We start from the raw sequence: 72,089 nt of genomic DNA, 5'->3' as shown, positions 1-72,089 counted from the left end.
ATCCCCAGTTTCACCAAGTCAGTAGATCATTTGAAAAACACAGTCAGAGATGAAGAGACTCAGTACTGAACTGAAAATAAAGTCCAAGACTATTTATATGCTTTCATATAGCACTAACTGTATGACAATAAGTCTCAAAATATTATCTATCAATTAGAAAGTTCTGTTCACAGAGGCATGTCATTACTTTAAACTTCTACATTTCCTATTAAAAGCCACAAAACCACTAAGTACCTAGACCTCAGACACAATGAAAAGTTTGAAAACACAGCAGTAACATGTTGGACAAATAAACCTCAGCGTTAGAATTCAAAGCAAAGGCAAAGACAGGGGAAAGAGACACAAGTTTTCTTCCCTTTTTAAATTCTGGGAAGACTATGGCTTAGCCAATTCAGTAGGGAGATGGGGCAATATATCTTGATTTATCAAGTTGCAATTAAGAACAATTTTCTGAGTACCCGTAGACATTTTTCACTGGACACCTTGGTAATCCTATTTACCATTATTTTAAGTTAATCACAATCTATTAATATACAACTGGTATGCTTTTATGCAAACTTTAATTCAGGTTTAAAATTTAAGCAAAATCTCTGTTACAGGCTCTTGAATACATTCATACTCCTCATATATAAATCCAGCAGATTTTCCCTGTTGGCAGGCATTGCTAGTCAAACAACTTAGCACACCAGCAGAAACTCCAGATATGGAGAGTGTAATGTGTTTGAAACAGCAGCATGCCCCAAAAGACTGACCATCAAGATAAAATTCCTGTAATGTGCAGTAATAACTCCTTGTCTACTAGTGCCTTGTAGTCCCAGAGCTGTATGGCTGGGGAGATTCCTCATGTTAGTTCAGCTCACATTTTCCTCCAAGTGAAATAGCAGCTTCCTCAATCTGTATGACCCACGGCTACTGTGTCATTGCTTTACCAACAATTTAGGCATCTGTTAACCATTGTTGTCTAGGCTTCCTGGGAGTCAACAAAAGCACTAGCATCATCAAGAAGTACAAGGAAAGAACATATAGGAAAGGTGCCACCTTTGCCATTCATTAGAAAGACATCACAGTATAGTGCTGGTAATTAGGACAAGTGCTGCTGTGAAACACATGGGAGATGTTCATCCTTAAGAATTACAGAGATCACAGCAGACTAGTTGACAGGCAAAGTATATTCTGGACCATACACTCAATAAATTGTTTCCTGAAAACTGGACAATATAGCCTCATCTATTCTGAACTGCATTCAGTGGCAAATTAACTATGTAGAGACAGAATAGGACTTGGGAAAAGAAAAATAAATCCAAGTTCCTGTCCTTGTGAAACGACTTCACAAAGTAAAAAACAACCTAAGTTACCAGTTAATCAACTATAAGTCAGAAATCATATTAATGAATCACTTCCTTAAAAGACCAATCACTGTCAAAAGCAATACACTTTTAACAGGTGTTTGTGCAGTTTGCTCTTCTGCCAGTCTCTTTCAAGACAAATAGAGCAGACAGAAAAGAGCAGATAACATTCTATGCAGAAAGTTTTAACTGGCTTTTAATTCTCTTCCCCTTTACTGTTGGGTTATTTTTAACTGTGGGTGCAGTAAGTTTAGGAATCTGGTCAGCAGAGAGAAGTAATGTTGCAGAAGACAGTGGCATGCACCAGATATCTGGAGTATGAAGGCTCTCCAGCCCAGCAGCTGACAATCCTGATTAGCATTATCTGTTTGAATGCTATCTTAGTGCATGGTAATGTCTCCATTTGTATTATATTTTTACATTACTTCATAGATTTTTAAAGTATATTAGTGCTGTTCTGGGAAGGAATGTTATTGTCTAGCAATGCTCAGGTTTTAAGTCCTAAAGCAAAGAAAGATTCTGAGCATATATTTAGACTTAGGCCACACAAACCATTTTTTAATTTTGTTTTCATTGTTTAAAGTTATGTGTCTGTTTAAATGCTTAACTGCTCTGCAACTTAAATTTCATAGAATCATAGAATGGTTTGGGTTGGAAGGGACCTTAAAGTTCATCTAGTTCCAACCCCCTTGCCAAGGGCCTGAATGCCTTCCCTTGGAAACTCTGAGCTGTTGAGCACTACCCCCTGGATGCAATCCCTTATCCTCCAATCAATTCCTTATCCACCTAACAGTCCACCCATCAAATCCATCCCTCTCCAGTTTAGAGAGAAGGATGTTGTGGGGGACCATGTCAAAAGCTTTACAGAAGTCCAGATAAATGACTTCAGTAGCCCTTCCCTTGTCCACTGATGTAGTCACTACACCATAGAGGGCCACCAGCTTGGCCAGGCAGGACTTGCCCTGGGTGAGGCTGTGCTGGCTGCCTCAAATCAGATACCTGTTCTCCATGTGCTTTAGCACAGCTTCTATGAGGATCTGTTCCATGATCTTCCCAGCCCAGAGGTGAGGCTGACAGCTCGGTAGTTTCCAGGGTCCTCCTTTCTACCCTTTTGTAAGATGGGTGCAATGTTTCCCATTTTCCAGTCACCTGGGACTTCACCTGACTGCCAGAACTTTTCAAATATCATAGAGAGTGGCTTGGCAACTACATCAGCCAATTTGCTCAGGATTCTGGGATGCATCTCATGAGGTCCCATAGTCTTATGTACATTCAGGTTCCTCAGGTGGTTATGAATACAATCTTTACTTACAGTAGGAAGCAATTTGTTCCCTAGGCCCCATCCTGCTATGGGACTTCACCTGACTGCCAGAACTTTTCAAATATCATAGAGAGTGGCTTGGCAACTACATCAGCCAATTTGCTCAGGATTCTGGGATGCATCTCATGAGGTCCCATAGTCTTATGTACATTCAGGTTCCTCAGGTGGTTATGAATACAATCTTTACTTACAGTAGGAAGCAATTTGTTCCCTAGGCCCCATCCTGCTATGCATCCACTCAAGAGGTGTGGGAAGAGAGGTTGCCATTGAAGACTGAGAAAAAAAAATTGTTCAGTACCTCAGCTTTCTCACCATCCTTTTTTACCAGTTTTCTAGCATTGTTCATTGGGGAGGGTGCACCTTCTTTGGCCTTCCTGTTCTGATTAACATACCTGTAGAAGCCCTTCTTGTCATTCTTTGTGTCCCTTGCCAGGTTCAGTTCCAGCTTTGCTTTGGCCTTCCTCATCCCATCCCTACACAGCCAAACTTCATCTTTACACTCTTTGCAGTTTACCTGTCCTAGTTTCCAATACCTGTGCATTTTCTTCTTTCCCTGTAGTTTGACCAACAGTTCCCTACCCAGACATGCCAATCCTTGCCTAATTTCTTGCTCTTGCGGATTGTTAGCTCTTGTGCTCTCATTTGAACCTTGTGAGGTGAAAAAACCAAACAAACAAATTGCTATTTGTCCATACAATTAGTCCTGCTACTTGCAATAATATTTCTATTCTTTGTCTTCAACAAAAAAAAAGTGTCAAATAAATCAAAGTAAAACCTCTTTCAGGTAAGACTGAGCAATGATATATGTGCAGCAATACTTGGTAGACTCTTAATTTTTCTTATTAAGGAACCTTCATTTATATGAAAGGCCAGTACCAGCCAACTGGAATTTTGGTTTCTGTCAATAAAGATCCAGATTTTCTCTATGATGTTAGCCTGTTCTACTTGGTCTTGTTGCTGGCTGACCAAAATCTTCCAGGTATAAGTAGGTCTGAAGAATTCAGGTCCTAAACGTTTACTTGTTTAGGAGCAGGACTTCAGGGCAGAGCCCTTGAAGGGTTCACTGGCAAGAAGGACAAAAAAGTGGTGCTAGAATTGTAGTGGAACTGATTTGGTGCATCACAGCTTGTAAACGTCCCTCTCAACACTTTCTTCCTGCTCCAAACTTACATGCAAATCTTCAAAAAAGTGGCAGGAAGAAAGACAAAAGTCTATAACTTGTGAAAGCCTGGTAAAACTAAGAGGGGATACCCTTATGACATCTCGGCCAGATGCACCTGTGTACACACACATATGTATTTTCTCCAGTCTGTTTCAGCAGTTGCCCGTGGTGTCCCATCCTCCTTAGTTCTTCAATGTGCTTAAGCAATTTTTGTAACTGAAAAGGATTCTTCTAGGTATTACTCTGAAAGAGAAAACTAAAGAGTTTGACAAAATACTGCAACATTCATTTTCATTGCTAAGACCGATGTAGTATATTTTAATCTCAGAAGCATGTGAGACTCAACAGGTGTTTGTTAACTCACATAATGCCAGACAGGACACAGTATGCATATCCTTACACATACCAGTGTATCTGAGGGCAGAGTGACTAACAGCATTCTTCAAATGAAGAGATTGTTACCTCATTGTCTTGCATCAAAACCAAATTCTCCTCCTCACATTAGTCACAAACCCTCTCTTTGTTAGACTAAATTCAGTATCAAATAACACTACTGAACAAACTCCAAATAAATTAACTGCAATTCTGAAATCCTTTCAAAAGGTTTGCTCCATATTTGCTTATGGAAGGGACTATGCTTAATAAAAGGATGTTCTGGTATTTCAGGAAAGGTTTCACTCTTACCAGCTGAGAAAGAAATCACCAGTTATCACTAAATCTCTTCCTGGTCCAGGAACACCACCTGCCTGTGATCATGTTAATCTGTAACATATAATATCCTACTTCACAGGTATTTAATGACATGGGAGACATAATCATTCTTCTTCACCAGGACCCACTTGGCGACCCATTTTGATCTCAGGTGTCATCACTCTGACAGTTACGCGTAACCTTGCTGAATGTGTCTTTTAATTGCAGGTAGTTCACTATAAAACTTCCGTGGGAGGTTATATAAGTGCAATGCAAGGAATATAATGCTAACTCTGTGGCAGAAGCAAAGATTTTTCAAGCAATAATCCAGCAAAGAGCTTTCTAATGCCTAAAATAAATAAAAGAATAACAGAAAAGGTACTAGCAGTCTCTCCTCCCCTGCCACTATGCCTTTTCTTAGCAAGTAACCTCTCAATGCTAACAAATTGAAAACTATAAAACTCAATGGATAGACCACAGGAGACCTGTGCAACAATCAGCTCTGCCAAACTGGAATTTCAGGTTGCTTTCATCTCACAAGAGTTTTCATTTCACTAGTACAATTCTAACAGGTAAAGCTAAACAATGCAATGTAATTTAAAGTCTTGCAAAAATTGTTTTAACCTGTTCCATAACTGTGATTTAATGCCAAATTCTAGAGACATGCCTGACCTTTTACTAATTGGGTTAATTACAGTTCTTGCCTGTGTCCTCATCTTCAGTGTCTCAGCACAGTTGCTTATATGAGAAGGATTTGATGTTTTACAGTAGATATGCTAAAGCCAAAGTTCCTTGAATTTGTGCTCTGCAGAGCCCCAAAACTTGGTGTATGAAGAACACCACAACTTCTTCTATGGCTTTGCGGAAGTATAAAAGGGAACATTACAGCACCCTTTGTCATCTCCCTGATTGATGGATGGCTAATTACAAATCCAGTGATCCAAGTGGTGGCATAACTACTCTTTAGAAAACATTTGCATGCCTGGCCGGGGCATTAACATTGTTAATTGGGCTATTAAACTGCTGTTAAAGTTTGAAATAACTTGAGGGCTCTGCTAAAGTACCGTTCTGTGAGAAATTAAGGTTACTGATTTCAGACTGCGCCACATCCAAATCTATTCTCAGAAACTGAAAATAACTGAACTCTCTTTGTACTCCTCAAAAGAGCAGCCCATAACCTTACTGCTAAATTACAAGCCTCTTGCAAGTGGATATGCTAACCTCACTAAGTCAGTGAAGAGGAAACAACCCACCAAACTCATATCCTACCAGGAGAAAAGTTGCTTTTTCTTGACAAAATCTATGCGATAATTAGTTAATTCATATTTCCTATTATTTCAGGGCTTATTTCTTTGGCACAACAATGCCTTTGGCTTGCAAAACTTTTTTTGTTTTTCTTTAAAGACACCTAATACTTCAAAATAGCCTTTGCAAATGTTTTTGCATATTCTATTCCTGGAGTTCCCTCTAGTGGCTAAAGTGTCAAGTTTATCTGTTCTGGTTTAAAAGGCCTGTGGCATTTTGCCTTTTTTTTTGGTATATGTTTCTCGTAAATGGCATAAATATTTTCCTAACATTGAGAATTCCTCTTACTAAATAAACGGAAAATTAAAGTAAAATATTTATCACACTAGGAAAGGAAGAGTGATTGGCACTTTAAGAATAAGGAAGTTAGTTTATACAGTTAGAAAATTATGTTAATGCTTGCAAGCCTGCTCAATGTTGCCATTCATCCACAGCCACAGTTGGTTTTGTTTTTCTTTCAAAGGTTTGTTTTAAAGACACAGAATTGTAATACCTTATTATCAGCATGTCCTCTGACACAGTAAGTCTTTCACTTGAGAATCATAGAATGGTTTAGGCTGGGAGGAGCCTTAAAGATCATCTAGTTCCACTGCCCTGCTGTGTACAGGGACACCTTTCACTAGATCAGGTTGCTCAGAGCTCCATCCAACCTGGCCTTGAAGATTTCCAGGGATGAGGCATCTACAGCTTCTCTGGACAACCTGTACCAGTGTCTCAGCACCCTCACAGGGAAGAATCTTTTCCTAATATCTAATCTAAACCTATTGTCTTTCAGTTTGAAGCCATTCCCCCTCGTACTGTCACTATGTGCCCTTGTAAATAGTCTCTCTCCATCTTTCTTGTAGGCTCCCTTCAAGTCCTGCAAGGCCTCAATTAGGTCACCCCAAAGCCTTCTGTCCTCTGGGCTGAACAAACCCAATTGTCTCAGCCTTTCCTCATAGGAGAGGTGCTCCATTCCTCTAACCAGCTTGGTGACCTTCCTCTGGACTCTCTCCAACAGGTCCATGCCCTTCCTGTGCTGGGAAAATCTGATTTGTTCAGGTATGACAACTGATGGAATAATCTGATTTGTGAACCTCTTTTTAGTGTACATATCTTTTTAAGAGAAGTTGAGGTACTCTCTGAGGAGCGAGCTTATATTTAAAATTCAGAGTTTTTAGAACCCAGCAAATGTGGTTCCAAATTAAAAGCTAAGGAAAGACAAGGTTTGTAGTAGACAGTCATTTGTTGCCACTTTTTTAAACTAGAGATATCTATGTGACTAATAGGCAAATCTCCATGTGAATTCTAGGCTAGAATATATCCTGCTAGTTAAAATGCCTTTCCAGGTGACTGGAAGTGTAGACATACTAAAAATACAGTTTTACAAAGATGACATCTTAAGCAACACTGCTGCTCACTACTCTCCCAGTTCCTCTAATTCTGCAGTAATAAGAATGAGGGTTGTTCACCTCAAGATCCCAGAAGCATCTACAAAGACTGAAAAATTAGTATCGTGTGCTTGCTGTTATTTTCCCCCCAAGCCTGGTACAGCAATACTGTCCCTGAGGGTACATCCCTAGAGCTCACCTGTAGTGCTCAGAGGAGCTTCTAGCTTCTTTTGTTTTTTCCCTCTTTCACCCAAGGAGCTCTACTTACTGCATTGCTGTCCGCACTTTCAGCTGCACCCATCACCTGGCCAGACACACATGCCTGTTTCTAGCACAGAGCCAGCTGGTCACAACCTCACTGGTCCTCAATGGGACAAGCTGCCTTACTGAAATTATATAAGTGGCAACAACAGAATTGTTCATTGAAGTGCTACATTTTAAATTAGGGAAGAAATAGGACAAAGTATCTTATAGAATTTATCCCATTTTTGAACTGAGGAGACCTGATACTCTAAAGGGAGGGTGATTCAGCTACTTATTTTGATTCAAGGAACCCCAGAATACAACTCATTTACTTATCTGCTACAAACCAAGTCACAATACAGTAATTTGATGCAGCTGTAGATCTGACTTTGGCATCTTTTCAGAACTGACTTACATGGTCTTTGCAGAGTCTTTTCAATATAGAGGATCCTTCTGTTCCATTTTTACACTACCTGTGAAACAATGGTCTCTCCTCCACTAGTAGTTTAGGAGTCCCAAAGTGCTAGTGACGAGGTAGAGAACACAAGAGTGTTTTCTAAGACAAAGGCTGGTGGCTTAGGCCACGTTTCCCATTGAAAACTTGTCTGTGATATGACTTCTGTTAATAATCTAGGCAAATACTTGAAAGAGAATAGCATAATATTTCACATTTACCATTACAAGCAATGATACATGAAAATTAAGCCCTAATAAGTGTAGTAGTTTGACGAGTAGTTGTCAATGCAAAAGGAAAAAAAGAAAGCAAAAAAAAAAATGGGCTGGACTTTAACTTGACGCATTACCCAGAGCTGCAGAATAAATAGTAAGAAACTGTCAAAAGAGAACACCAAATTCGTGTAATATATCGAATTTAGGAAAGTATTTTCAGTCCTCCATTAAAGAGGAAAGTTCCTGTCTCTAACCTCAGACTTGAATGACTGGAGTCCAGCTCCCAGTTCTCCCACAGACTTCCTGTGTGACGTCTGGTATGTCATGGTTCTTATTTGTGCCTCAGGTTCTCAATTTGTAAATGGGATAATAGCTCTGTCCTCCTTTGTAGCCCTGATGATAAATGGAGTTGCGTGTTAAGCACTCAGATTTGCTGGGGAAGAGGAGAAACAGGATCAGTCAGTATAAAGGTAGGAAACTTTGGAACACTACTGTACATATAACCTTGGAACACTGTACAAAGTTCTGGTATGCAGACAGAACTAATAACACTGGGATTTTTGATCAGGACATTGTGTTTTGAATGGAAACACAAACTTGAATAAATGCTTTAAATGCTGCTGATGCCATACAGAGATTCTTCCTCTCCCTTGCATTTGCTGTTGCTGTGAAACTTCACCATGTGAACAAACTTGGAAATGCACATAATTTGGCTTATCAGCCACATAGTAAAAGATTTCATTTTCATCAATAACACTTATCTTTTAAGTTAACTGAGCTTTTAAGTTGCAGGCCAACCATTTGTAGAGGCCCAGAGAAGTTGACTTTAGTTGCAGGGTGGATTGTGGCGATGCATCCTCCCTGCCCAGGCCACACTATGATCTAAGAAATGCTCCTTAGGCCTCAGCCCTGATGAACTGCCCCTGGACTAAGTCCCTCTTGAGCTTATCAGAAACACTGTCTGTTCCCAGGAACTAGTGCTGTCTAACAAGCTATTTGTTTTTTAATGAACAGCCTGGGAAACTTATTTTTCTTGCCTGAATAACAACCCAAGTGGAATAATATTTTTGTTACTGAACCTTCAAAGAAAGTCACCAACTCGAATTGTGGGCAGGATGGAAAATTACTATGACTAAAGCCCACTCTCTTGCAACCCTATAAATAGCAGTCCAAAGTGAGACCCTTTGAGCTGATTCCCAGAAGATAAGGGGCTAATGTGTACGTCTCAAACACCGATAACCAGATGGCTGTGGAGCCAACCAAGGACTGCTGGCAATTACAGACAAGAATTGTTGGTAATAACCAAGGTCTGTTGGTATTAACACGTTGTAGGAAAGAATAGATTTGGCTGGAGAAGGCAGGCCATGAGGAGATAGGGCAGCACTTTCTGGGACAAACATCCTTGTTGTAGTTCCTGGAGATAAGAAGAACACAGTAGTGTGCAAGTGCAGGAATTAGGCCAAGAAGTGGGCAGGGACTATATGGGGGATTAAGGCCATCAAAGCCCCCTGAAGTGTTCTAACCCGTTTCCAGAAAGGCCTGAAAGAACAGGCTGCACATGATAACTAATTTACATAGAAAATATGAAACCTATCTATAAAAAGGTACCTCCTGCCCCAAGCCCAGGTGGTGCCACCAGGACATCTCATCAGCAGGACCAACACAGCTGGATTGATGCTGAAACCAGGACTACCAGCTGGATCAATGCTGAAATCAGGATCTATATCCCATCAGCTAGATCAACACTGAAACCAGAATTATCAGCTGGATCAATGCTGGAACCAGGACTGGTGATCCCTTTTTCTCTCACCTTTTATCTTTCTTTTTCTCTCTTTCTTTCTTTCTAATGTCTCTCTTTCCTTTCACCCTCCCCCTTTATCCAAAACCCACTGCCATGTGCTTATATAGTAGGTAAGAGACAAATATACCAATCTCCATGCCAAGTATGTAATTTACTAATAAAACTTTCGGATTGTTTGCAGACCCTCTGACTTTTGTCTTTCCTTTCAACCACAATTTACAAATCTTAGGTGCTTAAGGCTGGTTTGTCACACCATTGCACAAAGGAAAACCAAATATAGCCCATTACCACATCAGTGGCTGGGATTAAAAATCAAAGGGGGAGAAATGGGAATCTGCTGAGGATGCAGAAACTCAAATTTTATGTTAGAAGACACAGTTCAACTCAATGAACATTCAAATTAAATATTCAGCTTTTAAGATAAAGGAATGTTAGTAATAATTCACTGCACGTGCATTGGCAGGGTGAAAAAGACAGTGAGAAATGCTGAATAAACACTGTCATGAATTTGTAGTGTAGCAGGTGCACTCAACAGCTTACAAATCTTTTAATCTCAAGTATCTGTAAGACAGTAATCAATAATGAATATTCACTCTCAAGTATTATTTCCCTTCTAGCAGATTGACATGGAGGCTGGAAAGCTACCAGGAAAAGAGATGGATATACAGGTATGATGACAAGCCAGAGTGACCATCAAGCCTTATTAGAACTCTCCAGAAAACTTAATGAAACTGTCTAGGAAACATTTTAATAATAAACATATCTGTTTTGAGCAGAAGGGAAAACATGAAAATAAAAGTTCACCTGACAGAATACTGATGTTTAAATAGTACCTAGTAAGATAAAACATAGAGGATTTTAACAGAGACACTTGAGGAGGAATAGTCCAGGAGGGACTGATATGGTCATACTCAGGGTCTGGTACAGTTTAGCCTCAGACTCAGTATTGCTCCTTAGCTGTAGATCAAGCTCAGCAAACCACTCAGTTCTGCATTAGAGGAAAACTTCTTGGGCTATGACTTTCACAGTCATGGCACCTAGTACTTTCTGACAAAACTGTTAATCAAGCCTGAACAAAAATAGCCAGTCCCTTCAGTGTCATACATTACAATCAGGTTCAGTTTCAGAGAACATTTCTTGATCAAGGTCCTGCTTAATTTCAGGTTTTTATACTTTAAGCTACTGTCACTGTTGCAACAAAGACCAAAGATCAAAGATAAAAGGCTTTTTATGACCATGATGGAAATGTAACACAAAGTGGATAGTTTAAAAATACTGACATATAGACATACAAAGCAATCCGGAATAACTACATAGGCCAACATAAGAGAAACAAAGTCTGCTGTTCTCTTGAACAAATAGATTTTGGATATCTGACTGGTTTATGTCATTTTATAATCTAGTCACAGGGATGTGTCAGAGATACATTTTCTAAACCTTTTAGAAGCAAAGCACAAAGGAATGCAGACTGGTTTTTGTCTCAAACATTCTGGCTGTTATGACAGGAAAGGGGTGATTGGAAGACAGGGTCCTGCAGAGGTGGGGCAGTGATGTTCTGAGCCAACTTCCTGCTCTGCCTTGAGATTCCTGCTCAATCCCCCCACCCTTTACTTACTTCCTGGAGGAGGGCTCAAAGGGCTGCTGTGCACCTATGGACAAAATGGCACAAAAAGTCTAGTTTACATAAGAGGTGTGTCTCAGGTTAACTATAAAAGGGAGTGGATCAGGCCTCTTCCTTCTCTTTTTCCTCACATTCTCTTTTGCTTTTTTTGCCTCACAGCCTCAGCTCCGGACCATCCATGTGGCAGGACCAATGTGGGATCTAAGGACAGGTGATATTCTTTGCTCTTTCTCTGCCTTTTCTGTCTTTATTTCTCTCCTGCTTGCTTTTCCTTCAGATTCGATGTTAGGAGAAATGTTTTTCATTGTAAGGGTGTTCAGGCACTGGAATAGGTTGCCCAAGGAGGTGGTGGAGTCACCATCCCTGGAAGTGTTTAAGAAGCATCTGGGTCTGACACTGGAGGATATGGTTTAGAGTTTAGGGATTCCAGCAAAGCGGCAGGTTAATGGTTGCACTCAGTGATCCCCAAGGTCTCCTCCAACCATGACGATGCTATGATTCTCTCATATTCTACTCTGTACTCAGCACTGAAGTTTGTTATGGGAGTGGGGAGCTTGTGGAAGTGTGTTGTGACTTGCTAGCCAGCACCTTGGAGTAGTGACATGTTGTGCCCTGTGAGCCAGCACATTTGAGTAGTGGTGTGTTGTGGCTTCTTAGCCAGTCTTCTTCAGTCAATTACCTTGAAGAACTTTGCTGTGGGAGTTGAGAACTTCTTGAAGTGTACTGTACAAACTAAGTGTTTCTTAGCCTCTACTTTTGCGGAAGTATATTGTAAGTATTTAAGGGCTTGTCAGCCCACACCTTTTCAGTCTAAACTGTGGGCTGGTTGCCAGAGTTATGGCAACTGTACGATAAAGCACATGAATTCATTGACATGTGGCCCAGAGTCCTTGTTCAACCCGATGAGAATTTACAATGACCATCACGGCCCCTACTGATATGACAGACTCACAGAAGAAAAATGAATTTAAAGCCCATGAAAATAGTAAAATCTGTTTTCAGGACAGAGAATATTTATGGCATGTGTCAATTTATGCAAGAAAACCCAAAGCCCCAGTACAAATATATAGGAATCATACCACTTATTTTGATAGTGCAAGGCAAAAATATTTGAAGAAACACATTACTATGATCATGAAAAAGTGAAAAAGCTTGGGCTTGTCTTTGATTTCTTCAAAGTAGCTTTTATTCACAGCAGTCAACTAAGCTGAAATAATTTATACCAAATCAGGTCTGTTATATATCAAGAAAGCCCCACAGGCTAGTTACCGAAGGAAGCATGGTGATGCAACTTTTGTGCTCTAAATACAGGGTAAATCCTTAAATGAATTTACTTTTAAGGCTGACATGCTGTGCACCAAAACTTGAAATTTTCAGTGAAGATAAATGGACTTTGTTTGGAAACCTAAATCATTAAGAGAGCACCTTGACCACACACATGTGCTTTAGGAAATTTGTTAAAGATTTCTGTAGCTTGGGAAAGCACATGACTCTTCTCAAAGGGAATGACGTATTGGTGTCATGATTTAACCACAACCAGCCGCCAAGCACCATGCAGCTGCTCACTCAGTGCCCCACCAGTAAGATCAGGGAGAGAACTGGAAGGATAAAAGCTAGAAAAATTCACAGGTCAAGATGAATACAGTTTAAGAGGGAAAACAAAAGGCACACAGATAAGCAAAGCAAAACAAGGAATTATTTCACTGCTGCCCATGGGCAGGAGTTGTTCAGCATCTCCAGGAGAGCACGGCCACATCATGCATAACAGTGACTTGGGAAGACAGACACCATCATTTCAAAAATCCCCCCCTTCCTCCTTCTTCCTCCCGCTTAATATACTGAGCATGATGTCATATGGTATGGAATAGCCCTTTGATAAGTTGGAGTCACCTGTCCCAGCTGTGTCTCCTCCCAAACTCCCATGCACCCCTAACTTCCTCACCAGCATGGCAGTACAAGAAGCAGCAAAGGCCTTGGCTCTGTGTGAGCTCTGCTCAGCAACAACAAACACATCTCGGTATTATCATCACTGTGTTCTGCACAAAACCACAACATAGCCCCATACTAGCCACTGTGAAGAAAGTGAACTCTACCCCAGCCAGAGCCAGGGCAATTAGTTACTGATGCAATTACTCAACATCCAAGTTATTGCAACAATTTGGAAAGTTAATTTAGAAAATATATTCACAGTTAAGCACATTCCTACTTGTTTCTTTCTGGTAACTCTATGCTCTACTGCTGCTGCAGAGAAGTGCTTATTATATGCATCTTCATCTGTTACACAGGGCTTATTTTCATCCCAGAGAAGACCTGTCAGTACCACTCTACACTAGCAACGTTTACACTCATTGGCATAGGGGTCAGTGTGCTGAGTAATCTGGTAACATCTTCCTCTTCCCAAACAGGAAAAGGGAACAGCAGCCTACAGCACTGGTAACAATAGCCACCTCAATGCATCTTCAGCCCTGCAGATGGATTGTCATGCCTATTGCAAAGGACAGCTAGCAGGTAGGATCACAAACTATTCAATGTATATTAAGCGATACTTGTGATTCAGCCAAGAAGAGATCATTGCTTAGTCCACATTTTCTGTCCCCTTCATAATTTGTCAGTAACCATCAGAAATATGAGCCAATCATTGCTACTCTTTCTTCCCTTCAAATAATGATGTAAAGCTTCCAGAATTTCTGTATCAGTAATTTTACAAGCTATTTTTAATGTCCTTTGTCCGTGTTCTAGATCACTTTCTGTAGTGGTTTTTTTTCTGTTCAGTAATTTGGTTTTCTTAGATAAACAGTAGCTAACTTACTGTATTTGTCCTGTTCTTCAATTAGACATCAGGAATGTTCCACTATTGCACTTTTCATTGTTTAGACAACGATTTAGCTTGCACTAGGAATAACCCTTTGAATCTTCATAGACTCTTGTATCTAGCTGATCCTTGGACACTATTTTGGCCTGACATTAGCAGACTGCAGAACTATTACAGTCAGTTAGTTGACTACTACAAAGCTGTTTCCGAGACAGCAAATTACAGAGGTAGACCCATGACTTCTACTCTTGTGCCCTGTAGTTTTCTGTTCTATGGGATTCTTATACCAGCCCCATGAGTTTAGGACATGAACATGCATTAACATAACTTTTCTCTGTGCTACTGTGGCTTCCTCTGTCATGTGTTCACTGTTCTAAACCTCAGCCCTTGAAGACAATTCTCAACAGTAATTTGTGGCACACGTGATGTCGTCAGTTCTGTGTCTGTTTTAATCTTTGCTTTTCTAAACTTTTCCTGTAATTTTACAAGATTGCATTCAGAACAGCTGATTATCTGAATGTCGGATGAGAGAGTTAAGGCAGAAAAAAGTCTCTTTATTTGAAGGTCTCTGATAAAAGGCAGTCAACTGCCTGTAAAGATTCTGCAGTCAGACAGAATCACAGGGAACACAGCCAGAATTACTGACAAACCAGACTTTGGCTAAATTTAATCTTCATTAACTCTTCATCTTCATCTGCAAAAACATCTTCTCTTAGTGAATTAACAAAAAATGAAGTCAGTAAATTATAAAGGTGAAAATCATCCTTTGGTAAATTATTTCAAATTACCATAATCTTAGCTTAAGGGAACTGATCATGTAAATAAAATCAGGTACACATATTTTCAGAGAACTAAGTGCACTCAGCGCTGGTGAGGCCACACCTTGAATCCTGTGCTCAGTTCTGAGCCCCTCAGTTCAGGAGGGATATTGAGGTGCTAGAGCAGGTCCAGAGAAGAGCAACGAGGCTGGTGAGGGGACTCAAGCACAAGTGCCATGAGGAGAGGCTGAGGGAGCTGGGGGTGTTTGGCCTGGAGAAGAGGAGGCTCAGGGGAGACCTTCTCACCCTCTGCAACTCCCTGACAGGAGGTTGGAGTCAGGTGGGGGTTGGTCTCTTCTCCCAGGCAACCAGCAGCAGGACAAGAGGGCACAGCCTCAAGCTCTGCCAGGGGAGGGTTAGGTTGGATATTAGAAAGAGATTTTTTACAGAGAGAGTGATCAGGCATCGGAATGAGCTGCCCAGGGAGGTGGTGGATTCACTGTCCCTGGTGGTTTTCAAGATGATACTGGATGTGGCACTTAGTGCCATGGTCTAGTAACCACAAGACTTGACAATCTTGGAGGTCTTTTCAAACTCAGTTGATTCTATGAGTGTAAGTGTATTATCTTCAAAACAGGCTTTTTAAGACTTTCATAGAAGTAAACAACGTCTGGCAATTTGTATCACCCCGCACAAGTATGTAGCCTGCTTCAGTCTTGTATTTATTGTTATTCAGTTACATGTTTTTGTTTCATCAAGATTATAATCATAGCCAATGTGTGTTGCATGTTGATAGCAACAGTATAAATGACACATTTCCCTAGCTACATCTTTAACTTTACGTTTTGGTAGCCAATAATAATTCCATAGAGTTCTAGTTTTGTTTTTATGAGACTTAGGGCAAGGGAGAAAGTGACCTTTTAATCTTTTCTAGACTTGCATTCTGTAATTAACTAGAAGTTACATGTTCATTCTTGTCAATTTTGTTCTTTTATTAAAAACAAATGTAAATAGCACTGTTACATCCTCAATATATAGCTCCAGAGTCTTGTAATTGGAAAAGCTTTACCCCAGCTATGTTGTGATTCAACTTTATAGCAGAAATATCAACAGGAATTCTGTTCAATTTCAACATGAGCACCTCTGACAGCACAGTAGCTACTTAAGTGCTATTCTCAGCTCTTGGTTCCTATGTAGCCCTACACTGTGACGTAACCTACAAGATGGCTCATGGATTGAGTATCAAGTGTGAAACCTTTTACCTTCCAGGAATAAAAAGCGTACTTCTCAGGGTGGCTGATTTAAACTTCTCAGTTTAAAGGAAGGAGGAAACCTGTGACAGCACCAAAAAGTGCACTGTGTAAGTAAATTTTATATAACTACTAAGGACATACTGCTATATCTTGATCACATGGGTTACTTGGAGCAATTGGGACTTTTTAAAACCTCTTTTTGTGACAGATAGAAATCCATCATTCCTTTTATCTTTATCATATGAAGTATTCAGCTGGCTACATAAGAGCCTTGCCTGTGTGGCAAGTGTAAGAGAAAGGCATCCTGTTAGAGCTGTGGTACATTAGAGCACTATGAAACGAGAGTAGCATCCTGCATTCAACATCTTTAGCTAAATTACTATGATGATAAAACATAACCTTGCACTTCCAAAAGCAATGGCATCTCCTTAGTGAAACTGTACTTTTTTTCTTTTGTCTCATCACAGCACCTTGGAGGTACAGGTATTGGGGACACACACTCCTTCCCACCCCAAGCCCCAACCTCTCCAATATTGTGTTATACACTGTAGAAACAGGAAGGGGAAAAAAGCACCTCTTGTAACAGCAAGTTTGCTCTGTAATTGCTATTTTCAGGACCAAGTTATGCTGGGTGAAGCAGAAGTCAGTTTAACATAACCCGGGAAGTTTGGCTGTTGGACAGGAAGAGGTATTTTAGTGGTCAGGAGGCATATAAGGCTTGATGGTTTTGTTGGCTGGTTTGACTGCAAATTTAAACAGGCATTGATGAAACACAAATTCACTGTTAAGAGAGGAAACCTTTTGTTGCATATAGTTTTCTTACAGCTATCTGAAAAGAGCAAAATTTGTCTATGATTTACAAATGGTCTATTTGTCTATGGTCTGTTATAGAGCTAATCTTTAGAGATTACAGGGAATTTTTATAAATACTCTTGTTAATTCCTTCCCCTCCAAGTTTCATCTCAAAAAAAAACCCCAGAGATTGAAAGCAGGGGAAAAAAATTACCAGAGCAACAATCTGACTGCAAAAACATCAAGCAAAGGGAAGCATCCACGATTCTATTTCTCTTCTACAGTATGTTAACCTCTGTCAAGCACAGAATTCACCATGTTTGAATATTTACCTCCTGCTTATAACAGGTTATTTCTGTGAGTACACATGACAGCAGAACTGTTACAGATATAGATAAAATATTTACATATGAGGATGCAACAGAGGCTTTTAGTACACCGTGAATTTGACAGACTTTAATCCCTGGGCCAGCACATGCCTCCTGTTCAGCTGTAGCCAAAGATATTCTTGAGTTTCCTAAACATAAAAGAATAAGTAAGGTCCCTCTTTCTCCTTTACACTGAAGCAGTCCTTAACAGCCTTAGGTCAACCTTTGTCATCACTATGCCGAGTTCAGACACCTTCTTTGGTTCCTTGAAGTTTTATAATCTCCTTGTTCAGTTGACTCTGATCTGACCCTGTCTGATAACTCACTGAGGAAGAGTGCCAAAGAGCAATTTGGCTATGATTTACTGCACCTGTGGGTTACACATCAATACTATCCAGAAGAAAAAGAAAGGGCAGGCTTCTTTGTACTGGGCAAAGGCATATGTTTAATATATAGAGCTGGCAGGCTTGCTGTATGGAGGAGATCCAAATTTCAGGGGAAAAAACCAGCACATCGTAGTGCATTCAGTAGGTCTGAAGTCTGAAGGTGCACCACAGCCCAGTGAACTCAGGTGCTTAAGCCTGAGGCTTCCTGCAAGTCACAACCACATTCAAATGTTACTTCAGATTTGTAGTTAATGGAAGAGATAGAGTCATGTCTTTTCAAGCAAAATACTTAGAACAGTTCATGAATGATTTTGCCAATAGCATTTTTTCACAATGTACTAAGTTCAGAATTGTGTCTAAAGCTTTGTTACATGTAAGAAACTGTTGTGGTTTAACCCCAGGCAGCAGCCAAGAACCACACAGCCCCTCGTGCTCCCTCCTCCCCACTTCCCCTCACCCAGGTGAAATGGGGAGGAGAAGCAAAAGCAAAATATATTTAGGTTGAGCTAGAAAAGTACATTATTTTCCTAAGGTTTGGAATTCTCAAAGTATACTTTGTATATGGCCTATGCAAAAGAGCTTTTTGGTTTTGAATATACTTCCCCTTCAAGCTTATAAAATTTGCCTGAAGCACTGAACAAGCTCTTATAAATAGGAGATGATGAAAGAACACAAAGAAACACAGATAAGGATTTTTTTCATTGTAAAAATTGTTCTTTTCTATAAAAGAATGTATGGCTACAGGCATGAAATTGAAAAAAAAAAGAAATTGTACATGTCGCAAACTTGAAAAGAGGTAAAGATTATCTTAGCATAGCTTATAAAGATTGGTATTAGCCTAATGCTTGGGGCTAACTTTGTCAAGTCATTTGTTGGCATCGAGAGAAACACATAGGAATTTTTGTAGATCCTACAAGTACAATATATTAAGATCCTAACAAGCTGATCTGAGGAAAACCACACTAGGGTATTTCAGGTGTTTCCATTTCCTGAGTGGCAGTCCTTTTTATTTTCTAATACCTCTGCATTCAGTTTTATTTGCTTTCAGTATCCTTTGCTTTCAACAGTACTTATTTGCCAGTGTCCATGTACAATCCAGCTTCAGCTAAAATTTTCAGGTTTGGTTTTGTCTGACTTATTTGTACATTGCCCTTCCTGAAGCACTTGTTTTGAACTGGAACTATTCCCAATTTCTTGTGTTTTCTCTCAATATGAACTACAGGTGTGGTTTCACAACACATTATTTTCAGCAGCTTGTGTGGTATGCTATATACCGTATTAGTCAACTGATTTTGCTGAAAAATGACCTGGCAAAAATGAGTTCTTTTTATGTGAACTCAGTCTGATTCACTGTGAGGCCACACAAAGAGTTGTGCTGGCACAGCTTCAAAGTAGCATGCCATGCTGTGGGAACAGAGCAGTGAAGGTCCAGGAGAATTTGAAGCTAGTGTAAACCTCCCCCCACACCCCATATACAAAATGCAATGTAACCACTGCCAGTTCCTTTATTTTAATCAAACAGCGTTGCTGTGTGCTGTCTCTCATCAGATCCATCAGCTCTTTACATTGTTTACTTCCCTGATGCCTACATTTCCCTTTTATCACCTCTCCACCCGCTCAGGGTTTCTCCCCAGAATAAATCCACTTCTATGAAATTCACTGCCTGATATCCATATGCAAATTTCTGCAGATTTCTGCAGACTCACTAGAAGTACATTATTCAAATAGCCTCTGGTGCTCTTTACTTTGTTAAGCAAATGAAGACAAACAAAAAAGACAAAGTACCTATATTTGCATTAGCATTTTGCACATTCATTTGTTAAAGGCTTGGGGCCAACCCTATCCAAACCAAATCACTATCCACTCTCCTAGAAATTAATGGGAAGACTCCTGTGAATAGTTGGTTTGCCCCACATCCTTGTGTCCCAGCAATTACAGGAAGGATTCAGCTCCAGAGGCATACCCTAGAAATGTTGAAACAAAGCCTACATTGGTTCAGTAGGAAGGATCTCTTCCCACACATCTGTTTATAGCTTGCTGTTGTTGATGGTGGGTTTTTTTAATTAATTTGTCCTCTTCATTCATTTTGTTCTGATTTTTGACCGTGCACAGATATAGCAAAGAGGAATTACTTGATATAACATTCTTTAACAACTGCTGTTCTAGAAAGGAAACTGTCAACTCTGATGTCTTTGAAAGCTTCTTGTGGTGCCAGTTCACAAGAACATCCAGAAACTTAAACTTCTGTTTTGCCAGACCACTTCTATGCTTTGCTTCTTTGGATGATTTTGCTTCAAGTTTCTAATTTCTATTAATGTTTTTCTGGCCCTGTGTTTGCAAATTCATAAACTTTCAGGTTAGTGAGCACATTCACAAGGTTCCTGTCAGCCTCAACTGGTGTCTCTGTCTCTCTCTCGCTCATAGTCAAAGTATGAAGAAACCTTCCCATAGGTTATTCTTGCATCCCTCCAGCTCTCACCTCTGGCTGTTAATGGCTTTTCTTAGCCCTCCTGTCTGAACGTGAGAGGAGTAATAGCATCCTATAGTTCAAGCTGCCCTCTTTATGACACTCAGGTTTCTTCTGTTCCCTTTTGCTATTTGTGCAATTCTTGAAGATTTATTTGCTAGAGGCATGACAAAGGCCTATGCAGGGCAGCTGGCCATGATTTCTGCTGGTGTATTTCACCACCCCGAGGTGTTTATGCTTTATTTAGCAATTCCTTGGCAATCATGGCAGATGATTGTGCTTTGTCATTAGGCTGTGATGCAGAAACATTTCATGCATTGTTACCAGAATTTGAATGTGCTAATTCCTGACAAACATTTTCCAAAGCTGCAACATAAATATGGGTAAGATAATGTGCATAATTGCACATAGCTGTATGTACATCAGTCTCTCACACAGATACATAAGCATTTCTTTCCATAGCAAATACTTCTTTTTGTCTCACATTGTATTTTTATACTCCCACAACAGTTTTAGATATTTTTCCCTTCCCTGATTCCAGTTAATGCCTTCTCATACCTCCCTTTCTCCATTGCACTTACCCTTGATTGAAATACTGTTTTTCTTTCTTCACACTTAAATGTACACACCAGGTAACATCCACCCAATTCCCTTTTCGAGCACATAGTGAAACTGAATATGAATTTTGCAGTCTTTACTGTGCCTTTTCACTGCTCTGGCATTTTTTTATTCTGATCCCCTGCATTTGCCTTGCTCTTCATATTGATTATGTTTTAATTCAAAACAGGAATGAAAATGTGGCTACTATTGGAAGCAAATAATTTTATTACACTCTTGCTGGCACTGGCCCAGTAAACTCACTGATGCAGTTTTCCTTGAATGAGTACTTGCACTAAAGTCAGCAGGAGTGAACTTTAGTTAGAAAAGTTACACAAGCTTACGTGTATCTTGAAGATCAGATCTGCTGATGCATGTCCAGCTCTTAGGGTTGCAATAATATGCACATTAAGGTCAAGTTCTTTGGGTTATGATATACAGATGCCGTCACAACCAAGGACTGGAGCATATTTGCTTTGCTTGTTCCCTAACCAGTGGTCTAAGTGTTTCATTCTTTCCAAGGTAGTATTTCTCTGAGTGTGGTTAGTAATGTATCCCTGTGCAGGTCTGATACCATTCTTCCCTTGAGCCTGTTACTTGCTGCCCTATACACAAATACAAACAAATCTTTCCTATCATCCTTTTGCACTGGTAGACTATTACATTCTCTTTTTCCCTTCCTGCAGTTTCTCTGATTTGGTTACACAATTTTAATTTGCTCAAGCTTTCCTTATCTTTTGGTGCAAGGTTTCTGTCCTGCTTGTTGCTCCAGCTCAAACCTTCTCCAGCTAGTCCGTAATTCCCTTGAAACCTGGCACCCTATCCAAACAGAATACTGCAGCTAAAGCTGTTTTGATGAACAGCTGAGTGACTTCACTGGCTGCTTATGCCATCCTACATGTCATTTCTCTCTTGCAAGAACAGCACAGCATTACTCATGTTTGCTTTGCCTGTAACCCTTAGATCCTTTCCAACAGGGCTGCAATTTAGCAAATGGTATCCCGTTACACGTGTTGGAAGCTGATTGTTCCTGCTCAAGTGAAGTTCATCGTATTGGCCTTCATTGAGGTTTCTCCCTTCCTCCTCCCACTTCAATTAGTGTGAACCCTTTCTTGTTCTGACCCAGTGTTAAAACTTAATTTTTGTTAGGATTGCTAGTTCACCCTGCACAGTAAGGACACGGGAAATGGTGTAGCTTTCTTTTGCTCCACGTGAAAACATGATTGAAAGTTTATAAATCAACAGGTTTGCTCCATCTGCCACTGAAGCTAAGGGGAAGGGAGGCTTTGTGAATGATGAAACATCAACAATACTGGGCCTACTGTATTACTATATTTAATCATTTCACCTGCATATTCAAATGTACACCTTGAGTGGGTGGAGGAATCTGATAGTGATTAAAAGTCAGGGTGTGTCCCAGCCTGCTGATCAGTGTACTAGTATGAAGGAGAATTCTTACTACTTCTAAGTCCTAAGAGCTAATGACTACCACACGCCTACTCTCTTAATCAAATCATTACCCTTGAAGACAACAATTGAGGTCAAGCCATGCCTTGACTGGGCCCATTTTCACAGGATATGTTTGAAAGGCTCACATTTGACCTCTCTTCCTTCCACAGACACAGACTAATCCTGGTTAAAATCTAAAGGAAGGACAAAACATCCATCTTCTTGTCATCCATCTGGAGGTGAACCATTTGTCACGTGTTACCACACGAGGAAGTAGAGATGCACATTCACAGTGGGCTAAGTGGCCATAGCTGGAGAGCCTGTGGAAAGCTGGGGAACACAGTGAGAGAAGATGTAGGGGAAAGGATGCTGGGGAGAAAAGGCATGGCATAGCAGGGGAGAGGAAGCAGAGACAGGAGGGAGAACAGTCCAGAAAGGGATGAACACAGGTGTCAAAATGTTTCTCTGTAGTTCTGGTCTCACCACTTTTTCTTTTCTGGATAAATCCTCCAGAGAAGTATCTCTGCAAGGATCTTCCTTGTACAGTTCCCCTAGAGCCATCACAACTGTCCCCCCTGAAGTTATACCTCTCTCCCAATTTCATACATCCTAGAAATCTAGAATGTCCAAATCAGAAGTTAGGAACATCCAAAATTAAGGACTAAAAAGCATTAGGACCTGCAAACCCGTGTCACAAGCACTGGTTGTACAATGGTACAATTCTGACAGGTCCCATTTACGAGGTTAAAGAAATAATGATTCATGAGACTGGCTGACACCTGGAATGATTTAACCAGGCCATCCCTAACGTAAATGACATTGACTCACATTTCCAGATGTAGGTGGAACTGGCAATTGTCTTTTCCTCATAATTGTCTTAACTTGTTTGCTAGTTAGAAATAGTTTTCTAGGTTATATTTCAAATCTGGTAATCATTAGAGGTACATTCTTTCCATAGATGTTTGTATTTATAATCAACAGAACATCTGGGACAGAATTTGACCTACAAACTTAAAAATGTAGCAGCAGCCTAGATAGAAAAATAAGTACTTAAGTCTGAACCAGAACTAAAGTAAGATTGCTTGATATACACACAAAAACTAAAATATGAATGCCCATCTAGGGGCAGGCAAGATTTTTGTGGCTATTTCTTTCCTCCCACCCCTGAAGTATTTCTGATTTCTTGTCTTTAAGTGATCTGTTCATCAAATATAATACAATGTCATTCTCACAGATAATGCAGGAGAGGAAAAAACTCCAGCTATTAGGATTTTAGAAAAATATTGGAAATTTCCAAAAGGCTTAACCAAAAACAGTACACAGAAAGGGATAAAATGATGAATTCCTGGTCATCCCCCTTTGTTTTTCATCCAGAAAGTCTGCTCCTCTTTCTGCATATTTGCCTATTCTTTCCCAATGCAAGGGCTTATTCCAGACCCTTGCAATTAAACAATACTCCGTGATGTTACAGTGATGTAAGCTGACCAGAGTTAAGCTGACTGCAGTGGTATGTCATGACCACAGAGATTTGACCCAATTACTGTGACCTGACACACTTGCAATCTAGTACAGCCTGAAGTCTCAAAGCAATAGCCCCTGAAACCAGTAGAGACTCATGTGAAAGCTGAAACCAAGCAGAACAAGACCGAACAAAACCCAGGAGAAAGGCACTCCAAAAAACTGTCATAACATAGCTTGTTAATACATACTTACTTTGCTTGTTGGAGGACTTTGGGTGAGATATCCACATGCTTTTTAAGAACAGAAGTGTTGACAACCCAGAAGGAAGTGACTGAGCTGATTATATCCTTTTCTGAATACGTATTAGGGACATAACGCAATCTGTGTGCTGACTGATAGGTGTGTAGTGAAGCTCCACTGCAGTGCAAAGTGGTGGTAGGGTGATGTGTAGCCCTTGAACAGATCCATGCATTGTTTGGGGATTCAGCCCTAACAGTGAGGGGCTACACTGCAGTAGCTGAGATAGCTTATAGAGGAAGGTTAGGAAACACTGAATGTGGTCAGTCTGTGTGCTTAAGTACCACATCTGCAAATCTTAGGCAGCAGGTTTCTTCTGGTGATTTTGCAGCATTCATATTATCACAGAATCACAGAGAAGGGTAAGGTTGAAGGTACCCCAGTGAGTGACCTGGTCCAACCTCCCTGCTCAGGCAGGGTCATCCTAGAGTGCATGGCTCAGGATTGCATCCAGACCATTCTTGAATATCTCCAGTGAGGAAGAATCCATTACCTCTCTGGGCAATCTGTTCCAGTGCCTGGTCACCTGCACAGTAAAGCTCTTCCTCATATTGAGGTGGAACTTTCTGTGCATCAGTTTCTGCCTGTTGCCTCTTGTCCTGTTGCTTGGCATCACTGAAAAGAGCCTGGATCCAACTTCTCAGCACCCTATCTTCAGATCCTTGTATTCATTAATAAGGTCCCTCAAGGCTGTCTCTTCTTGAGGCTGAACAGGCACAACTCCCTCAGCCTTTCTCATAAGAAAGTTGCTCCAGCCCCTTAATCATCTTGTTGCCCTCCACTGGACCTGCTCCAAGAGTTCCACGTCCTTCTTGTACTGAGAAACCCAGAACTGCAGACAGTACTCCAGGTGTGGCCTCACAAGGGCTGAGTAGAGGGGCAGGATGACCTCTCTCGACCTGCTGGCAATGCTTTTCTTACTGCATCCCAGGATTCCATTGACCTTCTTAGCCACAAGGGCACACTGCTGACTCATGGACCCCCAGGTCAGTACCCAACCTGTACTGGTGCTTGGGGTTATTCTTCCCCAGGTACAGGACCCTGAATTTGCCTTTGTTGAACTTCAGATGGTTCTTCTTTGCCCATCTTTCCAACCTGTCAAGGTCGTTCTGAAGGGCTGCGCAGCACTCTGGGGTATTGGCCACTCCTCCCAGTTTTGTGTTGTCAGTGAACTTGCTGAGGAGGCATCTGCCCCTCCATCCAGGTCATTGATGAATAAGTTAAGCAATTCTGGGCCCAGTATTGAACCATGAGGGTCCAACTGAACTAGTGACAGGCTTCCCACCTGACCCTGTGTGACTGATTACAACCCTCTGGGATCTGCTGTTCAGACAGTTCTCAATCCACCTCCCTGTCCACTCACGCAGTCCATGCTTCCTGAGTTTGCCTATGAGGATGTTGTGAGAGATAAGGAACTCTGGGTTTTGTTTTTTCCACTATAGTGTAGTATCTATAGAGCAGCCTTTAAAATCTTACTCCCCACCCCTTTAAATAGCAAAGTAACATTTCCTTGCTCCGTTAGCACCACTGTCTAGAACATTGCACTGACATGGAACATTTGCACCTGTACATAACTACAATCAGACTGAAAGTCACAGTATTTATCCCTTAGAAGTCAAACAAAAGGTAGAAGATAAAACAAGAAAAACTGTCAAGGAAACTTAGGAAGTATCACTTCCTAACTGTCCAGGATGTCATCTAGTATAGATTCTCAGCTCCATATATGGCTGCACTATATTCTTGCACAGATACTCTTTAGAATCCTGTATGATTTTTGGACATGTTTTGCAATTCTGTCAGTACTGCTTTTCTGCTCTTGATGCTGGAAGACTTCCTGGCTTGGAATATGAACAGAAGAACAGCTGTAGAAGATCATAACAAATTCCATGTAGCTCTGTATCCTGTCATAGACAGCAGCCTGCAGGGATGCTGAAGAAGTGGTATAAGAACAGGATGGAAAGATGGAGTAATACTTCCACAAAATAAGCTTTCAGTTTCTAATGTCATTGCTCAGAGACTGCTTGATTGAAAAAAAAAAAAAAAGAGGAAAAAAGGTAGTGCCTTGTGCAGAGCCAGTTACCAGGTGCTTTCCTCACTTTCCAGCCTTATAAAAGCTTGTGAACAAACTTTCTGTTCCTGCATCTTATCTATTTTTGTGTCCTGCACTGTTGTTCACTACCACTGAGAACCAAAATTCCTAAACTGAAAAAAACCATACTATTTTTTAAAAAATAATTACCCAGATGCAAGTATGTTTCTTGTAAATCTCAGCAGCTCAGTGTCTTTATTCTAAAAGAGATGAAACAGATAACCACAGGAGAGAATTTTGCAAGCCAAGATCTAGAACTGGACTTAAAATTAACCACTTGAGGCCAAATTAACCATCGGATTACTTTGTAAATTGCTACCTGTTCCAAGTTCATTGCTTGTGTGTAGATATAAATAAATGTGTACTATGTAGGACAGAGGTGAACAGTGACTAAATGTACCCTAGAAATTCAGTCCTGAATACTGTTTTCTAATAAAATCCTTTGTTCTGTCAGCAAGTTCCACAAAGTGATTTCTGCATGTCATATCAGTCAAAATGTGCTATTATTACTCTGTATTAACTATTTTTTCCCCTAGAATACTCTCTTCAGCCCTCTTAGGAGATAAAGCTGCATCTCCAGTGGAAAAGTGGACTCGAACAAAAAGGTAGGCTTTGCTATGACTACCATTACTGATGATCCAAAAGAAGTTCTTTTAGGTAAGATGCTTAATCAGACTAGTCAGATATCTTAATGTTCACAATAAACACTTTGTTCTCCCCAGAAATGACTAGCATGCAGGCAGGGAGAATGAGAACAAGCATCTTTAAAGCAGTGATCTCTGACAGAGGTTTGGGGGGTGGATACAGAGGTGTGGCATTTGCTGTAGAGGAAGCAAATTCTGAGAGGGTCCATAACCACTTCTCAGAGGCAGATCAGAGGGAAAAAGACAACTCCAAACAAAGTTGTTAGAGAAAACAGTAAAGAATAGCAGAAAATACAGAGGCAGCAGTCGTGAAGCAGCCGGGATACAGGCTCCCAAGAGACTTCCCTGCCCAGGGGAACAGCTGGAGAGTTTGCTCCCTCTACTGGAGCATCCTAATAGACCCAAAAGATGCTTCTAGTTTGACCCACTTTTAAGTCCACAGCAAATCTTTTGGACTAAGAAATAAAGATTAATGCAGGGCTGGTTACCATTGCAGGCTTAGTATCACAAGGATTTTTTTTTAGAAACATTGAATATGTACTGGAAGTTGCAGATGGAGACAGAGGGGAGAGAGCTACGTCATTGCTTCTCTTTCGAAAAGGAACAAAATAAGGCGTACTAGTTGAAATCTGTATTTTTCAGATCATAATTCTGTCAGTTCAAACTGGAACATAGGAGAAGCAAGCTGACCTTTCCAGTGTCTCATGTAATGCAGAAGAACAACTCTTGTTATATGACCTTTGCTCTAGGACAGATTACTTGCTACCATTCCTGGAGCCACGTATGTAGAAAACCACCTGCCTTAAATGCTTTGCCTTATGAATAAATAGCCTATTCCTACAGCAAGCAGAGACTAAACCTCTCCTAAAGTATCTTCAGACAAATACAACATCATCACTTAGCTATTTAGCATTCACATCAGATAATATAGTAGCATGTGGCACAATGACATCAAGAAACCATGACTCAGACAGTCAGACACAACTCTACTCTTGCTTGCAGTAGTTTGTGGCTGAGACTCACCTTCCTCTCTTGTAGAATTTGGGTCACTTTTGTGCTCCAAGACACTCCATGTGACTTTGAACAGCACCTTGCAACTCAGTTTTCTGCCCACTAAATGAGAGTTGAGGGAGCCTTACTCCTTCATGTCTTTTTATAACATAAGTTACATAGCATTGGTGTGGAATCTCCTCCTATATCTAATGCCTGACATTTGGTACAAAGACCTCCAATTTTAGCTGAACATTACAAGCAAAATAATAAAAGAGTTAAATATTTTACTAAAACCTTAATAGATTTTCTGGCCTCTCCAATTTAAATGGCTTCTCATTTTCTGATTTTCTGTCCTCTCAGTGAACATCTTGGTCTGCTGGTGCTCAATCACCTTAAAAATCCTATGGAAGAAATGGAAACCAAGCTCAGCAGCAGCGACAGAGAGGAAGCTTTCAAAAGAGAACTACCATACTGGGTAGGAGAGATAGACTTCACAGCTTCTAGGAAGAAACATGGAAAGGTATGGCACTGAGGAGTTTTAACCCTTTAATGCTATTGCTGTTTTTCAGCTGTTACTTCTTCAGCACTAAATGAAGAGTCCGTAATAGTGAGGCACTACATTGTACTCCAAGCAGGGACCACACCTTCCTCAGCATGAGTGTGGTTTAAAATATGGCCTATTAATGTACAGAAATCAAACATGTGACTTGCAATGACGTGCTACAAGTACAGCTGATCACTTTACCCTTCAGAAAAAAAAATAAATTCAATCATGTGCCCTGCTTTCTTCATTTTGTATCTTTGCCCTGTTTGAACCTCTTCCTGCCAAAAATTAATCACATGGATTTTAACATTTTAAACACACTTTTGAGGTGTTTCAAGACTCTCCTTTAAGTTTTCTCTCTGTTCTACTATATGCAGAGAAGGATGGATATGGACAGACCCACCTCCCCATTAGTCCCCTGCATACATTAGTGCTAGGGCAGAAGGAATTCTTAGGAGTTCCTGAAATCTGCCTTAAGATTTTGTTTGATCATAAAGTCTTAACCACAAAGCCGAGAAAATACACAGCACTGGAAGAAGCAACAGATTCATGTAACGTGTCCTTGAAAAACAGAAATGAAATCAGGCAAATATTTCAGCTTGTGCAGAAACACCTAAGAAATGTATTGGCTTTGCTAGACTACTATGAAGTTCCAAGAGGAGCAGCAGCATAAAGGAGAGAGGGGTATGACAGTCTGCAACACAGAACTAACTACAGAAGTCTGCTAAATCCATTCTAGTATTTAGTTCTCTGTCAGTTCTTGCCTACATATTTGGTTCTTAAATAATCAAGTTGATGATAATTTCCCTCTGTATTCATCATGACCTCTGTATTATATCTTGCTGTCCTACTGTTACTCACTAGGGTTTTGTTTTGTTTGTTGAAGTTTATTAAGGTCCCAAGTACCATTCACCCTGGAATTATATTTGACATCATGCTCAGTAAGTGGAAGCTACCTGCTCCCAATCTGGTTGTCTCTTTAGTAGGCGAAGAAGAAAACTTCCAGATGAAGCCTTGGCTACGGGACGTCTTAAAAAAAAGACTTTTAAAGGCAGTTCAAAGCACAGGTTAGTGCTTTAGACCCTAAAGAAGGAATTTGTATCCCTGCTGCTTTCTCACACCTAACACTCAGTGATCTGCTGATGCCAATGGGCCTGCTCACATAATTAATTTTGGAAATCTGTCACGGTTTAACCCCAGCCAGCAACCAAGAACCATGCAGCCACTCACACACTCCCCCACCAACAGGATGGGGGACAGAATCAGAAGGGTAAAGGCTAAAAAAGCTCATGGCTTGAGATAAAGACAGTTTAATAGAGAAAGCAAAAGCACCGCACACAAGCAAAGCAAAACAAGGAATTAATTCACTGCTTCCCATGGGCAGGAGCTGTTCAGCATCTCCAGGAGAGCAGGGACCATCACACGTAATGGTTACTTGGGAAGACAAACACCATCACTCCAGATGTCCCCCCTTCCTCCTACCTTATATACTGAGCATGATGTCATATGGTATGGAATATCCCTTTGGTCAGTTTCGGTCACCTGTCCCAGCTGTGTCTCCTCCCAGTCTCCCATGCACCCCCAACCTCCTTGCCTGGTGTGACAGTACGAAACGCAGTAAAGGCCTTGGCTCTGTGTGAGCTCTGCTCAGCTATAACGAAAACATCTCTGCATTATCAACCCTGTGTTCTGCACAATCCTAAACACAGCCCCATCCTAGCCACTGTGAAGAATGTTAACTCTACTTCAGCCCAAACCAGCACAATATCCAAGAATTTGCTGAATGCAATCTACAATCTGCATGTAAATAGCTTTGAAAATGAAAGTAATAGTATTATAGTAGCAAAAATAAGTTATTTGGAACCAATTTACTCTAGGCAACCATTCCTGAAGTGTAAGATTATCTGGCATTATTTCTTCAGAGATGACACTAGAAGCATAGCATGAGATGGGAACAAATACATTGTCCCTCTTTGGTGCCATAAAGAAATAATTCTTAAGAGAGGAGAGCAATTTGACTTCAACAAGAGTGAATTTAGGTCAAAAATAAGAATTCTTGTTTTCTCCATTCTTGCTTTTTAGCTACCATTCAAAATCATGTTGTGATAGTTTTTACTTTTTGAAATCCTGTTTTCTTCAAAGCTAAGAGTCAAACACACTTTATTAGTCAAACTACCTATGATGAGACTTAAGACTAACAAAAATACCTTGGTGAGGTATAGCACAAAATAAGTCAGCTCACTTTCTCCGTGGTTGTTCAGATGAATGACAAGAGTAGTGAGAAGCAAACCCAAACCATCCAATGTCTGGGAATAGGCATGAAGAGGCTTTAATTTGACCTTTTTTTCTCCAAGGCTTTATGAAAATGCCTGCAAGACAAAGTGAAAACATCTGTGAGCACTTCACAGCAAGCCCTTGGTTTAGCTTCATTGGTCCAGACAAGATTGTGACAGTTTTGCTTTTTGTAACAAAGCAGCTGAGTACCAAAGCTCTTTCTGGTGCTTCTGTGCCACACAGATCTTCTTCTGCCTCCTGTCCTTAAGACTGGGCAGTATCAATGTCCCCAGTTCCTTTATGCTACATGTTTGAAGAAGGATAACTAGCTCTTTACCTAGGGTTCTCCAAATTCCTGGTCACCACAACAATACTGCTGTAAATTCTACTCTCTGGAAGAATTCACTCTACACACACACACAAGAGTTCCAGTCAACAACTTCTCCCACTCTGTCCCTTTGCTTTTCCTTGTACAACAGTCAGACCTACCTGGTACAGTGATGTTTCTGCTCATGTCTAGACTCTAGAGTGGACACAGCATTCTTGATGGGCATATTGGCATCAAAGATTGCAACATTACATTACATAATAGGTGAAGAACATTTGCTTGGACATATAATGTCTTCTTGTTTTCCTTATTAAAGTCTTACAAAATTTGTGTGTATTTTAATTCTAAAAGGTATAGTCCATCAAGGCCTGTCTTCACTTTATCTATCTAAAAAAAGTACTGCAAGTAATGTTACTTGACACACAAACATGTTCAATTACAAAGAAATTATCTAACTGTTTTTAAAAAATAATTACAGGTGCCTGGATTTTTACCAGTGCTTTACGTGTAGGAATAACAAGACACCTAGTGCAAGCAGTCCAAGATCTTGCACTGGCTAGTACTTCATCCAGAGTAAGCGTGACTGCCATAGGAATAACTTCACTCAGAAAAATTAAGCACCGAGAAATTCTGGACAACACAAAGGTATTTTTCATTTATTCTACTCGTGGAAAAGAACTGTTCAGATATAAGCTGCACCTTTACAAAATCTGGAAGTGGTGGGCAGAACAACTTTGATATAAGTGGGGTTTAAACTGCTTTTTGGGAGAAAACAGAAATAAAGAGCACGAAGGATTGTGAGAAACTGCACAGCAGGTGGCAGCATTAGGCATTGGCGCAGCGACCAGTGCACTGCAGAATGTCAGGAAAATATCACACAGCTAAGGTACCTTTAAGGGTGGTTTTTTCCCTCGTCCACTTACTGCAGAAGCACTTGCTCCAAGCTATTACATAAACACTGTAAAAAGCATATTTTATATTATGCAATACCAGACATAAACATCCCAATACAAAGTTTTCTTAAGTGTCTTAAGCGCCTTAAGTCTTTTCAGAGTGTCTTAAGACTCTGAATTTGAGTCTAATATGCAAAACCCTGCTCAGTACACCATGCCAAAAATTCTAGGATTTCACCTAGTTATTGGGAGCTCTAGGAAATTTCGAATTTGGGAGTTCTTGGGAGGAAAAAAACCCCCACCCAAACAAAAACAACAAACCAACAGATTAAAAGCCTCACCCAACAGTTTCTGAAAGTGTTGATGCCAAATTGATCCAGAGGTGGAGAAAAAGCAAAATAGCATTACCTTGTCATCACTGGATGTACAGTCTGCCCTATGCAGAGTATTATAACAATAAAGTGGATGTGTAATGGCAATTGATAACAGTTCCTCTGTGCTGTTTCACTTCTCTACAGAAGCTAAGAAATAAATACCAAAGACAGCCCCTTGAACTCACACCTAGTTGTTCTCTCAGATAGGCCTGCAAGTACCAGCTAGCAGCTGGGGGACTGCCAGACCATGTCAGCAATTTATTGTCACTAGGCTTCCCCATGTTTCATCTTTCTTTGCCAACAACAGCTACCTGTGTGCTCTACCAGGTGGAAATCCTTAGCTAGAAGACTTTATTTGTGTGGCAACTGGTCCAAGAAGACCTCAGAGGAAAGTCTTTGTTTCATTGTGTTTGTGAATTTAGCACAGGAAAGTTGCTTTGGTAAACACAAACTATTTCACCTCCCTCTTTGGCTAAGTGATAAAAATGCATCTGGATCTCTCCCAATCAGCAGCTACAAAACAAGTGCACTGGTCCTTTTATTGCATTAGATTTTCTCCCCCTTAGCTAAAGCTGGAATTCTTTGTCAAGGAATATTTTGTAAAGAGCATTCCTGACCCTGTGACTTCTGGCACAGCTTCCATCCAAAGACATTTTGGATTTTAGTCAGTAACTTTCAGACAAAGGAACTACAGACAGGGATGTTGATCTAAGCCCAGCTTTCTTTATACTTGGCCCTAACACAAGCAGCTTCTTTTATAAAATAGAGCTAACAATCCCCACTAGCAAGGAGAAAACCAAGCCCTGAAATCAGCGAACCCCTCCCCTCTCTTCTGTGTTAATGGTATGCTTTAAACATCATTGAAAGGTCACTTCCATGTTTCCAGAGAATAAATAGGAATATTCCCAAGGGCCTTTTTCAATTGATTGTTTTGCCTCTGGGTCTTAATCAAGGGCCAGATCTTTGGTGAGTAGGCTAAATATTACATGGCAGCAGAATATAGGCACACCCTCTGTCAAAACAAAATCTGAAGGAACTGAATTGTGTCCAGAAGCTTTCCCCAGCAAATGAGAAACAGAGAGATGGAGGTAAAAGAAATTGGTGGCACTGCCTGTTTGTAAATGACATGCAAGTTTACTGCTTTTCTTCCTGGAACAGCCTCTGATTTTCCCACTCTTCCCAGAGCTGCTGACAAGGAAAGAAGCCATAGGAACACACCTGATAATAGCCTTTTTCACCTTGCTTTGAAGGAGATTTCTCTTCTCCAGTTTGACTGTACACAGCTTCATTTCAGAAAGCCACGTAGGGCATGCTGTGCAGTGTGCAACATGAAGGAGCTTGTCCTCTGGGATGCTTCATGCATTTTTATGCATTAGTAGTGCTACTGTGAGCTCCTTCACTGCCTCTTCAAATTCAGCCTTAGCCTTGCCTGTGGAGAACATGGATAACTCCTCTGTTCGACTTCCTCCAGGATTCAACTGGGCACTGCTTTTCCTAGCAGACAGTGCTAACATCTGGGATTAAGGAAGGCTCTGCATAATACCTGGCTCTTGCAAACCTGAATGTAAATCTCCCTGCCATACCTGAATGAAAATTAGGTTACCTTCATAGTTACACTGCTGCTTCTCAAAAGGATTTAACACCTGTCTGTGTCCTCAAAGTTACTCTGAGGATAATGCACTGCACAGTTACAATAGCCAAGCTGACAGTGTGAGTTTTGCTCATCGACTCAAAGGTTGTGGGAATTGAAAAACAGGCACGATAAAAGGAAATTCAGATTTTAAACTTGTTTTAATGTGACTTACTTGCAGGAGGGCAGTGATTATGAAAATTGAAAAGAATATCCAGGCATTTACAGCCTGGCTTGCAGCTAGAAATGATGCTTCAAAGTGGATGTGTCACAGTGGGAAAGAAAGATATATTTAGGACATAAGGGGAGCTTGAAAAAAATGTGTCCATGGAAGACTTATTTACTGCAATACTTAGAACAAAAGACTATAGCAGGGGTTCTGTTTTACCTAGACAGTGATTTTATGCAAAAAACAATTAATAAATAATTTATAGATATAACACCCCTCATCCAAAATAAAAGATAAGATTGCACTTTCTAAAATCTGCCTGTCACTTACTCTTTTAGAATGCAATTTCCAAACCGAGAATAACCATTAGACTTCATATAATCCTGTCAATTAGGCAAAATTGTGTTTAAATTGATATGAACGTAGAGCAGGCTACCTTACCTACTGGCCTCAGCTGGTATGGACAAAATACTACTGAAACTAATATGTTTGCCCCTCTTTATACCAGCTGAGGCTCTACAGCTCCATCCACAATTACTGGATCTCCTGGCCCCTTTCCATTGGTACAATGAACATTTCCCAAACCTGTGTTCCAGATACGATGACTGATCTCACTATATTTTGCAGAGGCCAAGATGGAAATTTCAGGGACTTCAGCTATCAATCCTGTCAAATCTGCCCCTTTTCATAAGGAACTCATTGTCCTCCTCTGTCCTTTCCCAAGAGTCTATTCAAGTGTCTCACAGGTGCTGTGCTATGTCAGTGTGCAGACAGCACAGAAACGGAGATGAAGCACATGAAAACATGGACTGGGTTTTGCAGAGAACACTCACATTTCTCCTCCTCTTTCTAGAATGGAAGTCCTGTACACTACCAATCTGATGATAGTAGCCAAGGCCCACCATATTCCCTGGACCACAACCATTCCCATTTTATTTTGGTGGATGACATAACAACAGATGAGCCAGATGGAGCCACTAAGCTACGTTTAGCCTTGGAAAAGCATATTTCAGAGCAGCGTACTGGATATGGTGGTAAGTAGAGTCTCTATAGACATGCTCATTTGAATGATCCTGATATTGCAGTGATACCTGAGGGACAAAGGCAACTCCAATTCTCCAACTGAACAATCACCTACATAGGCAAGGTTAAGTAAACATATCATTATGTAAGAGACAGAACTATGATAACTTCTGAAGTTAAGAAAGCTGCTCTTCAAACCAAAGAGACTGGCTTTTACTCTTTAAACATAGCTAAAGCAGAGCTCAAATTGCCTTAAAACACAACAATCTGAGATTCAGAGGAGATGTCTGGAAAATGTTTTCCCTGTTAGGGTGTTCCTGAATAGATTAGATTGCCCAGGGAGGTGGTGGAGTCACCATCCCTGGAAGTGTTCAAGAGGCATCTGGATATGGTGCTGGAGGATAGATATGGTTTAGGGTTTAGGGGTTACAGCAGAGTGACAGGTTAATGGTTGGACTGGATGATCTTAGAGGTCTCCTCCAACCTTGATGATTCTATGATTCTAAATAGAAAATAATCCAGCTTCAATTGCCTTAACCATTGGCTCTAATAAATGGATGTTCTCTATTGTATACTTTTATCCCTTCTCACGCACAGGGTCTTGAACTGCTCCTACACTGGAAGAAAAGTCTTGTTCCAAAGCCTTGTGAAATATTTTAAGCCATATTTATTTCAGGATAATATCTTATCCTGGGCAAACACTGTGTCACCTAATGGCCCTCTGAATCTATGAGACCTTTGTTTATAATAAGAACTGAGTATTGGGCAGGTCTCCTACTGCTATTTGTGGAAAGAATTCAGATGAAGAGCTAATAGAATTACTTTTACCTTCCCTTTGTTTCTGTACTACCTGCAGTGCTAGCACAGCTGAAGCAGACAGGAGAGCTCACTAACTCACAGTTGTATGCAACAGTTTAATATTCAATTACACAGCCCATAGTATGGTTACCCAGATGTACTTAGAGCACAAATGCACCTGAAGAATGCTTATCTGTTGACTCAGATAGGAAAGACCACAGGTGTGGGCTGTAAAGGTAGGCTGAGGTTGCAATGCTGAGAATTACAGAGTAGCCTCTTTCTGCTTGCAATCCAAATCTGATTGAACAAATCTCAGTGGAACAATATTCTGACCAAAAATATGCTGATACATATGACAAATATTTCACTGGAACATACTGAATTCAGTGTTATCTTCTATAAACAAAGCCAATGTCATTCATTTAAGCTCGTTTACATACAAGCTGAGCAAAGCTATGTGATTTTACTGAAGGAAAACGCTTTCATAAGGCCATGCAGAATTTCCCTACTTTAAAAAATACCTAGAAGTCTTCTAAAGGAGTTTTTTTATGTACTGAATATTCTTTGCAATTAAGGACTTTTCACCTCCCCAGCATAAAGTCAGAATCCTCTTACCCCTCCTTTGGCTACATTTTATCTATATCTATGTTAAATTAAGAATATTTGAAGCTATAAGCGAACCCTGAGGAACCTGTAGTCACTCTTCAAAGCAGAACATCATTTTAGAGAGGTATGACAATGCTCTGCCATGCACTAAAACAAATGAAGCTAATTGCCAATCACATCCTGGCTACAGCTCAGTTCTACATTAGCTCTGTAGTCATCCCACAAGAGACACAGCAAAGAGTATGTGGAGATTTGTACAGAGTTCTGGGAGATCTACAAAGGGAAACATCAAAAAATTGTTTGAATCAAATGCCTTTTATCTTCCAGCTGAATGAGGCATTCATCTCCTGATGCAACTGTTTTGATTGACCTCTTCAGGCCACCTATGGATTACAGAGTTCAGCATTTACTGTATAAACCCCCTAAAAATCTGTGGGCCCCTGTGGGAGGATGGCTTAGGACAGGGATGCTGACCTCGTTTCTTTCCCTGCTGCCATGACATGTTAAATATTTCATTAGCATTTCTTTTTAAAGTGTCAGATTGTGTTATTATTTATGACCACACTAGCCTGTGCTGAATGAAATTTTGAGCTGTTTAAGCAGAGTCATGAAGAGTATATGGTTCCTATGCTTTTGCAGGCACCAAAACAGCATGTAACAGGAGAAGTATTTTCAGGGGGTCAGCAAAACTGCAATAGTTTTGTAAAAGCTGTTACCTTTCTAAAAATTAAACCATTTATTTCACAGGAACAGGTAGCATCGAGATCCCTGTGCTTTGCTTACTGGTAAATGGAGGGCCAGGCACACTTGAGGTAAGAAGCTGTTTTCAACTTTAGGAAATTAAATTAACTGGTGCCAAGTAATTAATGGAAAATTTGGCTGCATGACAAACACATCTATTGGTGCTTTAGATGAAGTTTAAATTCATATCTATACACCATTAAGAACTGAACTCTGTTAATGTTAAATTTGCCAGTGTTTGTTTGGGAGAAATATTTCCTTTTGATAGGCACCAGCTGTTCATTAAAGTTTCCATTGCCAGCTTGTACAGTGGGAAGAAAGAATCCAAAACCAAAACAAACCCACAGAAGCCAGCTCCAGATCTAGTGGAACAGAAATACTGAGCTATTACTTGAGAACACATACAAAAAAAAGAGATGAATCATTCAGTTCTGTGCAGCAACAATGAAACAACTGTCTGTCCCACTGCTCAGAGGAAGTACAAGCCCAAGTTTGCCAGACATGCCATTTAAAACTATAGTGTCCCAGTTCCACTGAGGAAATGTACATTGTTGGATAGAAGACAGGAGTGTTGTCCCAATGAGCTATTACTTGAGAACACATACAAAAAAAAGAGATGAATCATTCAGTTCTGTGCAGCAACAATGAAACAACTGTCTGTCCCACTGCTCAGAGGAAGTACAAGCCCAAGTTTGCCAGACATGCCATTTAAAACTATAGTGTCCCAGTTCCACTGAGGAAATGTACATTGTTGGATAGAAGACAGGAGTGTTGTCCCAAATCTTCATCGACATGCCATTTAAAACTATAGTGTCCCTTGTACATTGCTGGATAGAAGACAGGAGTGTTGTCCCAGATCTTCATCAGAGAAGGATCAGTTTTGATTTTTCTCCTGAGTAGTTCTGCAACTTAAATATCCTGTTAACAAGGAGATACTCTTTGATTTCTATTTTAATTTTATTTTTTTAGTAATACTGTCATTCTACAGCATCTTTAGTGAGACAGAATTTGATCATAATTTAAAGTTTCCAAGTGATGAGACTGTGCCATGCAAGCTGCTAACCTCTTTCAGAATAATGAGTTGTTTCTGGTGACATTTTCTGGTTTCAGATTCCAGTCCCTGTATCTTGTCATATCTTTGTCAGCTGGACTAAAACACACTGGTATTAGGAATCTTGCTGTTTAAACTAGGATTATGTCACCTCTTGAGTTTTGTTTCTAGAGGCTAAATATCACAGTGTTTCTTGTCTATTGGGTTTCGAAAAAATCACATACTATGACCTATAAATCCTCTTTTCAAAGTTTTAGAGAACAAAGTGACTTGCAGACCAAAGGTAAACTGGTTGGAGCTGCTCTAAAATGACACATGCTGAGAATGGATAACTGGCTGCACTTTTTCAGAGTATCCATTTTTTTAATACAAATTGGATAGTACACACCAAGGACTACAACAGTTTTATAAAAATTTAAAAAACACAACACCTAAACTGAAGAAAAAACCCTGCACCACAATTGAATCAATAGAGTCTTGCATAACTCCAGAGGAAGAAATAGACTGACAGCAATAGTGATTGTTGCAGTTAAGATGCCATGCATGGCCTCTGCTTTCCTCTCTCAACAGCCTACCTGACTCATTCTGATAAGAACAGAATTAGTAATAGAATTAGTAGCTTTTAACTCTTAAAATTGTTATGATTCAGTGGGGTTTTTTTCCTGTAGCCCAATGTTGTATTCCCACAGGCAAATTCCTGAACAAATTTCAGAACATACTGCCAGGTTTAGCAGCCAGGAAAACACCCCTACACCAAAAAGCCTGCTGAGAATTTCTTTATAGGGCTACTTTTGTACCTGACTATGATGAAACACAGACTTCATGGGAAAAAAAGTCAGGGGCAAATAAATTTTATCCCTTGTTTGTCCAAATCAGGTTGCTTAGCTACTCAGCAGATGTGTCATGAAAAGAAGAGTAGTCAGGGGCCTATACATGGATGACCTGCTATAGAATCAGAAAATTCCTAATAGCTTAGAGAAGTCTGGACTGATTCCATAGTGAATCTGGTTTAGCTACACATTTATTCCTAGTTTACTAGAAGTCCTTCTTTTAAATAATATTTTCTTTCCATATATGAATTCTAAAATTGTACTTTTTAAACTACAGAGAATTCTCAGCGGTCTGGAAAATTCTGCTCCCTGGCTTATCTTAGAAGGATCTGGAGGTACAGCTGACATCTTAGCTGCATTCATGAATGGCCTACATTCCATCAATCCAGAATATGTTGAAAAGCAATTTAAGGAGAAATTCCCTGCAGAAGACTTCTCGCAGAAGGACATTCTCCAATGGACAGAAACAGTGAGCTCATATGTTGGATGATTACATACACCATGTTCACAAACTCTCTACTACCTTTTTTAGCTTTGGTAGCCTGTTCAGTACAGGTTTGGCAAGAAGCTGCCCAGAAATTTTGGGTACTGCAGTACTTTGACACTAGCTTTCTAGAACACGTCTCTAACATTAAAATCAAGTGCTCAGTTGATCATGCAAACTACTTTGTTGTCCTAGTGATTCAGCTGAACACTTAGGGCTCTGTCCTTCCTCGATTATTTCCTCAAATGAGGACTCAGGAACCTCACAGTCCTTCTGTAGGACACGAAGCATTATTTATACCCACAGCTGTGGAGCTTGTGCAGCTGTGACAGAAGAGACCTAATTCATGACCTACAGCTGTTAAATGGAAACCTAATTGTGGATAAGCATGAATAAATTAAATAGAACGAAGCGTGTTTAGAAATAATCCTATCTATTGTCAGTTACATGTCTAAAACAGAAAGACAAAACAGATTAACAAATCTTCCTTACTCTTTGTCTTGAGGCACACTTGCTGGACTTAAACCATTATGCATGTCTTTTAGTAACAAAAAACCATTTGGGGATTGTCTTTATGCGAAGACTGAGGAGCACTGTCTGCCTCTCAGATAAATCAAGTCCACTCAACTGGACCACTACTTATTCTTTGCAGTCCCTGCCATAATCCTTAGCTTTAAAAGTTCCACATATTCATTGCATTAGGGAGAACTCTGACAGATCACTGACAAAAGAGGATGGAAGGGCATCTAGAAGCAATATTGCCAGATGCTCACAGTCTCAGTGCAGCTGAGAGAAAGAAAACTCAATAAATAGAGAAGCAGAAGGAAAGAGTACTGTATATATATCAATATTTGAGGACTTTTACTCGAAGAAGCTTCAGAGACTGTGCTTTTAAACAAACAAGTCTGAGAGCAAAACTTAAATGTCAAAGCAAGAAAAGGTAAGACAGAACTAGTGGTATGCTGGCCACAGCATGACTATGAGTCAGATAAGAATATGAGTTAAGGAAGGATCTTTTAATTAAAGCACAGCTCAGGTTCTCAGGATATCCAAGTTCTGTTCCTCCTATCCTGTTAGGTGACTTTGGAAAAGGCAATAACTCCCTTCCTGCCTTTGGACTTATTTATATATGGGAGACTAATAATGTTTGTCTTCTTGCCAAACCTCAGCTTTACAAGTAGAACATAAGTTTTTGGGAAATACTGTATTGGTGATCTCCATTGGGTTCTTGGGCACTAATATATAGTGGTAGAACAGTGTGCAAAATGACTTTTGTTTTAACTCCCAATAGATTAAGAACATTATGTCATCATCACACCAGCATCTTCTAACTCTGCACAACTTTGAGCAAGATGATTCAGAAGAACTAGACACAGTAATTTTAAAAGCTTTAGTGAAAGGTAAGAACAATAAAGACAGCACAGTGTAACACTTGTCTTACTTGACTTCCTCTGTGCCATAAATATAATTTTTGGCCAGTTCAGTTGGATCAGATATCATTTCTGATGCACAGTTCTGTTGTTTATTGACAAATTAACTGTGGCAGTTACCATAGTTCTTGTAACCTTGCTTTAAACTAGTGTTTGCTTTTTAATCTCAAGCTGTTGTATAGTACTATATCAATTGCTCCTTTGTTTCTCTACTTGCTTCTCTTAGTAGCAGAGGTTATAGAAGAACTGAAATACACTGTATCAGTATGTTATTCCAATTACCAACCACTAAAATCCCCAGGAAAATAAAACAAAAAACCACAAGTAAACCCAAACTGCCATAGTTCCAGAAACAATCTATTTCTCCTACAAGAAATCTCTACTGTAACTTCTCAAAGAAGACATTACTTGTGCTGACACTTACTTCAGTTTCTGTTAACTTAATGGTTTGTGTTAGCCTAAATTTAGCATGGGCGAAAAAAGACATTCTATCCCTAATGTGCTAATTGAAACAAAGCAAAACCAATAGCCAGTCCTGTTCCTTGCCTTCTGCAGGCCAGGGTCCCTCTTGAAATCCAACAGCCATTTAAACTTAATGGTTTAATAGAGAATTCAGCTGGTAAAAAGTAGTGTTTTTCATTTTAGTATTTCTTAATTTAGGAAAAAACTATGAAGGGCTCCTGGTTAAGCAACCCACAGATCTGTGATAGCTGAAGGAGATCTTGTATTGCTAATCAAAGTACAAATACAAGTTAAATTAAACATAACTGTAAAGTACTGAGTTTATTTGCATTTCCTATTTTTTCCAGCCTGTAAAAGTCAGAGTCATTACGCTCAGGAATATCTGGATGAATTGAAGCTGGCAGTGGCCTGGAATAGAGTTGACATTGCTAAAAGTGAAATACTCAATGGTGACGTGGAGTGGAAGGTACCAGGTTTTATTGCCTCAGAGGACAATGGGTGTATAATCCAATGTTTACAGGACACTGGAACAACCCAAAAGATGGTTTCAGTTTTTAACTCTACCTGAGTGCTCCACCAAGAGACTGGGCAGTGGTAGTGTGCTTCCTGAGGCTGTTTGTCCTTCTGCTCCCCTATATGATAATGGCTAAAGACAGAGGAATAATTCAGTGGTCACAGTCTCTTTCTTGAGCTCTTTGGGGTCAAAGATCCCCTTTTTGTATAGAGCTTTAAAGCAAACAAACCAAAGCTTACAAAGCACAAGGAGCATGCAGATATTACTTTAGGCCATGGTAGGAAGAATGTCACTGTTTTCAACTGCTGTATGAAATACAGTGGGTAGTAACATCACCACAAATCCTACAGGATGCTATTTCTGTTGATGTTTTAACACTAACATTTACATAGATGTTCGGTCACAGAGAAATGAAGAAAATTCTACCTCTTTCTCATTGTACCCACTGCTGATCTGGTAGAAGACAAAATATTCATGTCCTCATGTTAAATCTTACCTCTCTCATCATCCATCCATGATTACCCAAAAAACTTTCCTTTTTTTTTTCTTTTTTTTTTTTTTTCCCTTCATCTATCTAGTCCTGTGACCTGGAAGAAGTGATGATGGATGCTCTGGTCAATGACAAAACAGAATTCGTAAAATTATTTATTGACAATGGGGCTAACATATGTGAGTTCCTGACCCATGGTCGTCTGCAGCGACTCTACTGTTCCATTTCTCAGAAATGCCTCCTCTATGAACTGCTGAAGAAGCATGAAGAAAGCAACCTGTCCTTGGCAGTGCTCCCTGGTCTACAGCAAAATGAGCAGAAGGACAACAGCCCACTTTTCACTCTCAGTCAGGTCTCTAGAGTTCTCAAGGATTTTCTTCATGATGCATGGAAAGATTTCTACGAGGAAAAGTCTGTGAGTCCCAGCTTTGCATTGTAGTTCTGCTCCCCTCTAATTCAGAATTTGAACAACTTTAACTAGGTCTGGCCTTTGGGGGTGGGGCAGGGAAGGAAAGGGAAGATGACAGAACAGTCACTTTACTTTCTCATTCCTTTTTTCAGCACCTTATTTTTACAGCTAAAAATGCTTTGATCTTTTTAATTTCAAAACTAAAAGAGAAAAGAAAGGAATTTCTAAGACAGACTGTGATTTCTCTTTCTGCCCCTCTGTACATGGGGTTTCATGCAAGGTTCTGCTGTACCTTGAGCTACTGCTAAGTTATGGCCTTTGTTTCACAATCCCTGGAATCACAAATTTTACAGAAATAGAAATTTGCCCCCAAAATCTCTTAGCTTTTTGGCATTTGGCAGTAAGTGAGCTAAAGCCAAGTGCTGCAAATAAGGCTCAATTCAGGTATGACATCATGCTGCCTACTAGCTTCATTCCTTTAAAAGCTTCTTCCCGTGGCTCCTTCCCAACAGTGGCTCAATCCCATTATCACTGGCAACAGAAAGAGCTTCACAGTACTTGGATAACAGTGTCACTGCTGCTAAATCGCATGTCTTGTTTCAAGTTAGGAACTAGTGGTTACAAAGACAGATGAGACTTTTAGAATATCTATGTCTTCTGCAAGTTTTTCCATGCAATGCATTTGATAAATAGCTCACTAAAATATGAAGAACAGCTCCCCCCCAGCATCTCCCCAAAAATGTCATTAAAACAAATTTGAACAGAATCTCAAAATTTAAATGATTTAAAAACATATTCTCACAAGAACTTGTTTTATTCAAAATAAATGCACCCTGGCTGCTTCTAATTAACACAATAGATATAAAGGCAGTTTTTAAATATACTTAGAACTTGACCTAAGTGGCTACACTTCCTCTGGACAATTTTATATCTAGTGATAAAGGAATAAGCAGTGTTCTACTTAAGCTGCTCCCTGCATGAGGGAAAGGTTTCTCAAAGGAAAGACTAAAAGGGGGGATTGATGTACTCTATTCTTGTCCTGTACAGGGCCTTGGAGAGATTTATTTCTGTTGAAATAAAATGCCTTTTGTTCCCTTTTCTCTGAAACCATGTCCTCTGTGGCAGTTGAGCAGAGTCTAATATAATTGAAGGCAAGCTCAGATTAGTTAATCACAGGTTTGTTGTGTATGATATTACACACCAGCGGTGAAACCCCTTAATAAAGTCAATGAGAGCTTTACCGTTGGCTTCAATGGAGCCAACATTTCATCCAGAAATGTTCTCACACATATTGAGTTATCTCAGGGACACAACGGTTCTTTGACTCAGTACAGAACGAGCTAATTGCCTCTCAATCTTACAGAAAAGAAAAATAAAAAGTCAAAAGAATATGATGTAGCTGGCAAGGCTGAGAGCAGCTTAGATCATGTCATTTGGATGGAATGAGACTGAAAAGCAGGTTTTAATTTCTACAAACCATATTTCAGGATCACATGAATACAGAGCGAATGCCCTTGGATATGAACCAGAAATGTGAAAATCCTTGGAGGGATTTGTTTGTCTGGGCAGTACTTCAAAACCGGCACAAGATGGCAAACTATTTCTGGGCTATGGTAAGCTTTGAGCTGTAGCTGCTTCAGGTGAAATATTGGCATATTTCAAGTTTACGAGATTTTTTTTGCTCAGCTTTGCAGCTCAGATGTCAGATAGGTTTGTTTCCAAAACACGAGATGTGGCATTTACAGGGCCTTTCATCTCTGTGTGACTCATGCCAGTGGGGGCCAGAGGACCTGATGGAGGGAGGCAGAGCAGCAGCAGGTGTAAATCAGCACAGCCTGAAGCTCTGCTGCAGAGCTCCCCTCCCCTGCTCCTGATGACTCACCGCTGTCAGTCTCAGGTTTTGTGACTTCTACAATAAGTTCATTGTTTGGATCCAAGCGTGATGGGAGGGAAGATGGTGCAATGAAGCATCTTTAGCTTACGTTCCCTATGTGTAGGGAGCAACAGCATCACGCTTTCAAAGGCTGAGCTCCAAGCTAGCATAATTGGCTGCTGTTTTATAATTCCCCACAACCAAGGCCCTGTCTCCTGCATCTGGGAGCCTCCCTGCCCCCACAGAGCAAGACACAGCTATCAGGCTCCATCCCTGACCTTCCAGAGGACTGCATCTGGCAGAGGGGGGTCATGGGCAGGCTCATGCACAGCTCTTCAGCCTGCGAGTGTGTGTGTGTGCCTGCAGACACATCAGCGTTGCTACAGAAGGCACTGGTAACAGGGATCTTTCCTGAGTGCCCCTGCTGTGCCTCTGTCAGCTGTGGTCCCTTCTTCCTCATACATCCTTATGCAGGGTCTCAGCACAGCCGTGCTCAAGGCATCTCAGCACTCTGAGACTGTTTTGCTCCATTTCCATAGCACATTATTCTCTTTTCAGTCTGACTGCTACCCCAAATCTAAGAGCCTGGACCCAGAAGTCTCCAGCCTTACGAGGCACAAGAACTACCAATATGGAATCATACAATAGTTTGGGTTGGAAAGGACGGTAAAGATCATCTAGTTTCACCCCCCCCTGTGATGGGCAGGGACACAGCAGACCTCCCACTAGACCAGTTTTCTCAATGAGCCATCCAACCTGGCCTTGGACACTGTCAGGGATAGGGCATCCACAATATGTGGTTTTCAGCTCTCAAATATCATCAAACCTGTCACTTCGATCAACATTTTGGACTTTCAAATCTGCATTTGAGGGAAGATTTTTCTTGGACAGGGAGGCATGCATGAATTTTTTGTGGTTGCTGTCAGATGTGTTCCTTAGTGGAGTCCCCCCCTTCAGCAATGCTCTCCAGGGGGGGTAACAGCAGCACTCCTTTCAATTCTACAGGGTCGGGAGGGAGTAGCATCAGCTCTGGCAGCCTGCACCATCCTTAAAGAGATGTCCCACCTGGAGACAGAGACTGAAGTATCTGCTACAATGAAAGATGCCACGTATGATAAGCTTGCTGTTGGTAAGTAATGACACCTTTTGAATGGCATCAAAACTTTGAGAAGTAACTGCCACTGGAAGACAAGCAAGTGAAAAGAATACTGTTTCAGTCTCGCAGCACAGGCAATCCCAAACATCCAGATACCACAGAAAGACTTAAAACACAATCATTTTGGAAAAATCAGTGTTCCGAGACTGGGCCCTGGGATGCATGGCAGAAATTACTCTCCTGCTGCTTATTGGTATTTTAAGTGGTATTTATCTTAGCATAAGATGTGTTAGTGATGGGGAAGGCAGAATAACCAAAACATTTCCAGGCTCCCAGCAGCTTGGTTTTCCTGCAATATCAAGTGTGCTCTGTAAGGGCCACTAAAGCAACAAGTTTTGAGGTTTGTCATCGCTGCTAAAAATAACTTGAGATTACCTCACCCAGAAGAGGGCTAACTGCACTGCACACTGCAGTGAGGCTCAGGCTGGTTGTGCAGCAGACAAGCCACCCCTCCCTACAGCAGTCAGCATCCAGGCATCTGCAATGCTGGAATGCCAAGCCCTCTCCCCATTGCCTGGCTTAGAAACAGATGTCTGCACACAAGGGTGTCTGCTGATCTCACTTCAGTCCAATCCATACCTGGGAGCAGCACTGCTGTCAACAGAGGGCTTTAAAACATGCCACATGTGGAAACAAATGCAGATGCTCCTCTCCCCTTAGAACTAGTACATCAAGCAGCTGAAGGCTTATGCAGGCATTGCTACATTATTTACACACAGATCACATTTTCTTTTCTTGCTATGGGGCCATTATTATTTTAAAAAATTAAAAATCAGGTTCTTGTATAGTCACAGGAATTTAGTAATGGAATTACAGGGCCTAATCCAATCTGCTCCTTGGCTTTGATAAGTATTAGATCAGATCCTCAGTTTTAATTTCTGGCCTGGATAACCCTGTCAAACGTAAAGCAAACATTCCTTAGGAATGATAAATACCACAACAAGTACAAAAGATGTCTTTATATCAGCTTATTTTAAGTGAACTTGATCCTTTCTCCAGCCCTCACAGCGTAACAAAGTGTAGGCTGCTTTAGGAAAGGTACTGAGATAATCAAGTGAATTGGCAGAATGAAACAGACACAAGAAGTCAGAGCTTGTCTAATGAGAAAACACTGATCTTTTGGGGGGCTGCTCATCCTAGTTTCAAAGCTCCAGGACCAGTTTCTCTGGAAATAACTATGCCACAACACTCTATCAAGTCTAATATTACTTTATGTCAAACAGCTCTGTCTTAAACCCAAGTATTTGTTGGTTACAAGCCAGAGCTGAGCTGCTCCTTTTGTTTAGTGCATTCAGGAGAGTGGGGACAGCTTGGCAACTCATCCTTCAAAGTGCAAGAAGATCACCCCAAAGATGCAGGGTCTTTTGCTATTTACTAAAGCTCCACATGAGGCAGCTACAGATGAGGGACTGTAACAAGTACTGACATATTTCCAAGAAGTTGCTTATGCTGTCAGTAGGAGAACTCCAAAAGAAAAATTTCTCCTCAGATCAAACAACAATAAGATACAAACCCCAACCTGTTAGAGGCCCCAGGCTGAGAAGGGAGCATGCAGATAGAGAGAGGTAAGAGGGAGGTACTGAGAGATTTACTCCATTTTTCTGCAAATAGTGACAACTTTAAAATTAGAGTGATTTTTTTTCACCAAGGCCAATCTATATCATCTGCCTTCTGCCCCAACACATGTACACACACATGCAAAGTCATAGCAAGTTATTCTAGTGTCCAGCATCATTCCTTTCTCCCTCCCACCTCCTCTTAGCTCTCAGGCTCTTTTCAATTCCTTCAGCCTTGTAGAAGTCTCTGGTGTAGCAAGGAGCATCTGGCAGTGTTCAGGCTTTGCTACCACTGTGCTTCACCCTACACACACCACCCTCTTGTCTTACATAAATTTTTTTATTTTTTCTTTTAAATTACAAGATCTGTTTGTCTATGCTTCATTTGTCAGAACTGTTCAGTGAGTGCTACCGCAACAGTGAGGAGAGAGCGTTTGCTCTGTTGGTGAGGAAAAATCAGTACTGGAACAAAACCACCTGCCTTCAGTTGGCTACAGAAGCAGATGCGAAGACTTTCTTTGCACAGGATGGTGTCCAGGTAAGTTTTACATACCCCCTGGCACCTTAAGTTGGACACAGAAAAAGATAGCACAGCAACTGAACAAGCCCATGAAATATATTCCCCTAAGAGCCATTCTTCAAAGAAGGAACTCTTCTCTCTCCCTGGCGCCATATGAAGAGGACATTATACCATGTCCTTGCCAAAGCAACACAGTTCCTCCCTTTCCCCTTCCTTTCATCCAGTTGGCTCACATACCCAGTGTGCTGAGAAGATTTAGCCCTTAATCCATCGTGTGCTTTTTATTCCTTCCTTGCTCACAGAAAAGCATCAGAAAAGCACTGTAAATCTGCCTGGGGCATAATGAGGCTGCTCCAAGATGTGAGGTAACTCCTTGTTCAGATTCAAGAAAGAGCTCACTGATACAAGTTAATTCAAATTACTGTTCAGCTTTGCTTTTCACAACCTGAGTTCTCTCTGCATACGCAAAGCTAAATTAAGAGTGATGCTGCTTATAGCTCCCAGTGCCTGACTTGTGCTTTCTTAGTACTACAGATGTTGCTTAATTCCATTTGACTTGCTGTTCTTGCCACTGGTCTCTTAATAACTCTTTGCATACTCAACAGCTGCAGAAGGATGCGCAGAACGTCTGTTTGCTCTGAAGGTGTACCTGTTCTTCAGGTCTCCAGAGCATTCGCTGTCTCAGGAGTCACAGAACATATGTGTACTTCATCTGCAAGTATGTTTTTGTGATGTTAAAGCCATATCTCATTTTTTTTGACTTTCAGGCCTTCCTGACAAAAATATGGTGGGGAGACATGTCTCCAAGCACAAAGATCTGGAAGTTTATCTGTGCGTTCTTCTGTCCTTTCCTAATCTACACAAACTTCATATCATTCAGGTATAAACATAACTATTTGAGTGCAAAACATAAGGAAGCAATGAAAAATAAGCCATAAAATAACATTCAGACTCCAAATTTCTCACCTAAGTGATTAAACCAGTAATATAATCTCAGAGTGTCAAAAGGACTGCACTGCTATTAACCCAATCAGTTTTCTACGGGGCTGAGTGATTTATGTCCTTGATTAGTGCCTGTTCTCATCCTTAAAAGATCAATGCCATGGTTTCACATAAATCATTTCTATTCTGCAGAGTCCACAGAAAAGCCTGTTGGAATTCTGTCAGCTCCAGATTCCACACAGTAATGTGTAGAATATGTCTAGGTGTAGCTCCATCTGTTTCTAGATTTGGAAATGCCTGATTCAAACCCCAGTATCATATCAAGGAAAACAGCCATCACAAAGCAGCTATTCTCAGCCACAAGCCTTGATAACCATAAGTCAAGCTTAAACACAGGACTGACATTAAACCAGTTAAGATTTTCAAATTCAGTGCCTTAGGACATCTCTTTGTTAGTCTTCTGCAGGCATAACTTTGAAGTTGTAGTTTTCAGCTCTTTGTCACAAAGAAGATGTCTAGAATCTTAGGGTTTCTTTTAAAAAAAACCCCATACATACACACACACACACACACAAAACCCTACAAAACCCAACCAAACAAAAAAACAGAAAAGAAAAAACAGAGCAGCCAAGATGCTCAGACACTCATAAAAATGCAGGATCTGAAACTTTCAGAAAACCTCATAATATTCATAGAGTCATGTACAAATCATCAGAACTGGCACTATGGAATGACATGTAATTATGAAAAAACATGTTTCTTAACTGTTAAACTACTTAAAAAGCAAGAGGAAAACTTGTTTAACACTGCTGACTTAAGACTTTCCCTCTTCTAGTATAACTAAAGATGACCTTCTTGCCATACTGGCTGCCAGATTCACAAATTCAAGTACTTCAATGTGATATTTTGGCAAAGTTTTCATGGAAAGGTTTAAATTTTGATTCATAATCAAAGTAAGCCTTTCCAATTTTCCATTTTTTTTGCCTTCTTTCCCTGAAAAAGCAAGAGTTGACACATGTTCCCTACTGCTTCTGGCATTTCCTCTCTTAATTGCTACTAAGAGTAACTAGGAATGGAGCACTGGGGAATTGTCCCCTAGACTGACTGAGGGATTTCTTTCTGCTCTAATCATAAGTAAGTTGAGGAAACTGACCATCCTGCTCCATTTTTGTGAAGCATGCCAATTATCACTTTTCTGAATCTTGTGTGTGACTTCAACCTTCTCCTTAAAAGTAAACAAAATTTGTAAAGGTAAGGATTATGCTTTATTTGATAGATTCCCTGTGCACCGAGGTCAAGACAAGTACATGCTAGCAGTTCTGTATCAATACCAATTTAGTAGTGAAAAATGGCTAAGCATCATCTTTCAACTAATGAGTGTATTTCCTTAAAGGGAAGAAAAACAACCAAAGAATGAGCCACTTAAAGATCTAGACAATTTGGATACAGAGAGGACTCAACTTTTTTCCAAGGAAGAAGATAGGTAAGTTTCAAAACACTAGTTATAACTTCTGTGACAACAGTTAAAGAACAGGAGACTTCTTGTGGATTAGTGACCAGTTAATGATCTAAGGAGCAGCTGAAGGACCAAGAAAGTTTTTACTCCTCATAAAGTGCTGTTCCATCTGATTACTGCTGTTGTTGCTCTCTAAAAGTAATATAGAAAATAAACAGGGATATATCACTGTTTTTAGGAGACACAACCTGCTCTGAGCAGGTAATTTGTACAGAACAAGGAGTCTGCTCAATACCTTGGGAATCAGATAGCATTTCTTGACATTCCCTTCAGCTCATGATGGCTGATATACACTGGATTTTAGAAACTTATCAGGTTCTCAGCAAAACCTTACATTATCTGAGGACATCACTGCTTACTTTCCTACAAAGGCATACTTGCACACACCAGCACCAGGGAATTTCACATGAAGTCAGCTTCTCACCATACTAGTGCTCTTCATTCATATTTTAAAGATGAGTTCTGAGGAACCTTATGCATTAGAGGGAGCATCACACAAATGAGTAACTGAGCACAAGGATTTTGTCAGTTGCTCGTGGTCATTCATTGATCTGTGATTCTGAACCGAATATCTCTACCTCTACCACACACTCATCACCAAAACCTGGGAGGCCACAAGGCTACAAGTCAGGATGAGAAGACTTGATTGGTGCAAAGTCCTCATAATGGCTAAGTAGTGCTAAATAGCCACTTGGACTAAGCTTTTCTGTAATTTAAAGAGAACTTCAGAAATATGTGACCAACGGTAGAGAGGAAACATCATCTGCAGTCCTGGACCAAGTCAGAGTTATTAGGTTCTATTTTTACCTCTGACATTTATCTGCTGGTACATTGGAGAAAATCATTAGTTCCTCTCTCTCCCTCCCTAACCTATAAAATAGGTGTAAAAGCATCTGCCTCTTGGGAGCTATTTGTAAGCAATATCATAAAGCACTTCCATATCCTGAGTGCAGTGTGGTTTGGTCATTACATTGTGTGTTCCAATTGCTATTATCTTAGCAATTTATTTTAACAAAGAGGCTCTCTCCCTCCCAGATCTATTTCAGCATCTTACTGTAAAGCTGCAATTATCTGTTTATGATATTAGCCTGCTACCATGGGAATGTGTCTTATGATGTCATAAATTGAGAGGTAGTACAGAATGAGGCACATAGAAAATATTGTCTGTGAGCAGAAATTTTTCCTTTTAACAAATGTATTTAATAATTAGCAAGACTGTCAGAGGAAATTAAAAACCAGTGAAGAGTCATTGTTTCTTTTCTGTGAGGTGAAATTGAAAATATACCCTAGTGTGTGCATCCTTCATTGGAGATCACACCTCTCAGAGTCAGAATTACAAAATTAAAGATCCAATAACATCCCTAGCTTACACAGGAGAGCATTTTATGTGGAAACAAATCCTCACACAAAGATCAGATTGCTATCAAACACAGGGAACTTGCATTTTCTGCACAGGATATTTTCCACTGCCAATAGATATCACTTCATGTTCCAAAACACAGCAAAATAACTGTAGATGTACAGGTCAAATTTCCCTTCATCTACCAAAATACTTGTGTCATTCCACAATAGTCAAAGTCTATGTTAATGCATAATTTATGAGGTCAGCTCTTTTTGCTAAAGGTTTCTATATTGCTTATTCTGCAACTTACTTTAATGTAATCATAAAGGGCAAGATGCCAGTTGTGTAGAGGACTAAAGCATTACTTCAGTAGTTCCCTCAGACTCCAGCAAGGATAGTCAAGAAAAATGCATAATGTGATCCAGCACTGTGAGTCTGGGTCAAAAGTTTAAAAGTCACAGCCACAACAAGAACTTATGCATGAAAACACTGCAAAGAAAATTTTAGTGCCAAAATAATTAAGAACTGACTTGCAAACGACATTGACCATTTTTTTGTTCTTTACTATGATTTAGGACAATAAAGAGCAATTAGCTTCCTTTCTGTGTTCCATTTGTATTTGCACTGTGTTTGCACTACATGTAGAAATACAATGAAGTTACAAATCAGAGTAACACAACTAAGCTCAAGAAACAAGAATGTGCATTTAGGTCTGATGCGACTTTGTTTTTCAAAACTTTCCTTTTGATCAGAAATATTTCTGCTCTGACTTCTATAGCCTTCCTCCCTTGTCACCCTCAGCATCTGCATGTTACTATCTTACAAGAAGCTTTAGATAGAATAATATGGAGCCTCTTCCCATGAACTAATTTTAGGAAATTGTCACCAAGCCTATATTCTTTTTGGTTTGCAGAGAAAATGGTAAAGTGGAAAACAACTCTTCTGAAAATACAGCGTGGAGGACATTCATGCATAGCCGGTGCATAAAATTCTGCAGTGCCCCTGTAACTGTATTTATGGGGAATGTTGTAATGTACTTTTTTTTTCTGTCTCTATATACTTATGTGCTTTTACTGGACTTTAAACTACCTCCACCAGAGGGTCCATCTGTATTCGAAATTATACTATACTTCTGGGTGTTTACCTTTGTCTTGGAAGAGATCCGACAGGTAAGTAACTTACACCGTCTTAGTAATAACACAGTAAAACTTGAAGCAATATTTTCAACAGATTTGCAATCTGTATAACTGTACAAGCTTTAGGATTTCAAGTGTCAGGTTGCACAGGTGAACCATACTGAACTTACATTATCCAAAACATCTCACCTTTATCAAGAGCAAGCTCTTCCTCCACCATATAAACCTATAGCTCCCCCTCTGTTTTTCCATCATACTCCAGGTATAGCCAAGTCAAGTAGGCTGCCAACATTCAGATATTCTTCACTTTGTAAAGTCACTCTCTGATTTCACTCCCCAGAACTAGGTCCTTCCACCACAAATGTAAGTTGGTAGTTATATTCTACACCTGGAAACACAGCAGACAACTCTACTTCCATTTAAGAGATTATTCCCCACTGTTAAAAAAAAACCAAACCAACAAACAATTAAATGATTTCTGATTATTTGTGTTTTTCCCTAAAATGCTTCTCAACTGAAAACATTAGCAGATCTCTTTTGGGTTTCCTTTTCTTCAAACAAACATAGAAAACCACCAACCCCCCAAAACCTTTCTCCATTACTCTGCCATTACTGGTTTTGGAATGTCCTTGGCTCAACAACTGAAACAATGTGTGAATCGTGGTGTTAGTGTGCTGCCAACAGTGGGTGCATAAAGCCCTTCTCTTTAGACACAAAAAACCCAGTAAAAAACAGTTAGTCTGGCAGAACCAATAGGTGTTCATTATCTAAGCAATAGGAACAGGGAAGGGGATCCCAGTTTGTTACAAGTTGTTTGAAATTATGCAGCAAGGCCATAACCAGAGGAGGTCATGGAAAATATCTGCATCAAAGACCATTTCATTACAAACCTGTAAAACATAAAGAGTGAAGGCTAAAACCCAATTTAGAAACCCAACCCCTTGCCTAGATAATCAAATGTGCCTTCACTGACAATTCCACAAATGTCAAATCTGTTCATGCTGTTTAGGTAGCAATGTCCAGAAACTGAACTGTGTCTGGAAGTTGTTGTATTGCTGAAGAGGTTGAATGTTGACAAAACCATAGAATCACAGAATGGTTTGGATTGGAAGGTCATCTAGTTCCAAACCCCACTGGTATAGGCAGGGACACCTTCCACCTAGACCAGGTTGCTCAGAGCCCCATCCAGCCTGGCCTAGAACACTTCCAGGGATGGAGCAGCCACAGCTGTCCTGGGCAACCTGTTCCAGTGCCTCGCTACCCTCATGGTAAAGAATTTCTTCTGTGAAATCTTGAATCAGGCCTCAAAAATTCTTAAGGAATATTCTTAATTAGGAATTTAGTTTTGTTCTTTCCAGTGAAAGAGAAAAAGGAAACAGATATCTTACCAGTGAGACTGGTAGCACATCAATACCAATGATTCTTTCTCTTTTTCAGAGTTTCTATATGGATGAAGACAAAAAATTAATAAAAAAATTTAAACTGTATGTAGAGGATAACTGGAATAAATGTGACATGGTGGCCAACATTCTTTTCATCATTGGGGTAACCTGCAGGTATGCATTTGTTCCTTGGGATGCAGTCAGCATCAGTAGCAAGGGCTGTGTAAGCCAACTGACAGCAGAGTCTCACGTGCATGTGAGGACCAGCTGTGACATTTATCTTTACAAGCTTTGAGACATGTTTCTCCAAAGTTGTCTTGAAACCTAGAAGTTGCTCCAGAAACCACAAAAATACATACTGATGTATTCAGACACATACTGAAAAGCTCTGCTTTTCTTTGTTTGTTTTTGACAACTGCTTTTACTCGAGGTTGAAACCGAAGGAGAGAGAACAGTGTTCCTCCATCTTTGGGCTATTTCTCATCAATCTACAGATATTATGTTATGTTCCTCTTACAGGTTTATGCAACCACAGCCCTGAAGCACTTGTCTTTTCCTAACTAGGCTGTGCCTGGAACCCAAGTTCTGTATTTGAGAAAATACTTCACAACAGTACTTGCTGAGAGCTGATATTTTATTTCATGTGTCCTGCAGGATGCGGAACTCAACCTTTGAAGCTGGCCGTGCTATACTTGCCATTGATTTTATAGTGTTTACACTTAGACTTATACATATTTTTGCAATTCACAAACAACTTGGACCCAAGATCATAATTGTGGAAAGGATGGTAAGTGTGCCATCTCCCTCAGATAAATTCTTGTGCCTTTTAAGAAATGGAGAGTAGGAAATCTTTTCTTTAGAAAGGAAATCAGTTTATAATCTATCTTTATTTTTACATTTTTAAGGCTTCTCACTTTGCATATATTCCGTTATTTTATTAAGAATATTAGATGAAGTATGTTTGAAATAGATCCTTCTGAAGAGCTCTGTAGTGTAATCACTTTGTCCCAATTTATGAATCCTTGTACCTTACCCAATAATTTATTCTCAGATCTGGCAAATGAAGAGTAGAGTGTGTCTGACTTACTGCTATTCCTCCAACTTCATAAGCTGTGTGCATCCAGAGCAAAGACCTTAGACAGAAAACAGCCCATGTGCAGAAGGGCAAGGCATTCACTGAAGAGCTCTGTAGTGTAATCACTTTGTCCCAATTTATGAATCCTTGTACCTTACCCAATAATTTATTCTCAGATCTGGCAAATGAAGAGTAGAGTGTGTCTGACTTACTGCTATTCCTCCAACTTCATAAGCTGTGTGCATCCAGAGCAAAGACCTTAGACAGAAAACAGCCCATGTGCAGAAGGGCAAGGCATTCACTTAATGACTCTGCTCAGGGAAAAAGAGATTACATTGTTTTGCAAGAAGTGTGAAAAAACCCTCCCATATAAAAGGATAGTTGCAAGTTTCCCACGGGAGTTATTCTTACTTGTACTTTTTAGCTCCAAGTTAGAATGAAAACATATTAGTACTTTGTGCACATATGTTGGGAGACATTTTTGTTTATTACTACTCTCCTGCAGGAAATAATACATTGGGACCACAGTTATTGTGCTTGGGTATGCATTGATATGTTGAAGTAGCTTTTCATTTAGTCATAGTAATCCTCCAGGTCAATTAGCTCATGGTAACTGATTAATAGAGTTCATCTGATTGTAAGTGCTCTTATAGAATCTACAAATATTTAATTTGTGACTCACAGCAGAGCTCAGTAAAAGCTTTGTAGTCTAAACAAGCCTATACATTGAACAAATAAAACTACCAGGCTATTTGGATTTGGCTACAAATGCAATAACTGGAACTCTAACATGACATTTGGTTGGAGTAGAAAAAGAGTAAATAAATACTTGCTCTTCATCATCTAGCTTACAGCATTTGCAGACTTCTATTTCAAGAGAGCAAGTCAGACCTGCACTTTCTAACTCATCCTTTGCTGCACAGCAAACTAAACCAGGGCCTTGAAAAAGTACATTGATGTGCCCACTATGTTGGCATCTGAAGTCATGTAAGATAATACACGGATTGAGAAGATGCAAATAAGAACAGCAGCCTAGACAAAACCATAAAATGGGACCTTTCACCTTCCACCCCTACCAAGCCAACACAATGCCTTAGCTTTGGTAGTTCAACATTGAACCTTACATCAAATGAAAGAGCAGTGAAAGTTACTTCAGTAAATGAAACCTTGTTGAAAGGTTCATCAAGGGAGTTCAAGCAAGATCATTTCCATTACTTAAGCAAAAAAGCAATCAATGATGGTCTCTCACTGTCTTTCTCCTTTATAATGCCCAGTCCCAGAGAGACAGCAGATTGGAAAAGAGCATTTCCAGACTTGCCACTGCTCTCCCATTATTGTGACACCATTACAGTCCTGCAGCATTAATGAATTTTAAATCATCCAGAAAACAAAACAGACTGATGAAAGTCAGAGAGACATCAACTATGTCTTGCCTGGCTTAGCGACTGTGTTTCTTAATAGAACTCCAGGTAACATCCTGGAGGTCTGAAATGCTTATGCATTTGGGTAACTGTACAATGCAATAATCTAATTGAAATGAATCTACAGTCCCTAATGAACTCTGTCAGATTAGATGGGAAGAGGATGAAGTGTTCCTCCTCCACCAGGGAAAAATTATTGCACTCGAAACACATACTAGATGTTTTTTTAAGTAAGTGTTTTAGGATTCAATTACTTCTGCTTCTGTAGAGAAACAGAATGTTTAAAAGCAGGAAGACCTGAAAACAATCCCTCAGATGCATCACTTAGCTTGAAAGCTGAAGACAGAAGGAACCTGATCCTTGCAGCCTTCACTGTCTGCTGTCCATGGTTCAGGATTCATCAATGAGCACTGACTGTTACCAGGATTCTCTGCCTTAGCAGAACTCTTGCTCAGTAAAGTAGTCCATGGTGCTGAGACATCTCACAGAAAATATACATTTAAAAGGTACAGTGAGATTCACTTAAAAAATGATGTGTGTTCCATTTTCAAATGTTAGATGATTGCAAAGCAAGGGTTTAGTTTAAAACGTGCCTTTACCTAAATGAGCTATCGAAGCAAAATGCTTATCACAGGCCAAGAAAAATATGATAACAGCAAGGTCAGGAGAAGAATTCTGTGCATGGAACTGTATCCTGTTCCACCTCCTTTAGCCTAAACAAGCTTGTAAAGAATTATTTGAGCCATATTCATACAGATAGACTACTGCACTTTGACTATGCTGTCACAGTCACTGCTCCTCCTTTTCTCCCCTCCCCCTCTCTTTTGTAGATGAAGGATGTTTTCTTCTTTCTGTTTTTCTTGAGTGTGTGGCTCATTGCCTACGGTGTGACAACTCAAGCTCTGCTCCATCCCCATGACAGCCGAGTGGAGTGGATATTCAGACGGGTGCTTTATCGTCCTTACCTTCAGATATTTGGCCAGATTCCACTGGATGAAATTGACAGTAAGGAAATTTCTTTCCCCCTAACTTGGCCCTTTTTGAATACACTTATTAGAGCCTGGAATTCCTTCCAAGTATTGTCTTTTTTGATTTATTTATTTTATTTTGCTTTTAATGCTTGTCCTACAGGCCAAAGCTTTCACACTACCATGACATAAACAGTGTATTTGCAAAGAGATAATGTGCATCTTAGAATCACATTAAAGCATCAGGGCTGGCCCTATTTAGACAAGCTCTCTGGAATATTGACACAAGGATTTGCAGTTTTAAAGTCTGGCATACGTTCCCTCATTTCAATCCATTTCTGTTCAGTTAAACCTAGGGCCAGATAACCTTGTGTAAACTGCAATAATAGTACCTCCATACATTTTGGCAGTAGTTTAACATGACAATGTTAAAGCAGTGCTGCTCTGCCCATAAGCAAACACTTATATTTTAGAATAAATATTCCTCTAGAGCATTTATTTACTCTGGAGGTAAAGCTGCCCAAATCAAATAAAGCTAGTAATTGCTTATGTGCAACACTGCAAATAAAACAATACAAAAATAATCACAAGACACAGAAATAATTAGACATAAAAGTTCAAAGCAACATTTCTGACAGGTAAGAAGGTAAAATGTAGAATAGGTCATCTCCAAAGAAGTCTGCAAGAATTAGTTCAGTAGTTCAAGTAAAGAACTGTCCTTTTAGGCTGGAGTCTTGTATTTACAGTCCTGCTAGTAGTCAGCAAGGGCAGTACAAAAATACTATCACAATATTGGGTTTAAGTTTTAATGACTGTAAAATATTCAGAACAAAATTATGCTACTGCTTATATGCAGCCAATATTAGATCTCATTTTAGTGATATTATCTTTGTCCTTGATTTTTATTTTAACAGTAAAGGTGCCAAATCTACACATCCATCCATGTCACTAGTTCATAAAAAAAAGACATGTTTAAAGATACTAAATCAGTTTTTATTTGCACTGAAATAGCTGTGAAATACATTACTTCAGACCTCAGGAACAATCTATAATTCTTGCCATTCTTTGTCAAAAATCAGAAATCTTGCACACCAAAATGCAAAGCTTTTGTCTCCACTCTGAGAAATACATGTAGCAGCAGGATTTGTCAAAAGTATTCTTTTATACCTATACCTCCTTTGCAGCATCACGATCATTTCCTGGGAACTGTACATTTAATCCACTGCAGATTCTGCAAGACAACATACCATCGTGTCCTCATAGCTATGCCAACTGGCTCGTCATACTTCTGCTGGTTATCTTCCTCCTAGTCACAAATGTTCTCCTTATGAATCTCCTGATTGCTATGTTCAGGTGAGAGTGATTTCACTAAGTATAAAGACAGAAGCTGCAAAGGTGTAAGTGAGTGCCCACATTTACTACATTGCTGTTGGCAATTCATTTTGGAATACACTTGCCATGTTCCTAATGAATATTGTTTGGGGCTTGATAGGCAGACCCCTATGATCATATAGCTCTTAAGTTCTCATCATCCTTACTCTAGCCACATTGAAGACAAGAAGAAAAGAAGTCTCTTTTACTGCTCCAAGTTCAATTAAGCATGCATAGAAGGGTCTGGGTCCCTGGCTGTGCTGCAGTCCAAGTCTGCAGGTGCAAAGCAGCAGTAGATTTGGCAGACTTTCAGAGGATGATCTGCACATGGAGGAAATGGTTGTTGTCAACACAGCTAATAATGATTCATTTGGTTGAAGAACTGATGTGGCATGTTTGCTGATATTGCTTTAGTGAAGTAGAATTACCTTTCTTAAAAAAACCCAACAAAACAAGCCAAATCAAATATATCTTTTAACATTTGAAGACTGCAACTACTTTAACATCTAAAAATTTGCACAAATTTTACATTAAATCAACACTACTTCCTGAGCTTGCCATTCCTTTTATAAAGTAAATTTTGTAATAATAAGCTTTAACTTGTTGTGGCAAAAAAAGTTATATACTTTTTTTTCTCCCCCTCCTCCCCTCCCAATTACAGTTACACTTTTCAAGTTGTTCAGGGCAATACAGACATCTTCTGGAAGGTTCAGCGCTACAGCCTGATCGTGGAGTATCACAGCCGGCCTGTCTTACCACCACCATTTATCATTATAAACCACGTAATTCTGGTTCTCAGAAGACTCTTCAACAAAGTGAAACATAAAAAAACCTATCTGGGTGAGTTGATAGCAAACATCTAGCCACTGGAGACCCTGACACTCTCCTAGGACATGGTGCATAGCCAAAATAGAAGAGCAAGTCAGATTTCCTTAAGCCAAGACTCACAATTTATTTTTAACCAACAGTGCCAGGGGAGTACAAATTATAAATAAAGGCTTATAACATATGCTATAAACAGTTTCCCACAATGTATTTCTTTGTGCACCATAGTTATATCAAAGGTGGCAATAGAAAAGTAGTTAAAGGGATTTGATTTCTGAAAACATAGCAGTGGACAGATTTAATGAATCTGATACTCAATTTGCTCCTGAATTTTAGTAATTATTAAGTATGGACAAGCCTAAAACCAAATACCAAGTCTAAAAATCTACTAGGATCAGTGGAATTTCCCAATACAGAGACATGGAGCAAGGACTCCTAGAGAAATGGTGGTGTCTTAAAAGTTCTAATTAGGATGGCAGATGAAGTTCAGCTAATTACAGAAGGCATTTGGGGGCTTCCTATCATGATGGCAAACTTGGTAGTGTCTGCTAAGAAGCCTATTTACTCCTCATGCACAGGCTGATGATGGGCTTTGTAGCAGAACTGTACTCAGACTGGACCAATTCATAGCCCTTTGAGTAAGGCCCCTTTCAGACACACTCCCTCCAGATAGCAAAGTGTACTGCTGAAGATTCTTAAAAAAAAATAAAGTCTTTTTTCTCCTAAGAAAGCAAGTTCCTGACCACTCAGCTTATAGATTCAGCAGTGTTTGGACCATGCAGCAAATGTACCCGTTTACCCATCTTTGGAAAGATGCAAAACTAGTATGTTATATTCAAAATATATGTGTGAAATTGAGGCCTGATGTTGGCTTGGACACTTGACATTATATTTCAAGTTTGTCCTTCCTGTTTATAATAGTTCTAGTAAAGAAGCTTAGATGATAAAGTGCATCTGAACATGAAACTGTGCTTATTGAATACTTTGGGGCTAAAATGTGTCACCAGTCCAGTAAGGTTGTAAATGAGTTTAAACAAAACCACAGAAATTAGTTGATGCTGTACTTCAGAAAATTCAGGAGTCATATTCAAGTGCAAAAAAGTCTACTGCCTGCCACCACAAGAAAAAAAGTAGCTAGGAAATACTTACTTTCCACTGTATTTTCACAACATGACTCCTGCAATTACAAAGGGCCTGAAAAAGTAGCTAGGAAATACTTACTTTCCGCTGTATTTTCACAGCATGACTCCTGCAATTCCAAAGGGCCTGCAATGGTAAGACTTCAGGAGCTGCAGTGACAGGACAAGGGGCAATGGGTACAAATTGAAAGAGGGGAAATTTAGGTTAGATATTAGAAAAAGATTTTTCCCTGTGAGGGTGGTGAGGCACTGGCACAGGTTGCTCAGGGAGGCTGTGGCTGCCCCAACCCTGGCAGTGTTCAAAGCCAGGTTGGATGAAGCCTTGAGCAACCTGCTCTGGTGGGAGGTGTCCCTGCCCAGGACAGGGGGGTTTGGGACCAGATGATCTGGTCCAACCCCTAAAATTCTATGATTCTATGATTCTATGACTTCATTTTCCCTTAGCATATCAGACTTTTGCTACTAGTATAAGAGAATAGGGAGCAAAATATAATTCTTCATTTATTCTTCCTACAGACAGAGATCTAGATCAAAAAATCATAAAATGGGAGCTGGCGCAAAAAGACCAATATCTCGTAAGACTTGAACAAGAAAAGAAAGAAAGCAATGAAGAAAGGCTAAAGGCCACATCTAACAAGTATGTTATTCTGACCCACAAGAAGTGTACCTTGCAAGTCTTTGCCTTTGAATGAGATTAACATTTTGGTCGTTGGAAAGCTTATATGAAGGGTTCAGTTGGAATACAGTTAGGAAATACACAGTCCATGAAAAACTGTGAGAAGCCAGCATCACTATAATATTAAAAGAGTTTTTGTCATTCTTGAAGTATGTGCAGTTACAGACCTGTATCCTCCAGCCAAACCTGCAGTCAAACTCAGTGAAAATCCTATTAATGAAGAAATGGTGGAAGAGTAGTTTATTTGCTATACTGCAGCACATATTCTGCCATCCCCTGCAGGAATACAACACAGACCTTTGAAGGCTTAGACTTTTGAAGTTCAAAGATAAACTTTGGAAGTTCAAGATATCTTGAATTACCCCCAGCTAACAGATGCAAAACAACTAACTATTTATGGCTTTATAGCCTGAGACTGTCTCCATTTACCTCTCTAAAATATCTCCCCACTAGGAATATCAATTAAATTGGTTTAGTATGCTAAAGTCCTAAATTATTATTCGGAGCTTTATGCCTTCAAGTGAGACACAAAATAGTTATATGCAGGAAAAACAGAAACATCTAAGGCAATACTAAAAGCTAGACAGCAAAGCAGTCTTTAAATAAGCTTTCAACACCTGTTCCAGCTGTTTCCTCTTGTAATAAAGCTCACTTCAAACAGAAGCACAATGGGTGTGAAAGTTACCATAACAAGAAAGTTCCATAGAAATATGCTTGTGCTGTCTGCTTTCTTTCAGAACAAACCTCTATCTGTCTAACTCAGAATAGCTGGAGACCAGACCAGCATACTTATGATCTTAGAAAATGCTCTTTTCCCTCCAGTTTACATTGACTCTTAATTCATAATAATTTAGAATGATTATGTTGGTTTAAACCTTTTTCTCATAAGCAAATCACTGACAAACCCTAGGAGTGAGAGCTTCATTGTTGAGATAAAGCAATAACTATGTGTGTAATTGCTCCCAAACAAAGGGCACAATTATATTCTTTTCTAGCTTGAAAGCTAAAATGCTTTAAAGATGGTACATTGCAGGTGAAGTTACTGCTTGGAGGGAAAAAGTGAGAATCTGTCTGGCTTCACAGTATTCCAGGTATAGCAGAGCCAGAAAGTGACTGGGAAAGGTTCCACTAAACCTGTAGCTTTTCATCTTTACTCTTGGGTGGTAGCAGTAGTTTTTTTAAATATTATGAAAACCTCAGAAACTGATTCTTTGAACTTTGCACTGAACCAACCTCAAAACAACTGATTCTTTGAACTTTGCACTGAACTAACCTGAAAATGTATTAGACCCACCCAGCAGCATGGTTTTTTTCTTAGATGTGATTGGAACATTCCTCTTTAGAGGGAAACTTTGAATTGGTAGCTAGGAGAAAGCAGAGATGGGTTTGCTGAACCTATGGGGAATAAGATGCTAATAAGGAACTGGTGGGAGAAGAGGTGAAGGATGAAGAAAGCATGTGGCTAATTCAATGATTTGGAGACACTATATGGAAGTTCCCTATACAATCCATTTGGATTGCATGCAAAAAGGGGTTTGAATGTGGATTTTCCAAACATGAAACCCTGCATAAATTTTTAGTGTCTTGTCTCCTCTGTGTTGATGGAAAACATTGTGGCCTCAGTTCTCACACCAGATCGGTTTCCATTTGGTACAGGTGGGAGAGCCACATATGTTGCTGAAGAGACAAAGAAAGTCCTTTGTCCTTCCCTTGATTTCCATGGCAGCTGGGGCTAAGTGGCCCTCAGCAGAAGCTGAGCAGCTGCTGTGGTCTGTGTCAGTTTATGAGTTCCCTGGCCAACAGGTGCATGAGAGTGTTCCAGAGATGCTGTCCTGTCCAATAAATACTTCAGAGAACACCTCAAAAGGACAAAGCTTTTAGGGGGCTCTGGGATGTCTGACCAGCACAGAACTGGCAGCAAGGGGCTACAGCTCTAGGAAGTTAAGTGGGGTTTGTGTTTTATGGTTTGTTCTGAGGCCTTTCCATTTTGCTCAGTGTGTCTGCTTTGTTTCCACAGGCTGGATAATTTGTTTAAAGAACAAGAAAAAAGGTTTAAAGCTCTGGAAGCCCGGGTAAGTAATAGTTTTATAGGCATTTATATCAGCTTTAGGATGTCTCCATGTTTCTCTCAGTTAATGGTGCTTTGGCAGACCCTGTTTAGGCATAAATGGAAGGAGAAATGGATCTGTGTTATGGTTTCACTTGGCTTATTGTTTTCTCTCTGCTGATATACATATGTAAAGAAACATTTCTGACCTCAGGTAGAAAGGAGAAAAGGCAATACAACATTTCTTGTGCTCTTTACTAGTCTTCTTAAGAGGTGTTTATTTCCTTCCTTAAGGATGCTTATGGAAGGAAACACTTCATCTTCCCCACTCCATTCTCAGCCTTCTCCTATTCCTTTCTTTCTTTAAACCTTTCAGCTTGAAAAATGCCCATATTCTGTCTGATCTGACCTAATCTTCTTGGACATCAGTTTTTCTACTTTTCTTAGCCACCAGGTACCAATTTCTCACAGGGAAGTGTCAAACATAGATCTGTGAAATGCAAATAATAAAAGGAAACCCTGTCTTGAGGTTTTGATGACCAACCCTTGAAATATAAACAAACATTCCTTAATCAGTCTGAAAATGCTCAGCATTACCATGTACTGTGTAGCACAACTGTTGTTTTCTTTATCCCTACAACTCTCCAGTATAATTTTGGCCTCTCTGAAAGTTCCTTATCTTAATACTTCCATTGCAGTTTCCCTCCCTTCTTATCTATTTTATGGCTTCCTGAAAAAAAGTCATGCCAGACAGGTCCAACAGGAACACACAAGGAATGCTTTAATAAGTTTGTGCCATCTTGAGATCATACAATATACTCACAAAAAAAAAAAGAGAATGTATTTAATCACTACCTATTTTGTAGATTTCACAACTGTACAGCTGTTATGACAAAGGTTTTAATCAAAACCCAACATCTTGTGCACCCAACCAGCCCCAATCTATACATGTAAGTATTGAAAACAATCATGGAAAAGCTAATCAATACAGTTAACAATGTGGTTTAAAAATGCAAGGGAAAAAAAAAAAGGTTGGAAAAAACTCACATCAGGAGATACCTAGAGGTAATGGGAATATAAATGAGGAACAGAATATTCATACTTCAGAATGAAAAAAAATTACCTTATGCAAAATGTATTTAAAAGATGTGGGGAAAGGACTGTCATTTAGTGTGAGTTAGAATAATCTCACCCAACTTCAAGCATGTAAACAAGTATCTTTTTGCCACAGAAGATTGTCTTGGGGACTTCTTGAGACAGAGATAGTCCTACCGAAGTATTAAGAAAATATTTAATATGGATAACAGTAATCATTAAAAATAAAGACTGAGCAACTCTCCTACTTCGTTTTGATCATTAGAGTTAATTTGCCTTCAGAGCTGCAACTATTTCTGTCAGTTAAGAATCTTTTCCTGTGTCCCAGGGCTCCACTGTTTGGAGTTTGAAACATTAGAGAGAGAGAAACTGAGTGTTTCTCAGCCGTTGTAGCATATCCAACACAATAACAATTTTGGATATTCTTCTTAATGGTCTATTTCAATATATACCTGTTGCTATCTATCACCCTCAAAAACCCATAAACTGAACATATACTACATGGAAAAAAGTAGCTGAAAACTCAACAGGCATGACATGACAAGACCTCAAGCTACTCAGACTCAAGTTAACCTCAAACTTTGCTAAATCCTGCCAGAAGCTTATAGACCACTTATGTGAATTGCATCATGATCAGCATTCCAGTAAAACCCATCCTGTAACATGCTCCCCAGACATTTTAACACCATAACTGCACAAAAATCAGAAACTTAAATAGCTGAAAAAGAAACCTCTGTTTATAATTTACTGAGCAAATGCAAACTAATGGAATCTACAGTATCTTTGTTTTTTCCAACATTTTAAAGTTTTTTAAGCAATTACTATTATGTGCCCCTTGTCCTAAGGCTTTTAAACAAGCACGTAACTTTTGCAATCCTATTAGGTGTGACAAATGCTGACACAGAAGCACCTTTGCCAGATGGAAGTGAAAGAGAAGAGCATGCAGATCAGTTTGAGACTGATATCGCATACATTGATAATTAAATTCTGTTCTTATTTCTTCAGATTAAACCTTTTGTCCTACTAAACTACTGTAGAAGTAAACCCCTCACCTCATGCAGGCCTAAGGGCCAGCTCTCAAAGCCTTTATACAAAGCACTGTGAATGGTTGACGTTACTGAGGATTTCTTGATCTTCCCCCTTCAGCTTCTTGGGCTTTCTTTCTCCCTGCTCCTAGAACACTTGGTCATTTCTCACAATCAGCACTCAAAACTTTCTCCTTTGGGGTGATTCTACCACCTTATTTTCTAAATACGATCTGCCTTCTGTTCTCCACATACCACACCCTCGATCCATGGTCATCACTGCCAATTTCCACACGTTTCTGTTCAAGGGAGTCTCCCTTTGGAAGGGTGATCGTTTACGCACTAAACCCCAAGCCTCTACCTTTGCCAAGAAAGCTCATACTTGAGTTGCTTTGAAAGGAAGTCAAGAAATAGTTTCCACAGGAAAGGGCCTGGGATACTGAACTATTACAATCCATACAGTTCCTGGAGTTCTTACAACCCTCAAACAATTGCACTCACCGTCTTTTCTTCCCATGCTGGCTCCTGTGAGGTATTCCTGTGCTGATATTCCTTACTGAGGGCTCCTCACTCATCCCCAGAAAATGGAACCTCATTGTGTGAACCCTCAAGCATGTGGTGGCTTGCAGTCATTTCCCAAACACAAAGCAGGTGACCTTCCTGCAGCCAGACCCCACCAGCCTCTGCCCATTGCTTTTTTGATCCATGCTGATCACGACTGCTCCCAGTTTCCTGTATCCCAGCTTCATGTATCACACCACATGGTACACCACAGCCACACCTAAGAGGTTTTCCAGTATCATTTTACTTTTCTCTCTCAAAGATCACGAAAAAAAATCACTTAGAGACTCTAGAACAAGAATATGTGCCAAGAATTCTCCTACAAACTCAGAATTTGGACTGTTTGTCACCTTTTTTCATTACTTACAGTGGCTTGTACATTGTTATCATAAAAATTCTTGCTAGCTTTATTAGAATTTTGTATGAAAGGATACACCAGTAAAATGAGTATTAATACTGTCATAGAATCATCCAGGTTGGAGGAGACCTCTTGAGATCACCAAGTCCAATCATTAATCTGCCACTCTGCTGTAACCCCTAAACCAGATCCTCCAACACCAGATCCAGGTACACTTCCAGGGATGGTGACTCCACCACCTCCCTGGGCAACCTATACCTTGTGCCTTAACACCCTAACAAGGAAAAAAATTTTCCTAACATCTAATCTGACTCTTTCCTGTCTCAGCTTACAGCCATTCCCTCTAGTCCTCTCACTGCAGTTATGGCAGGAGAGACCATCCCATACCTCTCTACATCCCCCTGTCAGGTAATGGGAGAGAGCCACGAGGTCATCCCTGAGCCTCTTCTCAAGGCTAAACAAACCCAACTCCCTCAGCCATCCTTTAAGAGGAAATTTCTTTGGAATAATATAAACATCATCAGAAGGGGGAAGTATTGGGCTGTGTCTCTCTTAACACTGATAAGCTTCAACTGCATTTCCTATTGCTTCTAGGCAATGTAAATGTATGTTGTGCAAAGCTTTGGTTTAATGTTTGTGTTACTAGAGGTGGAAAATAAAGAAATCTCAGCTCTGACAAAAATACCTTTCTGACATGAGTCTTTTATTAACAGATATTAATCTTGTTATGATGGCTTCATAAAACAGGCATTTGTCCACTTTTATCCAGCTGTGCCCCAGGCCTGACTCCATTAAGAGCAACAGAATTTTGCTACTGTCCTACCTGTTCTTCACCTTAGGCAAGCATAAGTCATAAACCCAGCAAGTTTATACTGAGCTACCTTTTCTGTTAAGAAATAATACATGTCTTCCCACCAGCATGTCCTGCTCTTGGCAGCAAGCATAAGTCATAAACCCAGCAAGTTTGTACTAAGCTACCTTTTCTGTTAAGAAATAATGCATGTCTTCCAACCAGCATGTCCTGCTCTTGGCAGAAGCTTCCATTTTGAAATGGCTACTATTTCCATCATGATCAGCACTGTGGAAACCAAACTATCCATTTGGAATTGTTGTGTCCCACTCACATGCACAGGAACAACTGATCTATTTCCCCATGACCCATTAATTAACATGCATCCAACTGTACACTCAAGAAAAAAATACATTCTGCTCCTAAAATTAAAAAGTGAATTTCAAAAGATGGTGCAAAACTGCTCATTTGACATTTTTTTCTGCTTGTTCTGCCACATGATACATCTGTTCATACAGAAAGACTGAAGTGATTTGGGACTATCAGTCAATTATTGGTAATATGGACCTACCCAGAGGAAGTCACTCCCTCAAATACCCTTTGGAGTTTGACCAAGCACTTCCTAGCAAGAAATATCACAAATTCTTAAGAAGTAATCTTTCACTACATTGTTATATATACTACCATTGGGGTTAGTTCATTTAGAATGCTGGCCAAAAAAAAAAGTCAGGTCAAACTGACCTGAACTAATTTGAGTTTCAAGTCATGTAACTTTTCAAAGCATTTAATCTTTCAACCTTATTTCTAAAATTTACTAACACTGCATGAAAAACTGCTATATTTGACATTCCTTAAAATGGGATTCATGGTATGAGAAGATTCACCATTGGGGTTAGTTCATTTAGAATGCTGGCCAAAAAAAAAAGTCAGGTCAAACTGACCTGAACTAATTTGAGTTTCAAGTCATGTAACTTTTCAAAGCATTTAATCTTTCAACCTTATTTCTAAAATTTACTAACACTGCATGAAAAACTGCTATATTTGACATTCCTTAAAATGGGATTCATGGTATGAGAAGATTCATCCTACAAACTGCTATATTTGACATTCCTTAAAATGATATTCATGGTATGAGAAGATTTATCCTACAAGGGAACTACACATTGTAAAATGACTGAAACTGTTAAAAATGTGAAGTTTATGATCTACAAGAGCTGAGGGAGAAGGTAACAAGACTGTAAGACTAAAAGATTTTCAAGACAATTCTCAAATCAAATAAACTGAGTATTTGTTAAAACTCCTACAGCTGCATTGCTCAGCATGGTTCAGAGATGAAATCAAGCTGCAACCAAAAGTTTATTGAATTACATAGAAAAAAAAATACCCAGTTTGGTATAAATACCTCATTCCCACAAATACCCCAATCTGCATAGAATGAATATGGAAGTGGTACCTCCTGGAAAGGACATACAAATGTGCAGGCCAAGGATCATCACTGCTGTACCTAATGTTTAAAAAAAAAGTTAAAGGGTTTCCCTCTCTGGGCCAGGGCCAGGAATAATCACATGTAGTGGAAGACTAGGTTTTATTTACATTGTTAAAAAATCTCTACATAATGAACTCATCACCTTTCTTCAAGAATCATATAGGATTTGGGAACAGCTCTAAATTTGGGAGCTACTAGGAAGCCTTGCTGCCTTTTAGCTAACACTTCTTTTTCTTTGGATGCTTCAGCTCCAGAACAAGCCCCGGGTAGCTGCTCAGGCAAGCAAAGCACACCTTTTTTTTCTCCTGATACGGTGCAACTCTCCTGTGCTCACAGAATTCTCATGAACAAAATGTCTGGAGTTTATTTTAGGTAGCTTAATTTCTAACAATATAAAATGTTCTTGGTGTCTATGACGCAAACTGTTGGACAAAGAGCTATCACGTGGTTTACAGACCAGGAAAGAGAAAAAAAAAGAAAAAATGAACAAGACAATACAAGTCCTTGGACGTCTCCAATGTGCTTCAGAACTATTCCTCCTCCCCTTCATCGTCTACTTTAGGTCGGAAATTTTTCCTATTCTTCTTTTTGCTGCAATGGAATCCAACTGTTTCCACCAATGGCTCCTCACCTGCACCACTAAACCTTGCAGCAGGCTTATCTTCTGTATTCTGGTCCCCTGCCATCATGCACTCCTCCTCCTCTGTTGCCTTTCCACTGTCACTGCCTAAGTGCCCCAACTCTACCTTATCTTCCTCCCTCAAGTCATCAGTCTTCCTAGGAGATTTTCCTTTCAGATCTGTCTTCATTTGTTTCTTATCATCCTCCCCTGTTGAAGTTTTCTTTTCCAGTCCATCAATACCTCTTTTAGTTGGTTTGGTGAAGACAATCCTCCCAGCTCCACAGCTGGAAGGGTCCTGGTTGAAGTATGGGGTGTAGCTATCTTGGGTATTTGAGCTTTGTTCCTCCCCTCTTTTCTTCAAACCCTCTAGAAATTCCATGGCCACTGCTCTGTTAGTCTTGTCAGTAGACTCTGAGACTTCCTCTAGGCTGTATTTGGTCCAGCGCTCTGGGTGTGCCACATAGTCAGGCACTGCAGGAGAGGTTTTGGGAGCCTGCATTGGTTTGGCTTGCCTTCCCAGGCTTTCTGGAATCATGTTACCTGAAACTGTGGTTGGAGGCAATGGACGCTTAAACCTCCCATCAACAACATTATCTTCAGGCATCGAGGGCACAGATAACTTGGCTGCCTCTTCCAGGCAATCAAAAATGCTCTGGCTGCGGAGAGAGAACGTAGAACTCATGCCCCTCAGATGGAATGGCTGGACAGGAGATCTGTGACTGCTGTTTGAAGAGTCAGGGGTCTCCCCTGGCCTGTAATCCCCATCATCTACAGAGGGCTCCTCAGGAGATATTGTATCAACTTCTGCTTCTCCTGCTAACCCCAAATCATCAGAATCAGAATCGCTGAGCGACACAGTGTCTGAGGGCAGAGCTCCTTCGTAGTCTCTGCCACCATCAGCCACTATCCCCAGGAAGGGTTCACCTCCCTCCTGATCTCCCATCTTCGAGCTGTCACTTCACTGAGGTCTTTGACGCAGGCTCAGGAACAGCTGCAAATACAGTTTTCCAAATGCCCAGCGAGTTTAGTGCCTAGAATACAAAAGAGCATAAAAGCTTAACTGTGAGATGAGAACCAAGTATGAGACCATGCAAAATAATTATTACTGCAATAAAACAGGCAGCTGTACTTCAGGGATTCCCAAGCAATTCTGCTTCAAATGAAAACATTATTTAAGGAATGAATGCACATTAAAATTAAAGGTTTACACAAGACTCAATACAAGAATATGAAGTAATTAAAAACAGCATTGTGCACCAAATTCCACTGCAGCTTACAGCAGGTCCAGTTACTAAAAGATGAACATAAAGCTTTTGAGCAAATCTGAATACCCAAAATCTGTCTTACACATCTTCCAAGAGACAGCAATGACCTCCCCAAATGACACCCCGTGTTTATTCATACTGTATGAATCCACAAAAACACATCTCTCACGCTTTGATTTGGCCATTATGCTGCTTTCTGTCCCCACAACCATCATGTTCTGCCTGTTATAAAGGACACTATCACTGATTGAGGTCAGTGGCAGAAAACCCACAAAAATATGAGGGCCACAGCTTCAGGTCTGCTTTAATGTGACACGAAATACAAACTCCACTCCTTCCTTGGGTTTAAGCTCTTATGTCATTACTAGATCCCAGGATTCAGAGAACAAGCCAGCTCAAGAAACCAATCCCACTGGATTAAGAAAACTAATCACACATGCCATGCTTGCACATGGAAATGAGGGGAGGCTGCAACCATGGGCCTAGACCTTCAGTTAGTAAATGGCAGTGTGACTGGAAGCCTGACTTTCAGGAGAAGCTGGAATACCTGACACTGCTTGAAGAGAATATTACCAAACTGAGGTGCTCACTGGTCATGCAAACACTTGCTGGGCAATCAGAACCAGAGTTGGCAAACACACACTGTGGTTCAACTCACAGAAACGTGAATTATGGAAACAGTTCTAATCTTAGAATAAGCTCAACTACCTAATTTTAAGTTCTTCTGAAATGATGCAGTAAACAGACATGGAAAGCCTGTTAGTCACTCACTTTCTCTTGAGACTGAGTCAGCTTCCCCTCCTGAGGGTCAGTTAAAGCCACCACAGATCTCAGCACTTCCACCCTAGAAAACAAACATTTCCATCAAGATACTGGAAATGTAGTTTTAAAATGAATTTTAAAAGGAATTCCTTCCCCCAGAATCATCCAAAGCTGCAGAACGGAGTTCTAAATCTGACATGAACTCATGCTGATATAAAAGCCTGCAGTTATTCCTG

The 72,089-nt window shown here is 40.0% G+C and overlaps 2 protein-coding genes across 2 annotated transcripts; one reads left to right on the top strand and one right to left on the bottom strand.

The window, feature by feature from the left end:
• The first annotated feature begins 28,297 nt into the window (after positions 1 to 28,297).
• TRPM5 (transient receptor potential cation channel, subfamily M, member 5) lies at positions 28,298 to 65,968 on the top strand. The gene is made up of 23 exons (XM_009069600.1): positions 28,298 to 28,414; positions 29,325 to 29,505; positions 31,519 to 31,685; positions 34,960 to 35,140; positions 37,281 to 37,345; positions 39,433 to 39,624; positions 40,931 to 41,039; positions 41,879 to 41,997; positions 42,624 to 42,950; positions 44,432 to 44,557; positions 45,823 to 45,946; positions 47,922 to 48,067; positions 48,817 to 48,929; positions 50,385 to 50,474; positions 52,763 to 53,018; positions 54,423 to 54,541; positions 55,022 to 55,154; positions 57,694 to 57,868; positions 59,016 to 59,184; positions 59,864 to 60,042; positions 61,683 to 61,803; positions 63,860 to 63,914; positions 65,843 to 65,968. Exons 1-23 carry the CDS (start codon positions 28,298 to 28,300, stop codon positions 65,966 to 65,968), a joined length of 3,390 nt encoding a protein of 1,129 aa, XP_009067848.1.
• A 3,766-nt stretch (positions 65,969 to 69,734) lies between these two features.
• TSSC4 (tumor suppressing subtransferable candidate 4) lies at positions 69,735 to 70,769 on the bottom strand. Its single transcript, XM_009069599.1, has one exon. It carries the CDS (start codon positions 70,767 to 70,769, stop codon positions 69,735 to 69,737), a length of 1,035 nt encoding a protein of 344 aa, XP_009067847.1.
• Between the last annotated feature and the right edge of the window lie 1,320 nt (positions 70,770 to 72,089).

This window comes from Acanthisitta chloris, unplaced genomic scaffold (genome assembly GCF_000695815.1).
Source record: "Acanthisitta chloris isolate BGI_N310 unplaced genomic scaffold, ASM69581v1 scaffold9272, whole genome shotgun sequence".
Taxonomy (NCBI): Eukaryota; Metazoa; Chordata; class Aves; order Passeriformes; family Acanthisittidae; genus Acanthisitta; species Acanthisitta chloris.
This window is presented reverse-complemented; position numbering and strand designations above follow the sequence as displayed.

Coding starts and splice junctions, on each gene's coding strand:
- TRPM5 (XM_009069600.1), top strand. CDS start 28,298: ATGGAAGAAATGGAAACCAAGCTCAGCAGCAGCGACAGAGAGGAAGCT. Junction 48,068..48,816: donor TTGCACAGGATGGTGTCCAG/GTAAGTTTTACA, acceptor TTTGACTTTCAG/GCCTTCCTGACAAAAATATG. Junction 48,930..50,384: donor ACAAACTTCATATCATTCAG/GTATAAACATAA, acceptor ATTTCCTTAAAG/GGAAGAAAAACAACCAAAGA.
- TSSC4 (XM_009069599.1), bottom strand. CDS start 70,769: ATGGGAGATCAGGAGGGAGGTGAACCCTTCCTGGGGATAGTGGCTGAT.